Source organism: Elgaria multicarinata, chromosome 1, assembly GCF_023053635.1.
Source record: "Elgaria multicarinata webbii isolate HBS135686 ecotype San Diego chromosome 1, rElgMul1.1.pri, whole genome shotgun sequence".
Lineage (NCBI taxonomy): Eukaryota > Metazoa > Chordata > Lepidosauria > Squamata > Anguidae > Elgaria > Elgaria multicarinata.
Window position 1 is genome coordinate 45,762,077 of NC_086171.1, and position 72,089 is coordinate 45,834,165.

Genomic DNA, 72,089 nt, shown 5'->3' on the forward strand with positions numbered 1-72,089 from the left:
GCTTGCATTTCGCCTCAGGGCAGACACTTTGTTACTTGCCTGATATAAATGCTCTGAAACCCGCTGTGTACTGTTGCTCCAATGTATGCATCACTTTTCAGAAAGCGAATTACTGAAAAGGCAGTTGGGGGGAGGGGGGGTAAACAGCACATTCAGCTGACTGATACAATTTGTACAAAACTGTATAAAAGCAGAGCGTGTCTTGTCCACTGGGATGGAATCGCTGGAATGTATCTGTTAAAAATTCATGTGTACTCATGTCAGGATTCCTCTCAAGAAAGAAAAGTTAATAATAAGGATTTTAAAAAAAGAAATCAACCTGGCCTGTGTTGCAATGTCATAGTAACAAGCCTTTGAATAATGTGTGCATATCCGAACATAGCACTGAAGGTAAATAAATATATGAAGTTTATTTCCCACTTGTGCAGGTGCTACTGAAGTCTTCTTATTAAGGGTGGCCCAGTTGCTTTTAACAGTTTGTTTTCTCAGAAGGAAGGCCAGTGCCTGTGCCAAGTTTTGGAGGGCCCTTGAGCAAGACTCCCTCAATAGGCTCTCTTCTCCGGTGAGCCTACCTTCTCACTGCTATTTTCACCAGCTCCTATTGCTCCTCATCCTATTTCTCATCACTGTTACCATTGGGTTTCTTGACAGGCTGAGACCTTATGACCAAGTAGGCCATTCCTCCTCCTTACTACCACCTTTACCTGGGCCAGAGCAAGAGGCAGGTGAACAAGCAGGTTGCCGTGGTGAAAAGGAGGAGCAACTCCAGGGACTCTATTCCCTCTATCGGCCCTCAGCAGGTGCTCAGCTCTGCCTATCCTTGATGCTGGCCCTGAGGAGGTCTAAGTCTCCCATTCTGTACTTCTGAGAATATAAAATAATCAAACAATATGGACAAATCTCGGCAGCACTTAAGTAACTGCCAAGTAACAAGCCTGATGAGGCTCGCCTGGTGCCAACATTGTTATCTTTTCGGCACCAGGTCAAGACCTTTCTCTTTTCCCAGGCATTTAACAACATATGCTAAGTTACTTTTTTAATGGAACCCAGAACTGTAGTTGTTTAAAATGGCTACTGTTTTACACTGTTGTTTTTATATTTTGGATGGTTTTAAATTTGTATACTTTTTAATGTTCACTGTTTTAACTTTTGTAAACCGCCCAGAGAGCTTCGGATATGGGGCGGTATATAAATTTAATAAATAAATAAGTCAGATTAATTGACCACCTGCCTTCCCCAAACTGATGCCCACCAGATGTTTTGGATGACGACTCCCAGCATTCCTGACCCTTGGCCATGCTGACTGGGGCTGAATGGAGTTGAAGTCTAAAATTTATGGAGGGCATCAAGTGGAGGAAGACTATTACTGTGATGGGTAGCAACTCTTTAAGGTCTTGGCCAGAGGACTTTCCTATCATTGGCTATTGGCTTTTCACGGGAGATGCCAGAGACATTTGTTTGTTTGTATTTGCTCCAGTTTCCTGGCTTTGTTGAGCTTGAGCCAACATGAGATAGCTTAATTCAGATTGTAAACCCAGAGGGATTCGTATTATTATTATTATTATTATTATTATTATTATTATTATTATTATTAATAATAATATAGCACCATCAGTGTACATGGTGCTGTACAGAGTAAAATAAAATAGCAAAACCCTGCCGCATAGGTTTACATTCTAATAGGCTTACATTATTATTATTATTATTATTATTATTATTAAATACAGCAATATTTGTTTATTTGAGTTGTACCTCATCTTTCTGTCGGCGTATAATCACAAATGAAACTTGATAAACAAATACATTAAATCACAATTAAAACCACAAGAAGAATAGAGTACAACCGACTCCAACACAACATATCTGCTTACACTCCAAAGGCCCACTGCAATAAAAAGCCAGCAGAAGGACAACAGAGAAGGGGCAAACCTAGGCCTCATCTACACCTTGAGGTCTTCTGGGACGGGGGGGAAGGGGGATCTCAGGATTACCTGGTTCCGGGATCGTCCTCCTGTCTAAATGCCAACGTGTCATCCCAGAAGTCAAGAGGGACATTCCGACGTGGTGATTTTTTCTTTTTATGGAGGAGCTGTTCATGCAATTGCGCGGCCCTGATCCTGAGCAAAAAGTAAGTAAAACAAAACTAAAAACTCAGCACCGAAAAGCTCCAGTAGCCAACCCAGCAATGACAAAAGTGCTCCCCCCACCCCCGATAGGCACGGCGTCACCCCATGCAGCTACGTGCCCATTTGAAGAGCCCCACTACTTGTGGGGAGGAGGAGGAGGAGCCACACCACCCACAGTCCTTGGGGTTGTCCCGGGACTGTGGGAAAAATCAAGATAACAGTGGTGTTGGTTGTCCCAGGACAACTGAAAGGTTGTCCTCAGATGACCCCAGGATCTCCTGTGCGTCATTTGGATGCACTTGAGCTGACCCCGGGATAAGTGGGAGGTGTAGATTAGGCCTTAGGCCCTCTTGGGAGGAAGTTACACAGCTAGGGAGCAGCTATCAAGAAGGCCCACTTTCATGTCATCACCAAACAGGTGGCAGTCTTGAAAGAGGGGCCTTCCCAAAGATCTTAGGACCTGGGCAGTCTTATATGGACGAAAGTGGTCTTTCAAGTAGTCTGGTCCCAAGTGGTAGATGGTTTTATATAACCAGCACTTTGAATTCTGCCCAGTAAGAGACCAGTAGCCAGTGAAGCTGTTGTAACAAGGGAGTCAGGTGCTCCCTGTAACCAGCCCCAGTTAAACGTCTGGCCGCAGCATTCTGGAGCAACTGAAGTTTCTGAACATTTCTTGACGGCAGCCCCACACAGAATGTGTAACTGCAGATGGAAAGGGTTTCTTCTGCAATGTAACCTTTTGAAAACATTGGAATACTGGTAGTGTTCTAGCTTCAGAATGAAACTGTGCATGTATGACATAATTTTGTCAGGAGTTGCTGCCTTAGGCTTTAATGAAATGCATGCCTCCTCTAGAAGCCTGAAAAAAGTACATTAGTACTTTCAACCAAAATTTGAAAGAAGTATATGATATTCCATGATTTATGTTAGAATGAAAAGGGCAAATGTGTCAATTTCCAGCACTTCTTAACTTGTTGTACTTGTGACAATTTTTATTGGGTCAATTTGGAAATTTGCACAACTGTAAATCTCATTAGATACTGCATGGATGCCAAGTTTCAGGTAATTTGTTCAACAGGCATTTGAATTTTGAAGCTTATAATGGTGGAATTCTCCCCCCCCTTTTTCTTTTTTTTTTTTTTTGCTACTCAACTAATTTAGAAACAAATTTAGAAAACTACATTTCACTATTGAACTCTAGCTGTAAAACAGGCAATGTTCTCCTACCCTGTCTTGTGAAGACAGTCTAGGATTTTTTTTTTTACAAATGCTGAATTCTTTGATAATCTGCAACATATATGCATGCTAGTTTTGTGACTTGATGTGTGACCTGTGGATGAGATCATGTGTTTGAGTTCTTGTTTTGTGCCTATGTTACATCACACTAATCAAGATTATTATTGGCAGATTTATCACAGTGGCCTGATATCATTTGTGGGGGCCTTCTTCTTCTTCTTCTTCTTCTTCTTCTTCTTCTTCTTCTTCTTCTTCTTCTTCTTCTTCTTCTTCTTCTTCTTCTTCTTCTTCTTCTTCTTCTTCTTCTTCTTCTTCTTCTTCTCCTTCTTCTCCTCCTCCTCCTCCTCCTCTTCCTCTTCCTCCTCTTCTTCCTCATCTTCTTCCTCCCCCCTCCTCCTCCTTCGCAATTTTTTTATTGTAAGTTTCGACAAAACAAAACAATAAAATAAAAATGCAAGTGTAAAGACATACAATAAAGGCCTCAGTTCCAAATATTACAATATTCTAAAAAAAAAGGAAAAAGGAATAAATTACACATAAACTTCAGTAAAGACAGTCCAAATATCCATATAAGTCCATTCATGAATGGTGCCTATATATCACGCTTTCAAATGTTGCTAGTGTTGTTAGGTTTTCAATCGATTGCATTATAGGCGGTGAATTTTTATCTTCCCAATGTTGTAGTATCAATCTTTTAGCAGTCAAGAGGGCGTGAAAAATCCATTTATGTTGACCGTGTATTACAGTCCAAGAAGCAGATACATAATTTAAGAGGGAATGAACATCAGAAAATATTAAAGAGCTTTCCAATACAAAGTTTATCCGTATGATGACTTCCTCCCCAAAAGAGACAACTATTGGGCATTTCCAGAACATACTGTTTCTGAAGTTAGAATTCCACCCGTGTTTGGCATGATGACACACACACACACACACACACACACACACACACTCCATATAAAGACCATCATTAAATTTTATGGGGAAGAGTGGAACCTATGTCAATTTCAGTGGCAACCCCATATCTGCTGTAATGCCTAGTTGTGTCCTCGCACCACTCTGCTACCCCAGTAAGCCTTGTGACATATCACATCCCTACATATTGCATCTGTGGTGGGACCTCAGATGGCTATGCGATTGGGGTTTGTTTTATTTTGTTTTGACTTCAGAAGGCAGCTAGTAGTTTGTGATCGACTTCCACATGAAAACATCACATCTGCTTCAAGGCCTCAGAAATGTGCCCACATTCTGCCTGCAGTCTCTCTTTTAGTTCTGTATAATTTTACTACCGTTAGACTTTATGAAATGTAGACTCATGGATGCTGAGGGCTAGAAAATTATTCCTGAAGGTGAACTATCTATATCTGTATCCTGTTTTAAAATAGTAGTAAGGTTTATGGGGCTAAAATGGCTAAAATGTAATGTGGAGCCCACATTTTGCCCTATGTATGTTTCAGAGCACAATCCTATGCATGTTTAGACAGGGAAAAAAAGTCCTACAACTCCTGGAGTTCCCCAGTCAATGAACATGTATGTATTTATTTAAAATATTTCTTGGCTGCCTTTCAGGGCAGGAGACCTCCCAAGGTGGTGTACGGCAATAAAAAACCGATGCAGGATTAAAAAGAAGAAGTAAAAATGCAATAAAAATAGCAGCAAACAGCAGCATAAAATAAAACAACAGATAACTGCAGCCATAACCCAGTCCAATAAAACATAGTCAGATTAATGCAGTATGTTTTCAGGCCCTTCTAAATGCCTTCAATGATGGGGGCTGATGGTCCCCCAATGGCATAATCCACTTCTCTCTGCAGGCTTTGAAATTATTATTATTATTATTATTATTATTATTATTATTATTATTATTATTATTTCTTGCCCACCTCTCCATTTTGATCGAGGCGGGGAACAGCAATAAATGATAAAATAAATAATACTCAATTAAAACATAATATACATTGTTAAAAACATCCTTAAAAAACATCCTAAAAACATTTTTAAAACATCTGGATACTGGTTTGTATCCTTTGCTTGTATGTTTTAGATGCTTTTTAATAATGTGCTGCTTTTAATAATGTATTAGCTTTATATGTTTTAATCAGTTATATGTATTTTATGGTGTTTGCATTTGTGTTGTATCCCGCCTTGATCCAGAGGGAGAGCCGGGTAACAAACAAACAAACAAACAATTGTTGTTGTTGTTATTATTATTACCCTTGATTAATGAGTGTACATTTAAAGTTCTTGCTTGTGTTTTTACAAATTCCACATTGTTTGAAGAAGTTGGTGTTTGTGTGTGTGTGTGTTGCAGACCAATGCCACGTATTTGAATTTACTGTGTATGTGTCTGGGTCCCACCTAAAGTCACACATCAGCAAGGTGGGACCCATAAAGATCCTTATATGAATGCTTGCCCTGAGAACACACCCAATTTTGTTCATGTATCTAGAGGAGCAGTAAAAACGTCCCATAAAATAAGAACCTCACTTGGCCATGCTAAGTATTTTTATGTGCAGAATAGAAGTTGTTAATGGATTGAAAGTGGAAGAGTGCCATTTTTAATCAGAATGCACACTGTAATCAATGTAGAATTTACATTGGCATTACATATGCAGAGGGAAAGAGCTTATGGATACCCGACCTATGCATGTTTACTGTAAAGTAAGCCTCAGTAAATTCAAATATGTGGCATTGGTCTGCAACCTTAGCATCATGTGTGAAAACCCACAGAGAGGTCTTTACTCACTATGACAAGGTGTTGCTAGCTGTGGTTGCATGCCCATAGATCAAAACGACTCCATGATATTTTAAGGCGATAACATCATAGAGATAATATAACATATATATTTTTAAGTGGATGAGATAGTTTTGATTTTATGCATGTTTTTTTATGTGCATCTGATGAAGTGGAAAGTGTCCACGAAAGGTCATGCCAAAATAAAATTGTTCCTTTCCATGGTGCTACACGACACTGCTGTTTTTCTGCAACAGACTAACATAACTAACCCCCAGATATTTTCTAAGGGCTGGCCAAAGACATTTTACTTCCTCAGGCAAAGGCAAAATGCCTCCTCCCCCTCCCGCCACTCCATGTACTTAAGCTGAATGGACTGAGAGCTGGACCTTGCTTCAACACTGGTGATGGGACAGTGTCCTCCACCAGACCTAAGGGCAGCAAACCAGATTATGAGGCATAGGGCAGGTCACATAGCATACACAACTCTGTTCCCCAACGCTTTGCTGCCACCCACTGCCCCGAATCTCTACTGCCTGAGGCACATGCTTCACTCTACCTAATGATGGGGCTGGCCCTGCGTTTCAAGGTTTGCTCATGTTTTTTTTAGCACGGTTAAATGGGAGTCAGTTTTCTGATCCATAGAACTTTTGCATTCTGATACTAAACTTAAGCATATGCCTCCAGTGCTATCCATAAATTCAAGCTGTAAACATTAGAACTGGCTTTTTTCTTTCCTGGCCTTTTGACACACCCTATTTCCCAAATCTGTTAAGTATTCATTTGATACATATTCCCAAAGGTATAACTACCCTCTCCAAGCAAAGTTGCCATCAGAAATCCATTCAGAAATCAAATATAGATGGTGACATTTAACTTAAGCAATTAATCATTATTAATTGCTTTGGTATTCACAGGAACAATAATAATTAGCTCATCTGGATGTAAGGCACCCTTTCGCTGAAAAAGCACAGGCTGCCAAGGCAGATACCCAACTGGACTCGATGAAGAAGCAAATTCAATCTTCTGGGTCAAGCATTGCTGTTGTACGTTTTCCTTTTCCTTTTAGAAAATCCATGGCTGCCTTCTTATTAGAGTTGACATGAAATTGAAATCAAAAATTGAAATTGGAAAATGATTCCAAATCATTTGCAAACTAGGATTTGGGTAAAAAGACTTCTTGCTTTAACTGTTAAAATTTTTTTTAGAGTTCCTTGCTGAAAATTTAGACAAGAAAACCTACACGGTGATCTCGAGAGACTGATATTGCATCCTATTTGTTTGATTCCCCCACTTCAAACATGGAAATCTGACAAATGTTGAATATAGGCAATATTTTTATTTAGTTGCTATTAGAGGTCATGCAACTGTCCTCTACACCCAGTTTAACACAACTTGGTAGGACTTCCTCCCTCCAAAAATGTGCTTAGGATTGCTCCATAAATGCATAACCCAACAGAAATCCTATTTTTGTGTCACTCTGTTCCTATTGCTAGTAAGTATGGGCAGATACAGCTGACATTGAGGAAAGAAATGTAGAAGGGGTGGTCCTAAGTCTATAGCTTCATTATCTGACATCTCCTACATTCTTTTTCCCATGGAGGAATGCCATTGTCAGTCTGAACTTGAAAAGGCTGAACTTTATATTATTATACAGTTAGCACTCATAACAAAATGCCCTAATGTGTTATCGCTCCTAAGAAGAGTGCTTTGTTCAGGGTTCGATCTAGCCAGCTCTGCCCTCCTCCAAGTTACTATATGCTGTAAAGCTAGGCAATCCTTCCTCCCCCACCCTCAGGGTTTCTGTATTTCTTTTCCACCTGGCACTCAACGTTATATAGCTACTAAACCTACTCAGTCCTTATTAGGAGGTGGGGGGAATTGCTTCCTTGGTTTTATTTCTTTAAAATGTTTTAATTGGCACAGGGGATATGGTCACAAACCTGGGATTTCCCTGATTATGTCCCCCTTTTGGGTCCAACTACGCTGATACTCACTAACTGAGTTCATTATTAGACTGAGAGTGTCTCTACACTAGGGATATATGGCATGTACGTGATTGGCCACTCACAGAAGTTTGCGGGTCCTTTACATTACATTGTCAACCTCCTGCACGTCTCCTGTTCCTTCCCCCAGTTATCTTGTTCTAAAAAACACCCCTGGATATCCTGATTCTTCTGAAATATTGTGGGATTTCCTAATGTGTGCAGTCAAAGTTACACTACAAAGCACTGTCCCATTCAAGGCTATGAGCACCAAAAGGAGGAGAAGTTTTCAGTTACAAACCATGTGGTCGGCAATTCAAACCATGTGGTCATCCCATCCACCTGTGTAATGGACCCCATCACAATTGCGCAAAGGAGCAGCCCTGGTAAGGCAGTGCTATTTTCTCCTAATGTAGAGATGGTCTACATTAAAAAAAAACACCCAATAATTTATTTATTGAAATAGAGATATTGCAAGCCTTCTCTTGGGTGAGCTGTTGGAGATGAACAGCTGCAAATGGGAGGCATAGATAAGAAAGATCACAAATAAAGAGAAGAATAAAGAGTGAGAGAAAGTATGAAAAGGATAGTTTTAAAATAAACATTATTTTTGGAAGAAAGGTATATGTAACTGATTTTGGACTGCAATCCTCAGTGTGATCTCATGAATTTCAATTATGCTTTTACCTGTGTGGTACATTTTCTTCTTTCTGAACTTATAGGTTGCAGTAGTAGCTCCATGAAACTGGAGCAACAAACGTTAAAGAATTACGGATTAAAAGTAAATGTTTCTGGGAGATAATAAAGCTATTTGGGTTGTCAATTTATATTCCAATTTCAGATTATTATTATTATTTTAAAAAACCCACATTAATGCCAAAAAATGTAATGGTGAAAATGTTGGTATTTGCTTCCACTTCACTGGCCTGTGGAAATGGATCCATTTTTACTCCGCATATCTAATCAGCACTCACACATAGAGTTGGTGGGGATGATATTCAGCAAATTCATTTCTTGGTCCTATTTCAAAGCACGGGTTTGCATGCAAACAATCTGTGTCCAGCTTGGGAAGTTCAAATCGAAACATTTTCAGCTGCCCTAGTCTGGGATAAAAATAGTCTCATGAAATAAACACACAAAAAGTGATGTCATCAGCTTCGTAAAAAATCCAGACATGTATTTGCTATTTGACACCTCATCCCACGGCTTCTGGTCCAGGAGCCCAGGTTGTTGTTGAAGAGAGTTACACCTCCCACGTGTGCTGCTGTGTGACAACTGACTTCCTCATCATCTGACATCCTTCTGTCCTTTAAAAAAAAAGATTCTGTTAAGTTCACAAATAAATTAACAACCACAAAAATTACACTGAGTTTAACTCTAGCTTTTGCTAGAACGGAGTACACTTAGAACACAATCCTATGAATGTTTAGACAGGGAAAAAGATCCTACAACTCCCAGCTGGCTAGGGAATGCTGAGAGTTGTAGGACTTATTTCTATCTAAACATGCATAGGGTTGCACTTTTAGGCTGCAATCCTATCCATGATTTGCCTTTAATTAATTTAAGTTAGTACATCAATTTGTATAGGCTCTGTTTACCAAGAACTTACTGTTAAAGGTGTTTTCCAACTTTTATCTATTACCCTGTGATCTCCCATCAGCATGAACACAATAAATTCCTGAGATGTCACCCTTGCATTTTGTTCTTCCAATAATAATAATAATAATAATAATAATAATAATTCTTACCCGCCTCTTCCTTTGGATCGAGGCAGGAAACAACATTAGTATAACAATACAAAACAAATCAAATACATAAAATTAATTAAAAGAGCATATAAAACCAATACAATATCAAAAAACAATCAAGACATCTTAAAATTCTGGGTTTAAAATTCATCTGGGTAGGTCTGCCAGAAGAGGCTAGTCTTTAGAGTTGCCTTAAATTTGGAGAGAGAGTTATGTTGAAGAATCTCCTCTGGCAGGCCATTCTACCGTCTGGGGGTGACAGAAGAAAAGGTCCTCTGCGTAACAGTTGTCATCCTAATAGAGTCAATGTTGCTGTGACATACATACTTTGATGTGTAATGTTTGCCATTTTAAACAATGCCATACTCCCAAACTGTAACGCAACAGCCCATGACGCCACCTCAGATCCCTCCACATTTTATATTATTTATATCTACTATCCTCACCTCCATCTGTCGTAATCACAGCCAAAATAATTTTTTTTAAAAAACACAACACCTCCCACTCCCCCCACCCCACTCCCAATACCCAAGCCCAGCTCCCCACGGTTACTCGTGAGGAGTCGGGACAAAAACGGGACGGGTGCCCAAACGTCCCACAGTCTCAGGATGAGTCCGAGACCGGGAGGAAAACAGAATTAAACTGTAGGGCCATATCCCAGGGCATGGGAGAGATCATCCCTCCCTGCCCCAGGATCCCCTGTGCATCATGTGGACGCACAGGGATGATCCCTGGGTGATCCCCGGGATATCGACCCGTCTAGACATGCCCTGGGCCAGAGCGAGAGGTACATGAACAAGCAGGCTGCAAAGTTGATGAGCAGCAACTCTTGGGAGTCCTTGACAGTGGGCCCTTATTGGGATGTGGACCCTTGGCAGATGCCCAACCATGCCTACCATTGACCTTGGCCTTTGGCTTTTGCTCTGGAGCCTCTCCATTAAAAATAGCATGGGAAATGGAAATGGAATGAAAGATCAGAATACACCAGCAAGAAAAGGTACTCTCCTCTTTTTGTTCAACATGGCATGTACAGAGAAGGTGTGGAGGTGGATGAGTGCTGAGATCATGCCTATTGGACCCACTACCTATCTATCCATTTTCAGTAGAGCTTGTAAACAGACTTTACACCCATACAAACTGTATATACGCAGGCTCTGCGTGTGCAATCTGGGACTCTGGTAGGTTGGACATCTATAGGATCTGTTCACAAGCTCTTTTGAACATGCAGAAATTGGAGACAAAACCAGATACATTGCATGAAAATCTACTGGTGGGAGCATTTTTTTTTCATCCAAAGCCAGATCCCAGAGACTGTGGTTGGCCACGGAATGAACAGAATGCTGGACTAGATGGACCTTTGGTCTGATTCAGAATGGATGTTCTTAACCCTGGATATAGTCATTTGGTCCAGAGTATAATGAAGACTAATCCCTTTCAATGTATTTTCTTTAATAACATGCAAATACACACACACACACACACACACACACACACACACACACACACACACACACACATATATATATATATATATATATATATATATATATATATATATATATATATTATATGAGAATTTCTTCTTAATAATCCCTGATATACTTCATTTAAAAGATTGGAATCCTATCATGGATATCACCAATTAGGCCAATCATCCTTTTGGTTTTGAAAGCATAACAGAAATGGAATTCCATTATAAATATCGAAGAGCACAATCTCATGTGATTCTTAAATCTAACCAGCACAAACAGCTTCAACAACGTGCTCTTCAACTTCTCTTTAAATATGTACAGCTGGAGAAATAATAAAAGTCTAATTTTAACCTTTCAAAGAAAGGACATTTGAAGCCTTTAAAAATTGATTACGGTGTGACACTGAAAAATGATTTCAGACTTGGAACTAAAACAAGAGAGGAAGTAAAGGAAATTTACAACTGAAAAATTACAGGGCAAAAAAAGAAGGAAAGGAAAATTAGACTTCTTTTTTAAGAGTTGCTATTCAGTTCTTCTTTCTCAAATATTTTTTTCCTTGTCCAACAATTCTTGTGAATGTCAATGAATATATAGATACAGGTAATTTGAGCTATATGGGTCACTTGAATGTTCAGTAACTATTGATAACGGAGGAAAAATCCTTTAATAATGAAAGGCAAATGATTTAAAGTTGTGTGTATGTGTGTGGAATGGCTTTAACCAGGGATAAAAAGGGCAAATTCCAATATTAACATCTCCATCTGTACACTTGTACATATTACATTAAATAATAAGGCCAGTAAGATTGCCTGTGCTTTGTATTTTATGTTGTTTGCCGCCTCAATCCGGAGGAAGAGGCAGGTAATCATCATCATCATCATCATCATCATCATCATCATCATCATCTATACTGGGATAGGCAGCAAATACTCACTTCCATAGTGTGTGTGTGTGTGCACACGTGCCATTCTGTTCAATGCTTTAAAAAAAAATAAAGAAGAACAAGAACAGTGCAAGGCCATTGGGTAGAATGATCCCATGAAATGATTTCAGAAGAGAAATGTAGAAGACTGACATTCCAACTTAAAATGGCATTGTTGGACAGGGTTAATGACACTTCATGTTCTATTCTAGTGACTCCTAAACATTCTGTTCACAGCAGTCCCCAACCTTTTGTCCCCAGATGTTTTTCGACTACAACTCTGACCATTCGTGGCCATTGGGAACTACTGTGGAAGGCCATGCCTTGGGTGGAGTGCATGGGTGGCCTCTGTGTGCCTTTCACAACCCAGACTCCTAAGGTCAGTCTCAAGCAGTCAACCCAATTCCACATAAAAGGGAACAATCCACATAAATGGACTGTGTCCATTTGCAGTGCCTCCTCCTGCCTACTGTGCATAGTATTAAAATCATAACTAGATATAACAGCATGACTTTGAGAGGTTGAGCTCTGAACATGCTTAGAGGCACCTCATCCTGATATTGCTGTTTTTTCAGAATCTGGGGGAAGTCCTTAAGAGAGAGGCATTGAGAAAGGAAGGGGAGGCACTTTGTGCTAGGGTGACCATATGGAAAGGAGGACAGGGCTCCCGTATCTTTAACAGTTGTATTGAAAACGGAATTTCAGCAGCTGTCATTTGTATGACTGCAGCAACTGATGAAATTCCCTCTTCATCACAACAGTTAAAGCTGCAGGAGCCCTGCCCTCTTTTGTATCTGGTCGTTCTAGTATAGAGACCTCCAGTGGCTGGGAAACTAGCTTTGTGGTCAAATTGTCCCAACACTTCCATTTGTAATAAGAGAGAATTGAAACCTGGCGTTGTTATTATTATGCTATGGAAACATATTGTACACTTCTTCTGATGCATTCATTACTGGCCATTATTGGCTATAGAAAACTGCACTAGGTGGGCCTTTGATGTGACACTCTATGGCAGTTCATTTGTTCACATCAATGTTACATGCAATTGCTACAGCAAAGTGCTGAAGACTGACCTGCCACTGGTCATACTGTAGCTGCTCCATAGATAAATAGAGTTAAGTCTCTAGGGATGGTAATCTGACACTTTTCATGAAAAGTAAATTCACACCATAAAGAAGGCAAAAAAATACCCAGCTTGGGTTAAAGAAATGATGTTGAGTTGTACAGAGCTGTAATAAACTAATAAAACCAGGGAAGTGGCTTTATTTTCAGAGCTGTTGAAAAGATGTTATCAGAGTAGTGCGCTAAACAAAACTAATTTATTCTGGTAGTGTTTGTAGATGGGCAAAGGCATTCTGAAAGGAACCCCATTTAAATTTAGTTGCAAGCTTACAAAGGCTTTGTGTAATTGGAAAACAATGGTAGTGGCACAACTTTGGCAGGTTATGGCAAAGATACAAATCTATCGATCGATCAATAGATACATAGATCTGTGGCACTAGTATCAAAATAATAAAGTCCTTTCTTTCTCTGTGTGTGCGATAATTGCTCTTCTGTATCAGTTGCATCCCTAATAAGACACTACAATCACTATTACATGGGGACTTCGCTGCTAGATCAATAAAATTAGAAGAGACAGGCACCACTTTAAGGCACTTGGTACAATTTACTTTGACATAATAGGGTCTTTCTGGGGGACTAGGGATAGAAGTATAAGTCTTGCAATGTATTCCCAGTTTAGTTTGGTTAAATAGACCTGCTGCTTTTCATATTACTTATTATAGGAGCTTTAACTCACATGTTGGCCTCCTTTTACAGTACATTATCCTGGTTCTCATTCACTCTAAGGCCGTTGCTAGACGAGGCTGTAGCGCGCGTTACATACCGTCGTCGTCTTGACAGATCCACATGACGTTCACCAGGATCCGTGTTCATCCTGTGGTGAAACCTCTGTTTTCCTGTGTTTTATGAAACGACTTTAAGCACGGCTTTTCCTGTCGGTGCACGCTAATTTGGATACGGGAGGCGGAGGTGTGGGACGAAATGAGGTCAGCGCAGTTTCCGGCGATGTCAGCACTGGTCAGGAAAAGGTGTGCTAAGGGGAGTGGTCAGCGGTTTCAGTCAAACCTCCTCCGCCGTTTGCGCCCCGTGCGCAGCTATGGGTGGCTTTTTTTTTTTTAACCAAACGGATCCGTTTTGCACACGAACGGAGGACTGAAAAAGTGCCTGCTGAGTGGTTGGGGTGTGTGTGGTGGATGTGTGGGTTATGTGCAGTTCGGTACCTCTGTGTGGGTCACTTTTAGGGAAGGCGGGCATCCAACTGTAATGGGAAGTTGGTGACCCGTCGTGGTGGGCAGCCAAAGGTACCGTCCTCATGCTGGTGGTTTATGCTGTGCGGAAGATGTAAAGGAGAGCGGGGAATGATGGGCATGGTAGAGGCACGCAGGGCTGTGTGCCTATTGGTGTGGGTACGCAGCAGCTGGCTGTAAGGGGGCAACAAGCGAGGGTGGGTGGCTATCTTCCATCGGCCACGTGGCGGCAGGCGGAAGGTCACAGAAGCATCAGCCCGGGGGGGGGACCTGCCCTGGGCCCCCTTTGCACTGTGTGAATACACTCCCCTATCCTACCGACTGCATTTGCTGGGGGGGGGAGTGATGGCAGCAGGCTGCTGACGCCGGTTTCGGACCTCCGCTGGTGCAGAAAGTGACGAGCCCCCCCCTTCTTTCTGCTAACGATGCCAATGTGCAGGGTTTGCCCTTCGGGGTAGACTCAGGAAGACTAGACGTCGTGCAGTTTGAATGCATTTTATTGAATACATGTGGTGCGAAGGACGTTGGGATGGGGGGGAAGGGCACAGGGCCGGTCATCGCCGGCAAAACTCAGAGGCGTGATGGGATGTGTAGGCACAGAGTGCCCATGCAGACGGCTGTCCTCAGATCACAGTACGCCTGTCATCACCCCCGAAAGGAAATGGCAGCATCCCTGCCTTGTCAACCTTGCCGCTCAACAATGCCACTCGTTCCCATCCTCCTGCCACCGCTGGCCACGCCCCCTGTGGGTCATCCCCCAATCCCAACTGGCTCCCCTGTGCCCAGCCTGAGGGGAGGGGTGGCATGGAATAACAATAGCAGCGCCACTTCAGCCGCTGCCACCGCAGCCGCTGCGGCTACCGCCGCCGCTGCCGATCTACGCAAATTGCATTCTTTCGCACTTGCGCAAATCGTGCGGCGGGTGGAAAAAAAATCCGGAATTCAGGCCGGTGTGGCTGCGCATGCCGTGCTCGACCCGACAGCACCACAACCGGAGTAAAGTCCTGCAACCACCCCCTTCCAATACAGGGATAATCCACACAAGGTGTGGACTATGAGGCGTCACACCTAAACAGGAAAATCCGGTTTCACCCCTCCATAACCACGGAACACCCGGTAGGTCTAGCAAGGCCCTAAGTTTCCAGATTGTTCTCTTCCCTCTACTATTCATCTTAATATTAATTAGTCAATTATAAGATTCCTCCTTTTGGGGGGAGGGTGTTTGCCTTTCCGGATCAATACTGTTTTATGTTTTAGGGAGCAGTCTAGATCATGTTTCAGAACTCCCTCACAGCCTCTGATTGCAGAAACTCAAGATCCCTTGGGAGTTACTATGTAATTCTTGATTCTAAGATTTCTAGAAGTAGAGCTGTCAGTGTAGATGCCTGAAGAAACACCTCAAAGAATTGACAATAGACAAACTGATAGCTGGCAACATTCTGTTGATCTGTTTTAATGGGAGCTGGGATGCTCCAAGAACAGATGACTCATATTTTATCTCTCCACCACCTCCGAAGGAATGTGCTAATTGAGTATGGATTGAGAAAGATAGAAGCAAGCTAAGTAGGTGTGTGTAACACTCAAGCCCTATTATAAAAGTAGTGAAACTCACCATGTGAGCTGCACCAAGTAATCCCGACCCTGACATCACATTATAATGAAGCTCCTCCCACAGGTGTCCTCCTCTTCAGTGTGAACGCCTGCAGCCAGGAGGCCTTTGCACATACTGCAGTAAAATTTGGAACTCTATGCGACTGGTGTTCCAAATCACATGGAACCATATGCTTATGGTCTATTTCCTCCCTTCTATGCTTGGGAAATTACAAACATTTTCATCTTCATCCCAAAGGGATGATTCAACCTGAAATGGATTCTTCCCAGCTCCTGCTGGATTTCCCCAAGGGTTCAGTTTAAAAATGCTTTGCTATCTTTAAAAGTTGTTGGCCCTTCCGCCCTTGTTCAGTTGAAAATATGGCCACTGTTCAAAATTCGTTGCTGACTTCTTCTATACATTCTATTTGTTATTTTCAAAGCTCAACATGTTACATATGGCTGTGCCTACTCATTCCTTACTGGCTGCTAATTGCCATATAAAACTCACAGCAAAGAAGCACTGTTTTTCTTATCCTGAGATTTACCTTGCACAGTGCATTATGCACAAATGTTATTCCAAACTGTTTGCTGGGCCTTAGGGGCTATATACTTCTGATCAAGCTACCTGTTTGCTGATGTAGATCTACTAGCCGCTAGTTTCCTAACCCAGTTTGCCTGAGTATGATGATCTAATACGTAGAACAGCACAGCACAAATTTCATCCTTAAAATGTAATGGATTTTATATACCCATTTGCAAGAAACAAAAGAGAGCATCACAATCACAACAAAAACAATGCGAAATCTGACTTTCTTTGTTACCCAAGGGAATCCAGTAGGCAATAAATCAAAGCAATGCAGCAGCCTTATGGGTGATTGTCTTCAATTAAAAGAAAATAGACCTTTGTGGGATGGACGCAAGAAATAAGAGACGACACAAGTGCTGGAATTAAACTGGGCCACACTTATTCAAGATCTGCAAAGGGTTCCCACCGGGCATCCAGCCAGGCCTATGTTCAGGCCTTCCTAAGTGAAGGGGCGAGCTTTCCTGGCCCAGCGGGTGGCGCTCCGTCTCGCCGCCCTGCTGTCCATCCCCTACGTGGGGTAGGGAGACCTTCCCTTGTCACCCCCAACCCATGCCCCCAGGCTCAAGGTGGGTGAGAGAGGTCGGCCTCAAAGGTGGTCCTTATCCCCCAGCCTGGCCACAAGGCTCAACACTGGGAGCGCTCGGGAGTCACACGTTCATGTTGTACCCCGCCTCGATCCAGAGGGAGAGGCGGGTAACATTATTATTATTCTTATTATTGTTGTTGCTCTTGAGGGCCCTCCTGTTTATTTTATTTCACTGTTTATTTCCTGTTTATTTTTATTTTATTTATTTTATTTATTTTGAAATGATAGTTTCACATCATTTTAGTGCATTTCCCCCCAAGGTTAATATTTTAATTTTGTTTGGATAAGCTTTATCATGCTAACATCAGAGGAATCTTATTAAAATCCCACCTCCCTTTCTATGTTCCTCATGATGTTTTATGATCTGCCACTATCTTCTAGAAGCATACACTACTGTATTATATGTTTAAGCAAGTATTTAGTGGTTGGGGATAAAGATGAGTTGCTTTAGCTGCATGATTTTAAAATATTTTAGATGAAATTATTCAAACAAAGGCAAACTGCACTGGAGTCCTTTGTAGCAGAAATTCAGAGGTTCTTTACTTCTGTACTGCTTGTGCCAAACCATAAGCGATATTACGCATGTGGTTTAATGTTGTGTATATATTTTAAAAGCTATAAATAACCAGGGATATGTCTCAAATAATAATGGGACCATGATACACAAGGAAGAGCTTTTAACACTTTCTTCCTGCACTGCAGTCTCGACAAAAGGTCACCCTGCCTCACCCCCTCTTGAAGTTGCTTTTTGCCTGAGGAGAGAAGCTTCCATTGGTGCCAATTGCAGGCTTATATATAGGAAAACATTTGCTACATTTTCTTAATAGATTTTATCAAGAATGAATGCAGATAATGAATGCCAAGTGGTAGTTTACCACAGTGTGCATACAACCATGTGGTAAGCGGGTTGTCCGTTTTGTTCTATGAAATGGTATGGCGGTATTGTTGTTGTTTACCACTCCACTTCTTTTCTGGATTCCTTATCAGGTGCAAAACTGTAGTGTGAGATCCCCCACATGATACAGTTTACCATTTTAGCAAGTGGATACATTCATACCATAGCAAAATTACCACTTGGTAATGGATATTTGTATCCACAAATTTAGTGGTCATGGGTATCCCAGAATTATTCCTTGATACTCATCACTGACCCACTCTAGCCACATAGAATTGTTTCATACAGGAAAAAATATATATCTAGAGGAGAAAGATACAGATACTATGAGAATGGTTGGGGAGGAGGCTTCTCTGCTATCAATCTTATTGACAAACATTCCTGAATGGGTTGATTTGGGGCTATTTTTGAGGGCATGCTACTGGGAACAGATACTTCTCCTTAGCATACATATCAAACCCCAACAAACTTCAGCCTGTTAAATGAACATCTAAAGCTCTATTCCCCTCCCTCCCATGGTCCCAGAGCAAACTTGCTGTGTTAATGAAATCTTAACTTCGCCTGTCTCTCTGGATCAAGTTAGATAAGGACAATGTACAGTATTATAAAGGCCTCACATGAGTTCCCTGGAATAATTAAAATTCAATTTAGCATAGTCTTAGGACACTAGCTTCAGAAGTTTGAGTTTCAGTTGATCTAACTAATTTCAGATCCACCTGTCCTGCTTTTGACACTATAGTATATTAACAATAGATACTACTGCAATATCTACAATAATTTAATATATTTAGTTTATTTCTCTAATTGTCATATTGAGCACATTATGTAGACTCTGACTGAGCAGCCTGGGAAAAGGATTTGAATGTAATGCCACAAAAAATATTCTTTATGTAAACTGAAGAAACAGATACTTTATCTTTGTTTTCTCTAAATCTTTGGATTTTCCTTTGCTTCCAGAGGCACAGTGGGTTGGATCCTGACTCACTGAAAGAGTAGACTCATTAAAGAGCAGATTAATTGAAATCACTGGGGCTTACTCATGACTTAAATGGAAGTCATATTGATTTCAATGGGTGTGTTCTAAGTATAGCTAAATCTGAATCTAACCCAATGTCCTTAAAGCTGTGATATGTTTGGGGGTGGAGTAGGGGTGGTGGTTCCCATCAAAGTTAAAGGAAATTCCATTGAGCAGAAGAGTCATTCATTAACCCAGGAGTTAATTCTTGTTCTCACTGAATATTGGCAAAATATAACAGAAAATACATTGTGAAAATGAAAACACACACACCCATAATTGAATATATAGGATTATCAACAATTTCCATCATGTGTACCATTCATTAAAAAAAAGGGAGGGGAGATTTATACAAAGGTTTTAAGAAAAGCAGACCAGATATCTGTGTATTTATCCACTTGCAAGTTGCGTCTATAAAACACCAGTTCAAAAGTTAATGTTATTAAGTCCTCTATCCATTACATTATGAGAGGTGTGGATTTGTCCTTGCAATGTGATAGTATAAGTCTTTTGGCTGTCATTAGGGCTCTGAAAATCCATCTGCGCTGACCATGTGTTAACTTACAAAAAGCCAGTAGGTAAATTTAGGAGGAGATGCACCTTATTCCATATTATAGATTGTTTCAATACAATCTATAACCCTTATTATTACTTCAGACTTAATTTTTACCCCTGTGCCTGACTGGATGTGTTATACAGCAGAAGCACTAAGGAGAAAATGTGTGTGGGATAATGCTAATATTTTTTATTAACTCTCTCCTCAAGACCTCTCCAGATCTTTTCAGGACCCAAGAACTACAATGCTTATTTTACATATCTTCAAACCAGCCCCATATTACAATAAATTCATGTGGTAACTATACAATGACACTGGTGCTTTTAGCAGTAAATCTATAAAATGTGAATACCGGACATATGTTTATAAAAATATACTAGTATCAGCACAGATGTCTTTGGCCTATTTGGTTTTGTGGGAACCGGTTCCTGAATGTTTAGGGGCATGAGTTTATTACATGAGACACAAAGCCTCTAGCTGTGGCAAACATGATTGCTATGTAAAGTATGATATAGATATCCCCACAAATGTTGCTGATTTAATTCCATGAAATGTGAAGGCACATGTAAAAATTACTTAATAGTTGTTCACGGTAAATGTGGCTGTAACTGCAAGGCTCATGGGAGTTACACATTCCATATTTGCGAAGGAGCAATTGCTTTCTGATGACACAAAATCTCCCAAAAGTACTTCCACATTTAGCAAGGGAAGAACTAATTTGGACTCCAGTGTGGAAGTAATTTAGGGGGTGTTGGGAGACATGTTGATGCTGCCAGCTATCAAGTCCAGAATTTTACCATCAGGAACAAAAGCTGTCAAAATATGGGATAATCAAGGTCAAAGGACCTTGAAATAAGAGATATAGTGCAGTCTTAAGAAAGATGTTTACACCACTTTAGAAGCCTTTGCTCTGAAAAGCACTATAAAAATACACCTTCGCTTACTTTTCAGTCCCTGTAGACTCTCTCATGCAGTAAGTACCAGGCTAACATAGCTATTATTTTTCACAGGTAGGTAGGTCTGTGTCTCCCAGTGCTTCAACCCTGTATTAGAACTTAATGGGAAAACCATTTGAGCAAAGTGGTTCTGGAACTGCAGCATCTGAAACAAGGGACATCCATTGGAAATGTAGAGATTACAGGCATCTGAAACAGGTTCTTCAGCGTGAAAGAAGGCACACGACGCACCTCTGAAATGGACCTTGAAAATAAATCCGTTTAATAGTTTATCCTTGCCAAATGTATGTATTACCAGGAATACAAGCCATATTGAGGCTGCAGTCCTGTACCCATTTATGGGGGAGCAAGGCCCAATGAACACAATGGGATTTACTTTTGAGATGTAAGACAGAACAGGAAGGCTGCAGTCCTTAAGCGTCCTTTTTAGAAAGGCAGGCTGAAATTCTATGCACACTTATTTGGGAGCAAGCCTCTTCGAAATCTTTGGGGCTCACTTCTGAGTAAACAGGGAAACGGTTGGGCTGTAAGAATTGTGCATTAAAATCTCCCCCAAACCACGGGATTTCTGATTACACCTGTAGAGGATCGGGCTGTAAGTAAGCCAAGTCAAACCGCCTTCCGCTGATTTATGGGGCCGCCCCGTTCGTTTCTTTCCCAGGCCGTCCCTAGGCCTGCTAATAGCAACGGAAGCTCAGATAGGGCCGCCGCCGCCTCCTGCTCGGCTTGGCTTACCCCACCTCCAAGGGCAGGCTCCGACCGGAGGCCTTAAAGCGACAGCTCAGGCTCGGCCCAGAAGGCGGGGATAAAGAGGCCGAAGAAAAGGCGCCTCTTGCTCGGGTACGAAGTCCAGCTTGCCGGGAGGGAAGACAAGAGAGCGACGCTGACCGAGAGCGAGCCCGCAGGGTGAGCCTTGGGAAGTGGGGAGGCATTGAGAGGCCCACGGTACTTTGGGTAAAATCCAGCGTAACCGCTTGATAGAGTAGAGCCGCTGAAATGAATGGGACTTAACTTAGTCACGACTTATTTAAGTCCCGTTTATTTCAGTGGGCTTACTCTAAGTAGGGCTTAAGTTGAATTTTACCCGTTGCATGTTGCATCATTCCCGCCCGCTTTGTTTGGATCGTGTGAGGAAAAGCGGGAGAGGGCGCCGAGGGAATCCGCCCTCCCTTTTTCGGAGCCCAAGATATCCCCGAATATTATCGACTATAAAAAGGCGCGAAGTTAGCCTGAAGTTTTTCCCTTGTCCCGTCCCCCCCACCTCGCCCCCGACCTTTCGTTATGCAACTAGTCCCGCGGAGAAACCTGTAGGCGTCAAGCCTTTAATTGTCAATAGGAAGGAAATAACTTCAGTGGTGGGTTTCACTATGATCAGTGCTGGCTCACAGAGAAGTCTTGATAGTAAACATTGGGTCCTTTTCTTTCAAATCCCAAATTTGCACAGGGAGTGAATTTAGATGGCCATTTGCCAAGCGGTAATTTACTGTGGAGTGCCATTTGGTAAAATGGCAGGTGTATTGTCCTGCCAAGTGGTGAAGGGAGCCTTTTAATATTTTTATTCACACCTGTTCAAAAATCTAGAGAAGTAGTGGAATGGCGGGAGTGTTCTTCCTACTTGGCAGGATGATACAGACAACTGGCATACTGGTAAATTGCCATTTGCTAAGTGGTCATTGGTAGTTACCCAGTAGCACATTCAGATTAATTTTGACCACTGCATTATTCACTGTGACTCACAAGAATATTAATTTTGATACTTTCATTGGATTTTATCTTTTCTCAGTTAATGTGTAGCATGATTCCATTACATAAGCAATGTTTATTCTCATGTCACACTAGATTACGGATGTACAAGGTGGGCCTGTTGTATGCCCCCCATGGCCCCTCCCACTGCTGAATTCCCACCCAGAACTGACCAGCAATGCTATTTTCGTGCCACTTATGGTGACATGGCAGCTGTGCTGCCAGATGGGGATTGGGTGGTGGTGAGGGAGGGTTATGAGGGAGAGATTTTACCCTTCTGGTGACCTGGGGCAGCCAGCATCACTGTCTCCATGCTGCCAGTCAGACTCAGTGACCCCAAAACAGCTTCCCCCACTTTTAACTGCAGCATCACTGGAATGCAGTGAAACCCTCTCCACCCCCACTCCATGATTATATAATTACGCAGGCTTCTGGAGTGGAAGGCTGGACTATGGGACCATTTGGCCCAACCCTTTAATTCTATGAAATGCCTATAGGGAATGCAGAGATGTACCCCCTTTCTCTTCCAAAGTTTAGGGGATATGTGCTTATTGTACATGAAGCTTAGCAGTGTGGGCTAAAGCATTGCTTGGGGAGGCAAGTCATATAATCTCCTCTTTCATAAATTTAAATCGGGACAAGTATTGGGATTTAGTGGGCTAGATCTCTAAATGATCCATTGGGTTTCTTCCTGTTCTGTGATTCCATACTCTTCTTTTCCCCCTCTCTTCCCACATGACAGAGGCAACGTGTGTGTGTGTGTGCATGCAGGATCAGTGTATGTTTGTACAGGCTTTGTGATTGTCTAGAGCAGGACACTATTCACCAGTCATGATAGGCTAGCAGTAATCCTTACAGTTCAACAAAATAGATGGGATTTGACAAACTGTAGCTGTCGCTAAGTATAGCACCATGGTTGGCCTAGAATAGATGACTGCCTTTGAGCCCTGGAAAGCAATGACGTTGGTAGGATAGGCAGTATTGTCACAGAATGCAAGATCTGGTAGCTGAATTACGGAGAAACTCTGAGTCACATGAAGATGAATGGTGGTATGATGAACAAAGCTGCTTGCCATTATTAATGATTTGGTAAGTACATACCCATATGTCAACAACAGGTTATGCGTCAGAACCAAATGCTTCCATTCTAGCTAGCACTTCTTCAGTTTCAGGCACCATGAGAGTTGGAGATGCAGATAAATTGAAAAGTTACAGCCCAGACTCCTTGATTAAATGCTGCCCTTGTGGATAACATTGGAAAACAGGTGCCCTGACTAGACTAGATATCTACCATTGTCATTTATATGTATATAAAGGACTAGGCCTATAAAATCAATATGCTATGATATAAGATTAAGAACTATTCTGATGTAACATTATCTTCCCTTCCCTCGGAGCAGTTTGGAAATAATTTCTCCTAGAAGAATGTTATTTTGGAATTTGATTATTATATTTTATGATTATTAAATATTTCCATGATTATTATATTTTAAAGGTGATTTTTGCACCTTTTGCATGCGGTAGGAAGATGGGTATTCTTCAGTGAAGAATAGAAGCAAAATAGGAACATAGGAAGCTGCCTTATACTGAGTCAGACCATTAGTCCATCTAGCCCAGTATTGTCAACACTGATGGGCAGTGGCTATCCAGGGTTTCAGGCAGAAATTTCTCCAACCCTACCTAGAGGTGCCAGGTATCAAATCTGGGACCTTCTGCATGTAAAGCAGATGCACTACCACTGAGTTGGACAACCTAAAATTAATAAATAATGTGCATGGATATAAGCAGGCAACTAGCAATAATAAATTATTATTTTAAAGTCTCTAATGTTGTTCCAGATCCTAAAGCTAACACTGAAGTGTGTAGTTGTCTCCTCATCCTTGTATTGATTTCTACACAGACATTTTTGTTACCTTCAGGTGATACTGCAAGAGAATCTTGGAAGTTCAACAACAACTGGATTGTGGTGATATGAGCTTTGTACAATCAAGATAATGGCACAGAATGTTTTCATGGCCTAAGATTAAATAACACAGGGTTTTTCATTTGCGTGCAAGGTTTTTTTGGGGGGGGGGGGAATGTTACAATCAGTGGACATGCCACTTCATGGAATATAAAAGCAAAGGACAAATTCCTGCCGCAAGAAGCTTACAATTTAGCTAAGGAGGTATATTGTATTTTCCATGGTTGCAGAGGTGAATAATAAATTTATGATTTACTTAAGAGGCAGGTGTTTTCCATAATGCAAAGGATGGATGCCATTGTAAGGCTGAAGGGTATGCTCCTGGTTAAAAGGTAAAATGCTCTCTGCAACCATTTTCGGCTATGGAAAAATGTCATGGCACTGTTTGTAGAGGAAACTATAACAGACTTAGCTAAAATTCTGCCACACAGTTCTATTTCTTTTATCTTTTCTTTCTTTTCCAATTTTATGCCCTAAAATGTTGTCTGAAAGTTCCTGATTTTAAATGATTAGTAGTGCAATCCTATTCATGTCTTCTCAGAAGTAAGATCTATTGATCTGTATGGGACTGCAGCCTTAATGAATGTGTTTCAGTATTGAGTGAAGTACACCTTGTAATATCTGCATTTTCCTTTTCCTGTCAAGGTATTTTGGGATTGTTGTATTAAAAACACGATATAAATGTCAATTGTTGTTATTAATGCCTTCCATGCATTAGGAGATTTAGCAGACAGGAACGTTCTCCATAGTGTCAACATTGTCACAATCACTTCTGTTGTTTATAATTAGAGGTGGCAACAGTGGCATTCAAATGTTTAATTACATTTTGTAAAGGTGACCAGAGCTAACTCCTAGAATTAGTGACTAATGCAGTGCAGGCAAAGATTACTGATTTGGACCATAGTAAGAAAATAAATAAATAGAAGTAGTTCTGAAGTCCATTAGGGATGCAAGTTCCAGGGGCTGTGCTGTGCTAGAAAGGAAAATGGGATAAGAAGTCATTGAAATCTGCTTGCATTTATGATTGAATGGAAACAGCTATTTCTTATTGAGGTTAGTTGCAATACTAATGCAACTAAGTATCTTCTAGCTCATAGAGATGGCTGTTTTTCAGATGACCCCAGGCTAACTCTGGAAATGTAACCTGCTGTTCCAAATAGCTAGCAGTTACTGTCACTCAAGCCAAAGTGTTGCTTACTGAAATGAAATATCCAACTGTAAGCAAATATTTCATTGTTTGTTCCCAATGGCACTCCCAGATCTCACTCCTGCTGGGAATTTCTAACCTATATCTCAGGGTAAGATAAATCAGTCATCTTGCTTTCAGCTTTGTTGAGGATTCATAGACAAATTTCATCTTTTCGCTCTTGACATTGAATATGAACTGAGACCATGGGGAGATCACCACTTCATTCTTTACAACTTCTGGGAAGCCATAATCCATTTAGATTCGAATATTTTGGTTGTTAAACTGATTTAATCCTACTAAGGTATTATGGCTAAACTGGGTGTGGGATATATTGTCAGTTCCCCACACCAACACCATTTGCAAAGCATCTCTGCAGGCATTTGAGGAAGAGTAAGATGTTCCAGCTATGGTGAGAAAAGTGGTACATCCCTGAAGGGCTTGCTTGCTTTAAACTAGCCTTCCCTAATCTGGTGCCCTCCCAATATTTTGAACAACAGCCCCAGCCAGGATGGCCAATGGTAAGAGATGTTGGGATTTGTAGTCCAAAACATCTGAAGGGCCACCAGATTGTGGAAGGTTGCTTAAAACTGTCTGTCGTTAGAACAACAACAACCTCTAGGCATTAATCACTGGAATATGGCTAAGAGTGCAATCCTGTAGTGAATTACTCAGAAGTAAATCCCACCGACTTTTATGCAGCAGTCCTGTTGGTCATGTTATTCTCAGACTGCAGAGCTTGTGATTTAAGCAAGCCAAATGTAACCCAACAGCCTATATGGTGGCTTGCTGTTTCTTGATGACCCCCTTGTTTTTGCAATCACAGGAAAGTAGGGAAAACAGAAGTTACTGTTTTATGTAAGTATGGTGGGCTGCATTTATCTTGGTGGGTCACAGTCACACAGCCTGTGTTGTTTGGATTGACTGTAAGGAGGGGAGGGCGACAGTTTCTAAATAGCTATGTGTGTAGAGCATTCCCATAGACAAAGGAACCCTGATTGACAGCACAATCTTATGCATGTCTTCATGGGCAATAGCTAGACCGGGCTTTATCCCAGGGTGATCCGCATGACGCACAGGGGATCCTGGGATCAGGGAGGGATGATTCCTCCCTTGCTCTGAGATCTCGCCCTCCCCTTTAGCCCCAGTTTTTCCGCAGTCTTGGGCTGAGCCCGAGACCATGGAACGTGTGGCCGGGCGCCGCAGGTTGACCTGGCTCCGCGTGATTCCTCATGAGGAGCTGCGCCCATCGCGGGTAGAGTGGGGGAGCGGGGAAAGTAATTTAAATTTTAAAAAATACCTTTTGCGCATGAGCGTTCGTGCACTGCTGCCCCTTTAAGTTTTTTTTAAAAAATGGTGGGTGTGACGCCTCTCCTTCTGAGGTCATTGTGCGTCGCATGTAAACAGAGGAGGGATCTCGTGATAAACACATCACGGGATCTTCCCTCCTCTGTTGCGGGCTAACCGGTAGGTCTAGCTAAGGCCTTTGTCTGAGGTCCTACTGAGTTTTCAATGAGACTTACACCCAAGTAAATGGGTATAGGAATTCATCCTGAATTTATCATAAGAAATACAATTCCTCCTGTTCCTCCACATATACACTATGAGCAAAATCTTGAGCAATTTTGATCCTTTAAAAAACAAACAAACAAAGATGTAATTTGAGTTGGGTTTAAAAACGCTTTCTGAATGAATACTTTTCTACTGCAGTAAACATTCTTGTTATCGTTTTTTTTTTTTTTTTTTTTTGGAGAACTCAAGCAATGCCCCCTCCATATTTGCTTATTTCTCCCCTTATATTGTGTGTATTTTTAATGCTTTTATCTGAATATGCATGCACGTCAGCACTGGGGAGCACATCTTAATTTGTTTGTGTTTAAATAAACAAATAGCCTTTCCCCCATCTTTCAGCAACGCTCTCCCACCGCTAGGATGAAACCTTTATCATGCAATTGCTGCAGAGTTTGGGCTCCTGGGATTGTAATTCTAGCAGTTAAGCCACTGCCATTGCCCCCCCAAAACATTAACATCTCCATAAGCCCTCGAACTCATATTTTTTTAAAACCTAAGGAGAGAAGTATTTTAGAATTGAGTAATTTCTCACAATGAAATTTTTCCAGTCTACAGCATGACTTTCATGACTTTCCTAATATACCACTATATCTATTTCTTTGTGAAATTTGTACAGGTTGTTTTTTGCAGGTCATGTTAAATGTCTGTGAGGGAACACTGTGCCATTAGAGTATTTACCACTATCCCTAAGAATAAAAATTCTTGACCAAGATACAGTACTATGCATATGATAGTTTTTGTATGACTACATAAATAATTATGAAAGTGCCCAGCAGGGAATTGAGGGCAACACATCGTTCCAAAGAGCAAGCTGGGATGATAATTCTTTTCCCTGAAATGTAACAAATAGCTACTGAGATATGCCTGCAACTCAACATTTTGGGTCATAGCAATCTGGTTTTAGCATTGTTATAATTCTGTATTGCATTGACAATAAAATACATTTTTAATGTACCTCTATAGAGAGTCTGTGTTAATAACATTAAAATGTGCTTACCAAGTTGAAATGACTGCAGACTGTGTATATAGTTATTATAGTGTAGCAATAAGCGGTTACCATAGGAAAACAACCTAGGGATAGTACTCCTTACAAAAGCAGCATAATGACTCAGGGCTGATATCCAGACTGCTCTGCTGGCACAAATCTTATTCAGTACAGAAGAGTTTGGACTCCTGCAGTACCTTGAGGTACAATTCTAATGTCATTTTTCGGGGTGGAAATTAATACACCTGTTTGAAAATGGACTTCAAATCACCTAATCTACTCTATGCTTGTGGGTAATTAATTGGGACTATGTTAATTTTAAAACTATGGTCCATGGACCACCAATTGTCCATAGTGCACCTTCCGGTTGATCTGATGCCAAATTAACATCTTCTCTGATAAATCTAGCAATTACTAGGAAATATATACAGGAATACTTCTGCTTTTTCTTTCCTCTGAAAGTTAGAACGGTTGCACTGGAATACAGAAGGAACACAGTTTTAATTTTGAAGTATTTTAAGTAGCCTCCTATGTAGTGGCTGGAATGTAAAAAATGTGGTGGCCTGCAAAAAAACAATCCAAAATAGTGGTCTGCAACGCAGCAACATTTCAAAGTTGCTGGAATAGATTCCTCTGGGGCTTGTTTGTCTGGATACATGGCAACTTTGTGGACAGTAGATTGGATTATTTATTGTATATTTATAATATTTATTAGTTTCTTTATAACAAGACGTTACATCATTTTGTTCTCTTCCTACTCTGTGATACTACATTTTCTTCTAGTAACCTCTTATCTAGAATAAGCTTTCACATGCAAGTGTCAAGGAGAAGTTAGATATGGTTGCATAGCTCCTCTGAAGTTACTTTATTTGTATTTCTGCACTGCTGCTGATTTTATCCTGGTCGTGCTTTCATATTGTATTTTATATCATGTTTTTATACTGTTTGTTTTATACTTTGAATGGTTTTAATTTTTGTGAACTGCACAGAGAGCTTCAGCTATTGGGCAGTATAAAAATGCAATATGCTTTTCATGCACCAAAAAAAGTAACATGAGAATTGATGTCAGAAATTTCTGCTCAAAAAAAAAAAAAAAAAAAAAAAAATCAAGCAAAAATCTGTAAATATCTTTATAGAAGATTTGATCAAATCAGGACTACTGAATTTAGATATGTGTGCTTCTCACATGTGTTGATTTATACATTATCATAGAATCATAGAATAGCAGAGTTGGAAGGAGCCTACAAGGCCGAGTCCAACCCCCTGCTCAATGCAGGAATCCACCCTAAAGCATCCCTGACAAATGGTTGTCCAGCTGCCTCTTGAATGCCTCTAGTGTGGGAGAGCCCACAACCTCCCTAGGGTAACTGATTCCATTGTCGTACTGCTCTAACAGTCAGGAAGTTTTTTCTGATGTCCAGCTGGAATCTGGCTTCCTTTAACTTGAGCCCGTTATTCCGTGTCCTGCACTCTGGGAGGATCGAGAAGAGATCCTGGCCCTCCTCTGTGTGACAACCTTTTAAGTATTTGAAGAGTGCTCTCATGTCTCCCCTCAATCTTCTCTTCTCCAGGCTAAACATGCCCAGTTCTTTTAGTCTCTCTTCATAGGGCTTTGTTTCCAGACCCCTGATCATCCTGGTTGCCCTTCTCTGAACACACTCCAGCTTGTCTGCGTCCTTCTTGAATTGTGGAGCCCAGAACTGGACGCAATACTCTAGATGAGGTCTAACCAGGGCCAAATAGAGAAGAACCAGTACCTCTCGTGATTTGGAAGCTATACTTCTATTAATGCAGCCCAAAATAGCATTTGCCTTTCTTGCAGCCGTATCGCACTGTTGGCTCATATTGATATCCATCTAGCCCACTTTTAGCTAGTTTGTTAATCAGAATATCATGGGGCACTTTGTCAAAAGCTTTGCTGAAGTCAAGATATATGACGTCCAAAGCATTCACACAGTCCACAAGGGAGGTTACCTGATCAAAAAATGAGATCAAATTAGTCTGACAGGATTTGTTCCTGACAAATCCATGTTAGCTTCTAGTAATCACCGCATTGATTTCAAGGTGTTTACAGATTGACTTCTTGATAATCTGCTCCAGAATTTTCCCAGGGATGGATGTCAGGTTCCTCCTTTTTGAAGATAGTGACAACGTTAGCCCTCTTCCAGTTGTCCGGCACCTCACCCATCTTCCATGATTTTGCAAAGATAATAGACAAAGGTTCTGAGAGTTCTTTCCGCTAGCTCCTTCATTACTCTTGGATGCAGTTCGTCGGGCCCTGGAGATTTGAACTCATTCAAAGAAATTAGGTGTTCTTTGACCATTTGTTTATCAATCTCAAACTGCAATCCTGGCCCCTCAACTTCTGTTTCACTTTTTTCAGGGGGGTCATAGACCTGCTTTTGGAAGAAGACTGAGGCAAAGTAGGAATTGAGCACTTCAGACTTTTCTTTGTCATCTGTTATCAATTTGCCATCCTGATTAAGCAGTTGAACCACCATTTCTTTCCTCTGTGTTTTACTACTCACATATCTGAAGAAAGCCTTTTTACTGCTTTTAGCATCCCTCACTAATCTCAGCTCATTCACAGCTTTAGCCTTCCTGATGCCATTTCAGCACTTCTGCGCCACTTGTCTGTACTCTTCTTTTGTAGCCTGGCCTTCCTTCCACTTCCTATATGTATCCTTTTTTGTTTTCAGGTCATCTCTAAGCTTTTTGTGGAGCCACATTGGTTTCCTCTGTTGTCTTCTATCTTTTCTCCTTGTTGGAATTGTTTGTAACTGTGCCTTTAAAATTTCCTTTTTTAAATACTCCCACCCATCCTGCATTCCTTATGTATGAACATTATGTATGTTCAGCTGCTGATATTGGCATTGTATAGCTTGTATGAATAGATGAGCCACAAGGTTAGTGTAACATCTGACAAGGGTATGCCATGCAATGGTGTAAACAAACTTCTGGAGAGGGGTGAGGTCCAAAGACAGAAATCAGTCCTCAAGCAAATTGCATGAATTCCTCCCTCATGGGTTATGCTGCTTACTCAAGTACTATGAGCTGTTAAATGCACAGACCAGCAGTGAAAGGTAACATGAATCATCCCAAATTGAAATAGCCTAGGGCAGACTTGATCGTTACAGAGAACTAGATGAAACAGTATGAGAAACTGTACTGGCATTTTGCACAGTTGATTTGCTGTAAAGTTACTGTAATATATTCATGGTATAGCAGTTCCAAGCTCTTAAGGAAAAGTGTTCTGATTATTCTAGCCTAAGAAATAGTTCCTCCATCAGAATGCATCTAAGCATTTAAATATTTTTTACATGCTCTAGCATTGTTCCTCCAGATTGGGCTTGTCTTGTCCTGTGCCTGCACTGCTGGTATGTTGTTACTTCCCAGAAGCAATGTAAGTTTCAGAAAATCACTATACTCACACCTAGCAAGGGAATCGTATTTCATACTTTATTGTTGCAGCTCTATTGCTTTTATTTATAATACATTGGCAACAAAAAAGCATATGTACTCCATAACAGTGAAGGTCTTACTGCTAAGTTGTGCAGACTTTAATATAGAGACCTACAAATGGGTCATGCAAAAATCAGCTATGATCACTAGACCATTAATATACTGATATTGGGAGTACAAAATGATTTTAAATCTAGAATTCATGGGACAAATTAATGGCTGACTAAGCATGATGGTGTACATACAGATTATGTATGCTGGAGGGGGAGAGGTTTCTGTAGCAGCTAACTCTCAGCATATAAAACTATAGATTCTCAAAGTTCACGTAGGCCTAGAATCAGTGATTGGCATCATTTGGCATTTGCCAGGGGTCATTGCTGATGAACCTCCTGCTGCTGTTCCTTTTCCCCTAGCTGTTTCCATGGCAAATAGGGAAGCAGTTCTGCCTCCTTCTCCCTGTTGGCTAATCCAACCGCATCTTAATGTCTCTGAACTGCTGTTCCCACATGCCCTTATCCCCACTACTACCTCACAGTAAGGAAGAATAGGATGGGCAAATAAGTCAATGTATGGCTGTGGTGAGGAAAAGAAACACCTGCTTCCTGCTCACTTGTACTATTTAATTTATTTATTACATTTTTATACCGCCCAATAGCTGAAGCTCTCTGGGCGGTTTGCAAAAATTAAAACCATAATAAAACTACCAACAGGTTAAAAATACAAATACAAAATACAGTATCAAAAACATACTTTGAGAGGGAGTGTGGGATTGGGCCCACCAATCTTCATTTTCTTAGGGGGGCATTGAGCCCATCTTGCCTGGGGATCCCCCCACCCCGGATCTGGAATAGTCTCCATGAATTGCATTTACCAGGTAGTGCCTTTAAGATACTTCCATATGCTACAGTACTGGCCAGAGAACAGCACAACCTGGAAGTAATTTTGTGAAATGAAAATTTAGTTAATATGTTGAAGGAAGTTATGTACGTATAGGGTATGGGATGGGGAGAAGGATGTGAGTTAGCCCAGCATCATCAAAGTTTATGACTGAATGTATCTGTTCACCACCTCATTGTTCTCGGTTTGCCTGTACAAAGTGTCACTGAACCAGCCATGGGAACTCAGTCTTGGGGAAAACACCCCACAACTAAACAGCTGTGCAAGACTCAGACAAGATTAGTTGATGATGAAAGGAAAGGGATTGATATCAGAAAGAAATTAGCCTTGAAAAACAAACTGCAAGGTTTGTTTTTTAAGCCATCTGCCTCAGTGCCTTATTCTTTGATCCAGTTTGCATGTAACAACAACCCATGGGTTGTTTAACCCATGGGTTGTCAGGGCCAACAGCAAGTGTGCATCCTCCTGTGCACTCACAGCTTCCATGTTGCATCTGCTTTCTGAAACAACCCAGGGATGCCCCATTCCTGGGTTAATTGTGACGTCCAAACCTGGCACTATGGGGTGTTGAGGGTTAAACAACCCAGAATTTGAACCCATAGTTTATTGTTAGGCTAACCATAGTCCCACACTGCCCTGGCAATTAGTGGATTGCTTAATTCATTAATTGGCATTAAATGTGAACTGAGTCAATCTGAGTAACACGTTTTTAATGTTTGTATAAATACAGATGACTTGGGTTTTCCACTTAGAATCAGTAATTAATTTTTTTTTGTGTTTAGTGCTGTTTCACCAGAACCAAAAAAGGAACCATGCCGAAGAATTTATGTTGAGAATGTGGTTTAGCATGGGATTTAAAATCTCATTAGTGGTTCAGTTGGTGTTTGTTTAAAAATGAGAACATCTCTGTTTAAGAGAGACAATTTTGTGCAGTCATATTAAGCTCTCTTTCCTTCTTTGCCTTGACTGTAAGCATGAGTTGGATCACTGAACCTTTCCCAGAACTGTAAGCTGCTCTAACGGAATGCTGGCTCTCATCAAAAGTAGTAAATTAATAGCTGGGTCAGACAACTTGAATTTAATCAAAATGAGCTGTGACTGCACAAAAGAAGCATTTTGTTTTTAATGATTCACAGTAGAGAAACCCTGTGCATTGTAGCATTGTTTGGTGACTTCACCAACATTAATAAACGAGGAGCTTGTTCTAGTAAAATGAATGTTACTTTTACCTTCAATAAACTTTTACCTTCACTTTGACTCATATTGTGTAATACCATTTTGGTGCTACCGCCAGTGATGTTTTACTTTAGAGGTCATTTGCCTAGATTTGCCCTTTCATTCCCAAAAAACTTGGATCGTCATGCATTATTGGTGCCGCTTCTACACAAGCTATAAATGCAGTGACAAATCCTTTTTGTGCGACTTCTACATAAGATATAAATGTGGTGACAAAAGTGTTACATTTTATGTGTGCAAAGGCTTTACAAAGTAGCCCAGCTAGTCACTAACTGCTCTATGACACAGACTTCTTGTTTATTTGCTATTCCTTTATTTTTAAAATAGCATGTTGTTGGGAGGTCATCCTTTTAGTGCTATGAAAGGGTGCCAGTTTGATGTTTTGTTAATCTCTTATGCCCTAAAAATGGGACTGTAGGAAAAAAATGAACCTCTTGGGCACTCTGCCCTCTTGACTCTAGCTTATCTGTTGCATTCATAGAGGAAAGGGGAGAAACACTGAAAATCTGCTTGGAGGTCTTTATACCAGTAGCAAACCAATGTTTATGGTATTATGCGCTAAAAGGCAGACAGGAAGGGCTTCTGTTTAATCAATAATGTATGCTCCAGTTAGTCTTATCCTCTGGACATCATTAAACATGTATTTTGTTTCATAACTGATGATTTTGGCAGACTGGAGTTTATAACTACATATCCTCAAGCCTTTGCATCTACCATCAGGCAGATCTGAATTGAACTAGGCAGTCAGCTATGTTTAGTGTTAATATGGAAAGTAAACTTAAAAATAAGTGAGAGTTGAAGGTAATTATAAATGGTAGAAATTGAGGGCTTGTAAAAACTGACCTCATGCCTTTGAACGTGATATGACAACAGTGACAGCCTTGGTTTTTAAATGTTGTAACCTATGCTTTATCCAAGATTTGGAGGAGCTTACCAGCAAACTTAAATACTTTCAATAAATTTATCAAAACTGCAAAAACGTTTTTTTTTTAACTGTAAGGAAGTATGCCTTGAGGGTTTACTTATTGTTAATTAGCAATTAAGTACAACCAATTAATAAATGCAAACCATTAAACAATTTAAACAGGGATCCACCATAATGATATCTCACTTGCACTGAAAGCTCTAACTGTTGTGTCCAGGCCCAATGCAAAGTGCTGATTATAACTTAAGCAGGCTCCACTCCTATACACAGTTACCTGGGAGTAGTCCACATTGAACTCACTTCTGAGTAGACATGTATAGGATTGCCCTGATAAAGTGTGAGCACACTTGAAGGATCATTTTCTTACATAATTCTGTTTGTTTGCTTAGATCATCAACAAGAGACCCTACTCTAGGTGCCCTCTGTTTGGAAGAGCAGGTGGGTGGATTGTGAAAGTAGGGCTTTTGTTGTGGGGCACCATGGGTAGCCTCCCCAGAGATATCTGCTTTGCATTGTTATTTCTCTCATTTACAGTGCAATTCTATACATGTCTACTATTGAGTTGAACGGGATGTCCTCCCAGGTAAGATAGTAGACTCAGGCATCAAGTGAAGGCCATGTTCACCTTTGGCTAAAATTTCTATTAAATTTTTTTTATTGCTGTATTTTTTTTAGTATTTCCTGATTTTTTAAAATTTTACTATGTAATTTAGGCCTGTTTTATTACTTGCTTTAATAACTTTTGTAACCCATTTTGAATCATTAGCAACAAAAGTGGAATATTTATTTATTACATTTATATCCCGCTTTTTTCCTCCTTAATTGTTTAGTCTAGCTGTGAGTCTGTTTGACACAAATGCCCAGAAAAGTAACTAATTTGGTGCATTTTCCCCATGACATATTTTGTTTTTTATATTTGTTTGTTTCTCAAAGAAAAGGAAAAAACCCAGTAGGTTAATTCACTAATCTTCAATCACTATCTTGGCTCAACAGTATCTCAGTTGAATCTGTCATTTGTACTTTAAAAGTTCACAGAGTCTGAGTCAATAGTGGTTTGTGATATTTGGCTGCTTACTCTCAAAACCATGTTCCTGGTGCTTTTTAATTTTGGTTTAAGAACCTAAGAGAACATAATACCTTTTACAGGACTTCATTAAAAATGGCCAAACAATAAGGTAGCTTTCAAGTTTCCCAAAACACCTACTCAGACTCAATGTTTTATAAGAAAATATAGAGGTGGGGGAGGTTCCTATGTAAATTGCAGCCGTGGCAAGGCCCAATCTGGATTGGAACAATCGCAGGGTGCAAAAGATTAAACTCCCCTAAAGGTCACCCAACACTTACATTTGAGAAAGGAAAAAGAACAGGTATGGCTCCATGCTACATATTAAAAGTAACATTTGATTTTACCCTAGGTTCCATGGAACTCTATGGGACACACTTCCAACTAAATATGTGGCTGTTGGATTGGGCTGTTAGTGATGTATGATATTAATAGACAGAGTGAAGGGATTAGTCAGTTAGCAACTTTTTCAGTTTGTAGCTTTAAAAGGTAATGAAATTAACAGCTGATCGGGAGTACAGAATCAAACATCAATACATGGTGCAGTTTATTTAATTAAAAAAGGACCTTGTCATTTTAGAGCTCTGAAGTAGATTGCAATATTTAATAATATTAATATTTTCTTAGAAAATGCATTATTAATTTTGTGAAATGTTTTATTTCTAATGAAAGATGACCTACACTTTGCACAAAGGAAGTCCCATATTCAGCTGTCAGAATGGTTTCGTGCAAGTTAAACAAATCTGTATAATTTATTTGTATAATTTATTGTGCTTCCAAGATTCAATTTGCATTCATAGCAGAGTTATGTCCTAAAAGCAACTGAGGCTCCTCCACGGAGTAAAAATGCAGAGCCTTCAGCTTTCAATCTTACTGAATGTTCCTTCTTTGGTTATTTCTGTCCATTTTGTCTTTCTTAATTGCACAGATCCTCTCCCCATCCTTAATGGCACTATTCCGAACATTTAAGGGGCGAGAGACGGGCTCTGTTGTTACTGAAACAGTTAAACTTCTTTAATAATTCTTGTTTGTAAATAAAATGCTCAATGTAATGGTTTGTTATTACAAGCCATAATCCTTCAACTAAACGCAGTTCGTTAGTAGAACGCTCAGAAGAAAACCCAAAGAAATCTTCAACATACAAGAACAGGTTCTTCCAGCAGCCTGTCTCCAGCGTCAGCTCCTGAAACGTTGAGCATTATATATACAAACACGAATTATTAAAGAAGTTTAACTGTTTCAGTAGCACCAGAACCCGTCTCTAGCTTCTTTCTCGTTCAGTGGTGCTTTTTCCCTGTATCTACTATTCCAAACGTAATGGCATCTATGTATTTCTGTCTTTACTTGGGGTACAGAGTTGCTGATGGTCTGGGCATCCATTTCTGTGTTCCCAATCTCTCTCCCCAGTGATTCCATTCCCAGTTAGGCATCTACTTATGCTTTGCTGAATCTTTAAGGATCTGTGGGCAATGTGTTGCCCTCCAGATGTTTTGGCTTAGAAGATGTTTTACATTATAACTTCCACCATCCCTTACCATTGGCTATGCTGGCTAAGGCTGATAGGAGTTCTAAGCCAAAATATCTGGAGGACCACAAGTTGCCCATCTCTGGTATAATAGTAGTTCAATATGAATCTCTGGGGGCTTTGAATTGAAGCAAGCAAAAGTGACTAAAGGTAAGGAGGAAAGCCAGTATTTCATCACTAGTTGTTTTTTTGAATAACAAAGAGTCTTGTGGCACCTCAAATACTTTTTTAAAAAACATTTGCTTTTTTGGACTGTAGTCTACTTCATCAGATGCATGAAATCTTCTCCTTTACACATGGATGGACAGGGGGATTATAAACAGTAAGATCAGAGGGAAATGAAATGTAGAAAGTGGCAAAACAGTTGTTGCTGATAATACAAACATTGGAAAAGCTAATTAACATGTGTAGTCACATGTAGTGTAATTTAAAAACAAAAGCCAAAAAAAACACTTTTACCCTGATTCAAGCCATATAGGATAGACTTGAATGTCTTTATGAATTGTAATTTGGCAATCTCTTGCTCTAAATTGCATCACTGCTAAATTCTGGTTGTTTTCATGTTCCTGGAAAAGCAAAGTTAGCCTCCACTTGTGCCACAGGAACAGCCAGCAACTACTTTAAATATCAGGATGGAGGGATATGCAATAATTGTAAATTGAATTTTCAGTCTGCCTAGATCCACCTATTAGCAGCTATTCTCTTTTCTAATATTAATTTGTCTTTCACTTTCTAAAGTAACCCAGAGACCCTGACAAAATATTTTAAAACCATATTTTGGATTACATATGACAAGACAGATGGGGCAGGGGGGTGGCATAGTCCCTATACATAGATTTAGTAAAGAATTTGCCTGCAAAAAAAAAAAGGCTTGTCATCAACTTTTCTGACCTTTCCTCCTTCCTTAAAGCAATGGTTTTTGCTTTGACTCATCAGAGTGAATTACACTGTACACTGATGCAGTGTTGGTTTAATCTTTTTAGCTATATAAAACTGATCAGACAATTCCCAACATATTTTGTAAGCATACGGAAGTAAAAGGTGTGCCATTTTTATATTTCCTTCTGAAATAGCCTTGTTAAGCTTCTTTAGTTTGCTTCTCTATGTTTGCAGCAAAATTGATATAGGAGTTTCTAACACCTTTTGCATATTTTCTCCTAGAATACTCCTTTTCCAAAACAAAATATAAAAAGGGGAAAATGTCTTCATTGAAGGGTAAAGTCCAGACTGTGTTAGGCCTCATCGAACCTACCCAGCTTGGCTACACTATGACCCATGAACACTTGACAATGAGCTTCAATTGCTCTTACTGCCCACCTCCTTCAGGCCATGAAGCACTATCTGAAAAACCCATTGAGATGAAGAACTTGTTTTGGCTTAAGCAAAATCCCTATAGCCACAAAGAGAATCTTCTTCTGTTTCAAGAGATAAATGCTGTGAGGGAAGAGCTCTTGCATTACAAGGCTCTAGGTGGTGGGACCATAGTGGAAAATACAACCACCGGAATCAAACGAGATGTGAAGACCCTAAAGCAACTTGCAGAAGAGACTGGTGTCCATATTATTGCTGGAGCTGGTTTTTATGTGGATGCCACTCATTCTCCTGAGACACGAGCTATGACTGTAGAGAAGGTGGGTATCAAAATGTACTAAAAATTGGGCACTCTTGGTAACCTCAGTATCTACATTGCTGCCTCAAAATTGGGAATTCAGAGTGAGTGTAATAAGAGGATACATTGACTTGCATCCAGAGACGCATTTCCAGTGGAAGGACTCTTCTGGAAGGGTTTTCCAAGAGCCTTGCATGAGAAAAGGAATTGAAATTTAGCATTGTGGTTCTGTTAGCACAAGGTATCACACAAATCCCTTGCACAAGGTGTTGCATAACATTTCAGAATGCATGTTTGCACTAAACACATGTTGTGCAAAGTCCTCCAAAAGCTCTTCCACAACAGTTTGTTGAACAGCACTACTTCCAGAATTTTGTATGCTCAAGTACCTGGATCAAACCCATTGTTCTACCCACCCAAGCAGGGAATAACTTTATGTCCACTTTATGGAATAACTACAATACAAAGCATAAAGCAGTTTATTTGTTGCTACCCTTGATAAAGTCTAGTCATTTTAGTTCTGTGGAGTGTCTTAAGTCTGGCTTTATGTGTTGCATGATCTGTGTGTGGTTTTCATGCCTTTTCGTATAAAATGGTTCCTTCCATGTAAGAAATGTTTTAAACTGGAAATAGGTCTTCAGTCAGGATTGAACTTGAAACTCCCCCAAACATTTATTACATACCTCTATGTTACAGATGGAGTTAATTTATTCTACAGTAAGGAAAAAAGAAGGCTCCCCCCCCGTAACAAAATTTAAGTTTATTCCATTTATTCTTGCAACACAAAATAGTATTAGTTATCATTCTGTTGCCTATGGACCATGATGATGATAAACCCAACCGTGCCAAAATTAATAATCATATTCCAACTGCAAAAAATCAATGTTAGTTTAGTTTCTTAATTTGTAGACCAGAAATCAGTGGCTGGACCTTTTACTGAGTCAGACCATTAGTCCATCTAGCCCAGTGCTGTCAACACTGACTGGCAGCAGCTCTCCAGGGTTTCAGTCAAGATGGTTTCTCAGCCCTACCTGGAGATTAAACCTGGGACCTTCTGCCTGCAAGGCATGTGCTCTACCACTTGAGCTATGGCCCTCCCCTGTTTTTCCAATTCTGAAAATGGTCTTTATTCAATTGTATTTTTATTTTGGGACTGTCCAAAAGAAAGAAAGAAAAAAGATATCACATTTTAAGCCCCCCCCCATCACACGTCACCTCATTTTAACAAGTAACACCATCCGTTTCTCGAAACTCCTTCTTTCTCCCAAGATGCTGAACATACTTAATGAATGGTCCCATTATCTGGAGTAGCATGGAGCTCAATACCTTTGCTTACGGTTTGGAAAACTAGAGCGCACATTTGACTGCTAGGAGGAGAGAAGGGTGAAATCTCATTTTTGTCTCTCCTTTTCCTCAAATTATCTTGATTCGCTTAAACTCTGATAGTGTGCAGCACAAAGAGAGCTTTTATCAAAAGAACGTTTATTTTCTGTAGCTGACAGAGATTATGGTAAATGAAGTTCTCAACGGAGCTGATGGCACCAACATCAAGTGTGGCGTAATAGGAGAAATTGGCTGCTCTTGGCCTCTGACAGAGAGTGAAAACAAAGTACTTCAGGCAACGGCACATGCCCAGTCCCAGCTTGGCTGCCCTGTCATAATCCATCCTGGCAGAAATAGTGATTCACCTTTCCAGATCATTCGAATTTTGCAGGAAGCTGGGGCTGATATCTCGAAAACCGTCATGTCTCACCTTGACAGGTAAATGGGTTATTTGGTGTTGGATTGTAAAAAAAAATGTTCCTGCTTCTAGATAGTGGAATTCTAATAAACCTAAAGCAGATCATGCTGTTCCAGATTTAATCAATGTTCTGATTTGTCATTAATCTGAGTGTTGTGTCTGTTTTAGCAACTGCAATGCTAGAACTCTGGCAGTTTGAGGAATATTGTAATGCTTACATACTGTCAGACTGAATCTCTAGTGAAGTCAGTGACAGATCCTCAAATCACTCGAACCAGCATACTTGTATGAGACCTTTTAGTCCTGCTGAAGTCCACAAACCTTAAATATAAATATGCCAGCCTAAATGGTTTGTGGATCACAGTGCTCATTAGGTTGGGCACCTAAATAAATGATCAGGTTTTTCAAGTCTGCTTTGCATTTATCAAGTCCCATTTATGTCAGGGAACTGTACAGTGCCATAATTCAAATAGAACATTCCACTGAGATACAACTTTTACAACAGTGTTGGAATTTTATGAAGCTACACAAATCCCTTCTAAATATCTCTGTTGCTGCTCCAGTTTTAGTGGGTTGGATTTATGCTTGGATCCAAGTGGACACTGCTGCCTTCTTTCCATGGCAGTCTCTCCAACCCCCTGAAAATGCTACACAGAGCCAGGATACCCTGCTGAATTGGGTGATCTGTGGTGTGGAGTGAGGAGATCCCAAAAAAATTGGTCAGAGAGACGTTCCACGTGCAGAATCCTTCCTCTGATGGAAGGCAGATCCTGGATGCAACCCAAAGTGTGTGCCTGTCAGGCTCTTGTGGTCCTTCTATTGCTTTTTCTGAGCTTCTGCACACACCCATCATGTCTCATGTACTGTCTAAGCATGCATGCAGGCAAACACTATGACACTCTTCTGCTCTGGCTCGGTGCTCTTCTTTCTCTGTGCTACTTCATCTCCAGTTAGATAATTGTTAGCTTATTTTTTCCATTTAGTATTCAAGCAAGGCAAAACCACGTGTTTTGGAGCTCACAAGTCTTGACTCTTTGTCAATAAGACATTTTCATCCATACCCATCCTTGCCAATGTCCTCTATCCCCCTGAGATGGCAGCTCCCTTGTTTGAGAAATATATAACATATTGAGAGCATATAGCTACATACTGGACACAATATCTACTGGACACAACTATCTTGGCCTTTTTTCTACTTGCCTGTCTCCATTTTAGACTTCTTACAGTTTGAAAATGATGTACGTTTGTTGAGATGCTGGATGAGTGGGCAATTTTGTACTGGGATGCTGGAATGCAGTTTTCAAGTCATCAGTAAAGACTTACAACTCAATCCTGCACATATTAATTTAGAAGCAAGTTCTGCTGAGTTCAATGGAGCGTGCGCTCCAGTAAATAAACATAGGGTTGTGCCATAAGTCAGTTTATGTGCATGCATGCTGGCTGAAGTGGCTGGTGGGTCACAGCCCATGTTCCTACAAAGAGTTATTGGGAAAGACAGTAACTCAGTGGTAGAGCACAGAAGCTTTGCATGTAGAGGAGGTGTGGGTCAGTCCAGATATGGGCTGGACAAAAACCCTGTCTGAATTCTTGGAGAGCTGCTGTCCGCATGACTCAGTATAAGGCAGCTTCCTATGTTCCTAATTGGTAGCTGGTCCAGCCTCTGTGCAAAGGTAGACCCATACACCCACCACACTTAACTTCCTTTCCCTCTGCCATATGGATCAATCCACACAACCCAGGCCACTTTTACGACAGGTACACTGTAGAATATATCTGCAGAGCAAAAAAGCTTTAAATAGGAAAGTGAGATAAGCTGTCTCTTGCAGGAAAATGCTGTATCTTGTTCTTCCTCCACTTTCTTTGAACTCTGTAGCAAAAAAAATACAACAAAAAACCCATAAATTAAAAACACACATAAACTACTTATCATTAGACGGGATCCTCTCCTACTACAACAGCAATGTTTTATTCCTTCTGAAAATAAAAGCTATATAGTACACCCATAGAGAGCAGAGTAGTGAATGCCCCGTCCCTTCAGTTGAGAAATAAGAGCTATATGACCAAGCCAAACTTATATGACCTTGTATGGTTGATGATTAGTTGGCAGATGACCAAGTATTGATTAGCAATGTGATTGCTGAAGCCTAGAAGCTATTTTTGGTCATCTGGCTTATTGAATTTTGGGGAATACAGTACAATTTATGTAGAACTGATTTTTACTGAGGAATGTCCATCCATATAACAAGGAATTCTCTACTTCGACACAGTTGGACTATGTAAGTGTGTATAGGGCTGGGGGCAGAGACAGACGCACGGACACAACAGCTCCCTCTTCCAAAAATTAATATTTCCCTCTCTTTCTGATATCTGCCCATGGGTATAGATGCTTAGGTAGGCAAAATGGTACTATCCGTACACAAGAGGGAGGTATCAGTGTGCTCAGTAGAGTCTCAAGTTTAGCAGAAGTACAAAAAAGTCTGGTGGGAAAAACCCCATGGGGGAAGTCCCCTAAGACACCCCAATGAGGACTGAGTGTTCTCAGTAGCTACAGAATCCTGACGGGAGGGGAGGGGAAGGGAGGGAGAATGGAAGGGAAAACCAGATGGGAGGGAGAATGGAATGGAGTCAACTGGACGAGAACATGGCTGGCTGGAGCGCTCTAAACAGGAGCACTCCACACTGTGACACTTTGTTGCTGGTCTCACTTGTACATAATACAATTTAATTCTGTTTTACAGGAAAGTTCACATACGTTACTAACCTTGTCTTTCATTCATGCCTAGTAATTTGTTTTTAATGTTTACTGTTTTAAACTTTTGTAAACCGCTCAGAGAGCTTCGGCTTGGGGTGGTATACAAATGCAATAAATAAATTAAGACACTAGAACCCTAAACTGTCTTCCAAATACTACCTTAACTGATTGCTTAGAAGTTACTCTAGACTGCCTCTGGTAACCAGGCTGCTGTGCTGGTTAGGAACAACCCTAATGATAACTTCTTACAACTTCCTATGACTTTTGATTTTAATAATAATAATAATAATAATAATAATAATAATAATAATAATAATAATAATAATATAATTCAAAACACTGCCACAAAACTTAAATCTATCTATCTCCTTTAACATAATGCTTTTAGCTGCTACAATGCCTAGAGCTGTGTCAAAGCTATAAATGGGAGCCACACATCTTGCACAGCACTTTGAAAACCTATTTGTTAAAGTCTCTAATCTTGTGTAAACTGATTTTTTTAAAAAATAAAGGATTTTATTAATTACAGTTGGCAATAATGAGACTCCTGCTGGTGACAGTTGTGTTTGAACAAGGGTTTTCTCTCACTCATCCCATCTGTTCCTCCTACTTCATCCTGCTGTGAAGTCATAATACTGAATATGTGACATCAGTCATTTCCATAGTAACAGACTATGATGTAACTGAGCTCACCCTAATGACTTTGTGGCATTAAGCAGAAGGAGTACCTATGTATTGTGGGTGAGAATGCTTATTTCAAATAATTCTACTGAATTTTTACCCATATTTTTTTCGACGTGGGGAGGGAGGACTGCTTGGGAGTGCAAATAGTAAGTAAAATGTGCTTACTATTTGTACACCTGTTTGCTTCTTTCCCTGATCTGTAGTTTCAGCACCTCTTTTTAAAAAGAAATAGTAGGGCCTTATTTCACATAAGCAGCATGATGACATCACATTATCATGGAGCCAATCAGATTTGAGTGTATCAATTCAAGGCAATGCTTTTTGTCCTCCCTCTGATTGAACACTTAGAAGGGCCACCAAAACAGTTACTAAAACAGAAAGGGGGACCATTTCATGGAGGCCATTTAAAAATATATTTTAATGCATCCTTCCCATTTCGGCTCAGCCCTATTTCATATGCAAATATTTACACTGATATTGACAAAATAAACTATTGACAAAATAAAATTGTTTTTGTTAAAACCACTCCAGGACTTGTCAGAAATGAACGTTTCTACTGAAAGTAAACTTAAAAATAATTAATCAGAAGGTCAGAAAACAAAAGATGTTAGCAACATATAAATAAATGTTCTGTTATTCAAAGGATTTTTCCATAGGTGAAGAAACCTTCTGACTTCTTGGTTTAGATGCATCAGAAGATCTCTAACATTATCTTATCAAAACAAGGAAAATGCAAATGAGCAATATCTGGCCTTCATGGTAGCCTTAATACTAAGCTTTTGCTTTAGTAAAAAGAAATGTGGTGTTCACAACCAGTCCATACATCATTTATTAATTCGTAAACAACATTATGTTCACAAATAAATAAAACCATGGTTTTAAAAATGCAATAATTTTTAATCCCTCCCACACAACAGGTAATAATTTCATGGGTTTTATTCTGATTAAATATAAATTACTTTGTTTTATATATTTGGTGTTATTTTCTGCTTATTTTGTAAGTTTATTACTTTTTGCTACCGTAATTAACCACAATTAGAACACTCTTTGTGGGGTTTTTGTTCCTATGTATGTTATTTCTATAGGGCTTTCTTATTCTTGACAAACAAAAGGTAATTTGTTCTCTTTAGTACTTCTATGACCTGGTGGTGTCAGGAGTGAAAATATTCTGAATAGACACAGAATAAAGGATATGTGAGAGATGTTGAGATAAGATTTATTCATTATTATGTGGAGTGTTTATAAGTTCTGTGCTCATTGATTTTACCCCATAATATTGCTGAAGAGTTGAAAAGATATAAAACTGTGATGGACCAATTAGTCCATTAATAAATCACATGTGCAGAGAATAGCAATATTTGTAAACATGACTAGGTCAGAACTTCTACAGATGTTTGTTAATTTAAGCTGACCTAAATCAATTATGAAGCACTACTTGATCAATTTGAAGACTGTTGTTAAATGAGATAAATGCTTTGGTCAACTGTGAGATAAGATTGCATTAAGCAAGTTTACACTGTAGATTTTGATTTCTGCAGGACTATATTTGATGAGAAGAAGCTGCTGGAGTTTGCTCAACTAGGATGCTACTTAGAATATGACCTTTTTGGAACAGAATTCATTTCCTACCAAATGAGTCCTGATATTGACATGCCAAGTGACAATGAAAGAATTTTAAGGTACAAATTGCAATCCAATAACATTTCTAGACACTGAAACTTGTGCTGAAGATAGCAGTGTTGTAGGTTTTCAAAGTCCCACAAACTGAACCTGTCTGTCGCTTACAGCATCATGGCAAGCGTGCTCGCTTTCCATGGGCAGTAGTTTCCTTAGTCACATGGGTCCAAAGCAGTCATAGCACTCCCAGTCTCTAAGGGATGCTCAAGAATTTTGTTCAGTCCACATTTGGAAGCAGACTGACCTGATTAACACCTCCCGAATGAAGATGTGAACCTGAATGCAGTTACTCTTCCAATTTTACATTTCTACAAATTTTGTGATGCAGTATTCTGCTTTAAAAATGCACCAAAAACAATGTGCATTACAATGCATACTTTACCATAAAAGACATATTAATTTTTGTGTGATTTTTTTAAACACCCATCCCCAAATTAATACAGAAACAGGATGGAATGAACTGATGGCACAGATCAAATCTAGTCTGATCTATCCATCCCTACCCTAACCATGATTAAGCCAGGAAGCAGGGATCCCTTCCCCACCTCTACCCCATGAGAATTTCTCCTGCTCTTTCCTGACAGCATTAACCACGGGCCAAACTAGATGTTACGGGAGCACAACCTATGTGTTCTCATGTGGGTGATTCCACTGTGCTGGGTTGGGGCATTTAAAGTGCAGCTTTGGGGGGAAAGGGGGGCATTGAACTTTTGGAGATCAGAGTTCCAACCCTAACAGGAGTAAAACAGCTAAGAAGAAAGCAGGAGAGGGTTCAGTGTTCAGCCCTTGTGCATCACTCATGCTCCTCTTTAGATGCTTCATTCACACCTCGTTTTATAGGAAATTAGCAAAATCCATATTGTAACTCAGATTGTAACTGTTACTTTTTTAGTTTGGCTTCCTGGATAAGGGATAATGCTACCCAGATTCCCTCTTAACCATAACTTATGAACTAGCTGCAAAGCCTGTTTATGAAAGGAATTCTAGTTAACAGTAATCATAGTTAAGACCAGTGTAAACATAATTCTTAACCCTACTTAAGGCTGTTGAGGGAAGAGTAGGGAGAATTATTGCAGGATGGAAGGGAATGTGTAGTCCTGCAGCCCTCTTCTAATCTCTTAACCAGATTTAGAGACTGGAAGTATTGCGTCTGTTCCTCTCCACTCCCCTACCAATACCTACCAATTTTGTGTAATTCACAAAACTACAATATGTAAAGTGAAACAAAAACTGGTTGGACAAGAGTATATATTTCAATGTAGTTTTAACAAAAGAAATACTAACACTGAAGTTATTGACACACAATGGCTATTATCTGATGGTCTATACAAACCGACTTCTTAGCTCCTGTGTGGATGGAGTAGCTTGATCATGTGACTGTCTGTCACAGGTGATAATAATACCTTGCTTAAGTCCTGTTATTGTTCTCATTAGAAAAAAAGTTAATATAGGTACAAGTGAAGGCGTAAATCAGGGCTAAGCAATTTGTGGCCCTCCAGGTATTTTGGCCTACAATTCCCATCAGCCCTAGGAAGCATAGCCACTGTTGAAGGTTTATGGGAGGTGTAGCCAAACATCAGGGGGACCACATAAACTGTGTTTCTGCTTCTTACTGGCAATCTGCCCTATAATAACTTAAATTAACACATCATGAAATCATTCCTGGAACGTCTGCTGCTTGGCTAATCTGGAATCAATTTTGTGACAAACGAAAGTACTCCACTACTCCATGAACAGATATGATTGGAAGTTATGCAGGCAGACAGACTATTATCAGTAATGGCAATAGTTTTGTTCAATTCACAATGCAGTACTCTTTTTTTCCTAGCCACAACAATTCCTTCATAATTTCTTCCCAAAGTGGCATTGAGCAAAAGTGGCAGTAGGTTTTTATAGGGATACAAGATTGCCTTTCTCCCAGAATGGTGTGCTAGAAATGCCATTAAACTGCTTTTTTTGTATTCAGTTTATTGTTGCTGAACATGCCAGGATAACTGGCAGACTGCTTCTTAATTCATAGCCAGCTCAATTTTGACTTGTATTCATCATAGCCATACAAATCAAACTGACCTCTGTGTCTGTGTTTGTAGAAACATTGAAAGCGAAAAGTATTTTTCAGACTTAACTCATGTTCAGCTCCACTACTGTCGAATAAAAGATTTGTAAATATCTGAATTCACATATGGATCTTTAACTATGGCCTTTTGAGGCAACAGATTTAAACAGAGTTTTTTTTATCTGGTGATTTTACAGAAATTCATTATTGAAAATTTGAAGGTGTAGTTTTATTAGGTAATGACAGAAACTATATAGGGAGAAGTTTATTTTGCCTTGTGATCATGTTGTTGCAGCTGTCCGACTTATTTATTTAATCTATTGATCCAAGGAAGTTTGAGATGGGTCAAACTACTACCCCCCTGTAATACAACATTCCTATTAATATTTGGTTATTAGCTCAACTGTAGTTACAATGATCAGTCAATCTCAGCCTCATTGATAGTAGTAGGCAGCATGGGCAACTCTCATTGCTTGTAGCCAAATAATTTTGGTTCATCGCACCATGATGATCATACTAATGAGCAGCTGGCTATCCTACAGCTACCCACTGAGAGTCTGTGACTAGTAACAGAGATATCCAACTGCAGAATTCGATCTACTGGACCATGCTGGCATTCTGGTGTTTATTTAAAATATTTTAATACCACTATTAAGGGTTAAACAAAAAACCTTTCTCAGGGTGGTTTGCAGAATAAAATCTTTAAATGGTATTGAACTAAGCATTTTATTTTTTGCTGGTTGGACTTACTAACTGGTAATAACAGGGGATCCAGTTCGCTCATCTCAAAACGGAAGACAGCAGGCAGCAACGATTTCTTTTAGGAATAGGCCTTTGGCTAGCTAGGTATTGTATCAGGCACTATCTCCATCACATCAGTCTTCATTTAGTAGCTTTTATAGCTGCACGGGATGTCTAAGATACAACGTTCCTAGATGGACTCTGTATATGCCAGATTAGTGCATTAAAGTTAAGGATACAGGCGTGCTTGCTGATATCCTGTAGAAGTGATATTGCCAAACCTCAGGCTTCATTCACAAACATTCTAGTACCTTTGAGGGGTGGATGATGGCATTCAGTGTTGGGACTGTATTTCATTTTATGACTTTGTTTTCTTACCCATTAACTACCCCACATTCCCATTTAGCTCTTCAACTGCATGCAGCTCCTCCTTTGTCTTATTATTTCCCAACCAAACTGATTTTTCACTTCCCTCACAGAAGCTGCATTATTTGAAAACATTCTATAACTGACAAGATAGCCTTGAACATGTTGAATGTTCATAAATATTCAGTTATGTCACAGCAACTCAGCCAGTAATTGATATTCATAAGCAAGGTGGTGTTAGGATTGGTTTTTCTTTTTTTTCTGACTATTTATAGGCATAATCTGTACTTCTTTTAAACATTCCAGAATAGACAATTTCATTAAAAATCAGTGTAAACCTGTAACTAAGCATTATTTCCACATTATTACTGGATTAATATGAAGAATATATTGACAGATATGTATTGTCTGTATTTTGCAGGGTTCGGATGTTGATTGATGAAGGCTATGAAGACAAAGTTTTAATTGCTCATGACATACACACAAAGAATAGATTAAAGAAATATGGGGGTCATGGATATTCTCATATACTTGAAAACATAGTCCCAAAAATGATTGTTAGAGGCATATCTCAAAATAAAATTGATAAGGTATTGGTTGCAAATCCGAAACAGTGGCTGACTTTTAAGTAACAAAATGTAAGTCTTTCTGTTATCAGATATACTTAAGAGAAAATGTAAATTTGCAACTTAAATTTTTTTAAACTGAATAAAGAATCATTTTTTTAAAATGGCATTGTAAGGAATGGATTGGGAAATATCCATGTGAGACAAACTGAATGCTAGTATAAGCAGTTAAATCACTAAAAATTAGTGGCCACAACCCCCAGAATGAAGTGTATTACACTGATTTCAACAAGTTTTAACATGCCTGCCTCCACATCAGATATTAGTCAGTAGACTTACAGTCCAATTCTATACATGTCTACTTCGAAGTAAGCCCCATTGCAATCAATGGGGCATACTCCTAAGTAAGTGCATATAATATTGCAGCCTAAATGAACCAAAGTGTTGTTTTTCTTGATTACCGCTATTTAAAGAAAAAAAGAACCTTTTATTTTATAATCAAAACAATGAAAAAAAGAACCTTATATTTTATAATCAAAACAATGAAAAAAAGAACCTTATATTTTATAATCAAAACAATGAAGCTAGATTGTTGGGTTTTTTTTAGAGATGTTATTATCACAAATAATTGTGAAGAGACAATACCAAAAGTCAAAATATGTAATAACAGTTTAATGAGCTAATGTGACAAAGCCCATAATTTACAAATCAATTTGTAAAGATATGATTTTAAAAAAGAGAAGTTTGCCTTGTTATTGTTTTCTATGGTTCTAAAACAGAAAGAAGGGCTGATCTATCTCAAGAAAATGTTTTATCTGTTCAAAAAATGACAATCTTAACATCTTGTTTCAAAGTATAATAAACATGTCTACCATTAGATATTCTATGGCATCCTTTCTCAACCTGGTACCTTCAACTCCCATGAGCCCCAGCTACCATGGTCAATTGTCAGGAATGCTGGGAATTGCAGTCAAAAACATCTGGCGGGCATATTTTTCGGAAAGGCAGTTGAGCAAATTGCATGTATAGCAGATTGCTCACATGTGCTTAGTCCTTTTTATCTTTTCCATATAGCTGCACTCTGCATTGTATTCCTAGTTGCAACTGAAACTTCTGCTTTCCAGAAAAAGGAAAATGCTCCCCTCTGCATAGGTGAATCTGTTTCTCTGGAACATGTCTCTTGTCTTGAAACATGCTGTTCAATACTTTAGAGGAACTATCTGAAATTTTCCTGTCAAGCAATGTGTACCTAATACCTGTTACATAAAACCCAATTATGAAATTAATAGATGCAAATCAGATATACTTTCAACAAAAAGATCAGCTCAATATTGAACTGAAATAAAAATAATCACTGCATCAGCTCATAAATTGGTGCCATTATCAGGTGAATTTAGGTTGAATCATCCATTCAGATGAAATACAGTAATCTTTTGAGACATGCTGATGTATTACGGAACACTTTTTTTTTTTTTTTACAATACTTAGATGGAGTGGTGGAACATCCTTTATGAACCTGAATACCTTCCAATAAGGGGGAAGATAATGGAATAATGACATGATTCAACCGTTCCTTTTAGAGAGTGGATTTGGGGTGGGGGGCTTTTTTAATATATGATTTACACACATTTAGAAAATAAAAAGACTAGTTTATAAAAGAAGGGGATGATATTTGAGGTGTTTAAACATATGACCAACCTAATTTTCAAACTAAAGTTGATATTTTGTAGAAGAGTCTATTAAACAGAGAAAATAGGTGCCTGGACTATTACTATTCCTTCTTAATTAAAAAATAAATAAATCATGCTGCAGTCCTGTATACACTTTCCTAGCAGTAATTCCCTTTGAACTCAATAGGACTTACATCTGAATAGATATGCATAAGATTGCACTATAAGTTTAAATAAGCAAGCTCTACTTCACTTGTTCAGCAATACTACAAACGAGAAGGATCTTGGAATTGTTGTAGATTGCAAGCTGAATATGAGCCAACAGTGTGATATGGCTGCAAGAAAGGCCAATGCTATTTTGGGCTGCATTAATAGAAGTATAGCTTCCAAATCATGTGAGGTACTGGTTCCTCTCTATTCGGCCTTGGTTAGGCCTCATCTAGAGTATTGCGTTCAGTTCTGGGCTCCACAATTCAAGAAGGACGCAGACAAGCTGGAGCGTGTTCCGAGGAGAGCAACCAGGATGATCAGGGGTCTGGAAACAAAGCCCTATGAAGAGAGACTGAAAGAACTGGGCATGTTTAGCCTGGAGAAGAGAAGATTGAGGGGAGACATGATAGCACTCTTCAAATACTTCAAAGGTTGTCACACAGAGGAGGGCCAGGATCTCTTCTTGATCCTCCCAGAGTGCAGGACACGGAATAACGGGCTCAAGTTAAAGGAAGCCAGATTCCAGCTGGACAACAGGAAAAACTTCCTGACTGTTAGAGCAGTATGACAATGGAATCAGTTACCTAGGGAGGTTGTGGGCTCTCCCACACTAGAGGCATTCAAGAGGCAGCTGGACAAGCATCTGTCAGGGATTCTTTAGGGTGGATTCCTGCATTGAGCAGGGGGTTGGACTCGATGGCCTTGTAGGCCCCTTCCAACTCTGCTATTCTATGATTCTATGCTGCAAAACATGTTGGTTGTAAACAATTTTTACATGGAGATAACTCCTGGTTTCAGTGGAAATGACTTTCATATAAATACATTTATGAGTGGCAGCATATTGTATTGGGACTCTGCTTTACAGATGGACCTCCACAGCACAATTAAGGGTCCCTTAGAATCTCTGCTATAAATTATATAATGGGTATTTAAAAAATATATTCCAGAACACATGTATAGAAGCATTAATTGTGTCAAAGTCTCTTTTGAGCCTTTTGATATAAGAAAAATAGGCTTAAAATAAACATTTTTCCACATTTGACAAAGTCTCCTTTTGCATAATTTTATCTAATAATATACATATATTACATAATCCCATTATTTATTCAGCAATCTGGCACTCTGAAGATCTCCTTGCATTGGACTAATGGTGAAACAAATCATATCATATTAGTTTAGCACCCTTGCTGTGCAATCCTACACATGTCTACTCAGATGTAAATCCTATTGAGGTCAATGGCACTCATTCTCAGGTAAATGAGTATAAGGCCGTTTCTACACCTGCCTTTTTTCCAGGGATCATCGCTGTGCATCCAAATGACACACGGGATACCGGGAGCAGGCAGGGGCGATCCCTCCATTTTCCTGGGATAATCCTTAGGTGCAGAAAGGGCCTAAGATGGCATTTTAGTATTCTCATAACATGCCAGGTAATGGTTCCAGGTAGTGAAGCTTTTAAATATATAAAATGTTAACACTTAATATAAAAAATAGAAACAAGCTAGAAATGTATATACAACATTTGTTGCTTCAGCACACTCATTCCAGCCTGACTTAAAGTAATCCATTAAAAAAAATGGTGTTCAAGTTGTCTTGATAATTAATTTATCTGACAATAGGGGTGCAAGAGCCATTATTAAATGGTGAGCTGGATCCAGAATTAGGCACATGCAACTGGGCTGATGAAAGCAGACTTCCATGCCATTGCCTTTTTATGGCAACTGCTCCAGCACCTTGAAAAAGCTACAAAGAGGGTTCGAATGGGGTGAACTCTGCTGCAGATCCCTAAAAATTGGACAGAAGTACTTTCCATGAGTGAAGCCCTTCCATCCATAGAAGGCAAGTCCTGAATCCAACCTAGCGTAACAAATAGTATTCCAGACTTAGATATTGCAGAATTCAGCTATGGACTCATATATGCATATCATGTTGCACTGTGGTTCCACACCTGTGAGAGTAGACTAACCCTGGCCAAATTTACAGGATTATTGCAGGAATAATAACAGAAGGAATGAAAAACATTCTGCCCATGCTGAATGCAGAGAGTTTCAGCTATCGGGCAGTATAGAAATGTAAAAAATAAATCTGATTATGGTGCTTGAATGACATTTTTCTGATGATGCTGTGGAGCAGTTTATTAGCATAATCCATCCTAAACATATGCTGGAACAGCCTGTTCTACAGTTAGGGTGTAAAAATTGTTTACTGATGCTTTAAAATAGGCAGATACCAACATTCTATCTGTCACATTTTAGCATGACCCTATACACTGTTTTATGGGAATAAGTCCCATTGAACTCACTGAGGCTTAGCTCTGTGTAGACATGCATAGGATTGCACTGTAAGACACACACACTCACACCCTTCATATATATGCACCATTGCTGCATGACAGCTGCTTCCTAGAAGTGCTAAACAATGTGGAATCAGTGTGTGCAAATATCACAACCATATGGGCAAGTCTGATTGGGTGGGCCTTTCCTAATGTGATTGGCATCCTGCTGAAAAGGAAGGTGCTGACTGGGTGAGAAAACCCTTGCAATCAGCTATCGGTTGAATTTATCTACATACTGCAAGTCCTTTGGAAAGCACCACAGGGAGAAGCTTCCATACAGTTGTAGCTATGTGCAGATGGAGCTCAACGAATCAAGCACAGGGTGAGAATGCAGATAAGATCACTCAAACGTTGATCAATGTCATTGAGGTCTATGGAGCAAGGTAAGTGGGCTACATTTGCCAACATGTTAGGGCAGGAAGAAGTAAAACCTGCTTTCCCCTACCGTAACCACTAAGAAACTGATCACAATGGTTGGGTTGAACCCTACCAAAATGATCCTCCTGAGTATCCACTTTTACTATTTTTCCGTATAGGTCAATGGCTCTCATTCACTCCTGTGGAAAGAAGTGTTGCAGTTGTAGATATTTATAGTGAGGACAAAACATGTACATGACACTAGGGGTGGGGGTTACAAAGGAATGTTCTCTATGTTTGTACATTTAGCCAGAAGGGGAGGGGATCATATTCCTAATGATATTCCTACAAGCTGTGCTTGTAGTATCCCTAATATCAGGATACAGTATTTTTTATTTAATGTATTTTCACAGAACTTTACTGTTCCATGTTTTTCTCTCAAACATAGGCCTAATTTACACCAAGCCGGATATTGCACTATGAAAGCGGTATATAAAAGGCAGGATCCACACCAAGTAGGATTTAGCACAATGAACGTGGTATGAAAGCAGTATATGGTATGTGTCAATGGGCCCTAACAGTTGTCAGTGCACTTCAATACCGCTATAAAGCAGTAGTGTGGCTCTTGCCTTTTATATACCTCTTTCATAGTGCAATATCCTGCTTGGAGTAGATTTAGACCATTAATTCAGAGCACTGCATACACTTCGATGAGCATGTGGCCTCCTTGCTTGTGCAGAGTGCTTATGCAGACTGCCCATTCACATCAGTGGAGAGAGAATATTGGCATGTACAAACGAATACACATGGATTTTTCTTCTGCTGCTAAAATGAATGTGACACCCCTTCTGGGGGTTGGAACTTTGTGTACACTGGAGCTCCTATCCCAGTAAGAAATCACTGAATTCGAGCATAGCGGAAATCTGAAAACTAGACACAACTATGCTGCAGGTAATAATCTGATGTTTCGTTTATATACAGTAAAATTAGATCTAAGGCTTGAAGCGGGTTAATTTCTATTTCTAGGTAGTAATGGAATACAAGGAATAGGCAAATAATTCCTTTGGAGGGAATAACCAAAATTTAGTTACATCTTCCTTTTATTGTAAAATCATTCCTCACCACATAGTATGAGTTCGCTCCACACGCATCATAGTTAGCAGGTAAGTCACAAGTACCAAAGCTGATGGATAAAAGCAGCAAGATCATAGCACACCAAAAGTATCATATATGCTGAAGAAATTATTCAGTGCCTTAAGGTTTGTTTGTTTTTCTCTCTATAAAAGTTGTGATCTATATAGGACTTCATTCACATGGACACTAACAACAAGGAGTATTTTGCTTTGGCGATAGTGGATCGCACATCTGTTTAGCTTGCTCTATATTTTGTTTTAACACTCTTTCTTGGGTTGTACAGATGTGAGTCAGGTAGCATTTGACCCCATTACTGAGGTGTCCACAGGCCAGTATCCTCTGGGATTCTTGATTCATTGATTTTTGCCACGTGAATCCATCACTTAGAAGAATGTGATTTAGTTTTTGACTTCATTATCAGTCAGCATAAATTATAAATCCAGAAAATGTGCTGTATTTGTTGTTGTTTCCTCCATGTGCTTTTCCTCCATCTAATTTTATGTAGACTTCATCTCCTGGCTCCAAATGTAGAACTACACTGTTACTGGCGTAATCGTAGTTTTGATCCGCATCCTGCGCGATTGCACTGGCTCGCACCTGAATAAAACAAATGCATAAAAATACTTGATTTACAATTTTAATACTTGTAACCACCATGGAATGAAACTGCATGTGTAGTAGCATGTTCTACTGCCCATCATGACTACATTCTTCTACAACTGTGGTCACTAACATAACACACAATATTAGCCGACTCAGCTGTAGCAAAACATTTATACTTAAGTCACCAACCATTAGCTTGTTTGTTTGACTACTACAAAACTACTTCGCCCATTCTTCAGCATGTAATCCTAAATCCACTGAAAACTTTCTTCTAAGTAATAACTTGACCCACTATTGAACATAAGAACGTAAGTGCCATGCTGGATCAGACCGAGGGTCCATCTAGTCCAGCACTCTGTTCACACAGTGGTTAACCAGCTGTCAACCAGGGACCAACAAGCAGAACATTGTGCAACAGCACCCTCCCACCTATGTTCCCCAGCAACTGGTGCACACAGGCTTACTGTCTCAGATACTGGAGGAAGCACATAACCATCAGGACTAGCAGACATTGATAGCCGCCTCCTCAGATCCCATATCATTTATATCCCACCTCAGAAGCTCAGAGTGGCATGCATAGGAGCTATTCCATCTTATTCTCACATGTTAGGCTGAGAGGTCCAAAGTCACCCAGTGAACTATAATGCTGAGCAGGGATTCAAAATCACTACTCCACAATCCATCAGTAGCCACTTCACCAAACTGCTACTCTGTACTTAGGCCACAATTCAAAGAACTGTGAAACTAGTTCCATAAGACCAAGAAAGCTTCAGATTTGTTTTCCTTGAACTGTAGTTCCTACGATGCATGATAAACAAAGGGGAGTGTTCAAAAGCAGCTTGTGATATGACAGGTGAACAAGCCACTGGGCTAGCACAAGCCCACAGCATAAGCCAAAGTGGGGATGGGGGAAAACAGGGCCACAATCTTGATTTCAATCCAGATTCTTACATACATACATACACACACACACACACACACACACACACACACACAAACACACACACACTAACATTGTACTTGACTCCTATTGGTTTAGGATCAAAATCAGGTCTGTTTTGAGATAAGGATATGAGGTGATTATAGAAGTTTGGAGAGCAGATAAGCATATAATAAGACAATCCCTTGATGCCTTGGCTTTTGAATCAGTGAACTTTGGTTTTCATTATACCTGAAAGTACTACATATTGAATTTGATATAATTAACGAACTGTCCTCGGAATCCTGACACAATCTTGCTCTTAGTCCAACATACGATCAAACTAGATGTGCACATAGTCCCGCTTAATAGAATATAATCATTTATATGCAGTTTGGCTCCACAGATAAAATATTTAACCTTTTATTTGTACACAATTAATGTTATTACAACATATCATCTGCTTTTGTTGCCTGTTTTTTATTCCAGCACAGCTATACAGAGCTGTTAATGATTTAGTGGTTTTGCAAACCTGAACTAAGAAATAATGCATGACTTGGCATACAATCTACTGGATTTTTTTTTTTATCTTTTCAGAATTGGAAAAAAGCACAATAAGTCAAAAAAATATGTCCATGAATGCCTTTCAAGGGTATAAATGATAGGTTTTCAAATTAATTTTTCATGAGATATGATCCCACATTAATACAGAAATGTTAACAATGGATAAGACTTTTCACCATGCTAGATCTCATAGGGTATTATGAAGCTTAGAAACCACAGAAGCAGGAGAAACCTCTTCTTCTGCATCATATAGCAAGGTTCAGAACGGCTTAAAAGATTTGTAATTGCTGAACAAATGTTCTAATTTAAGCAGACATACTGTATAACAATATCCTGGGCTGCCCTACATTGGATTCATTGCTTCAAATATATTACATTGTTTATTGAAGTGATTTGTCCTGACCACTCTTTAAGCAATAACTATCAAATAGTCTATTTCCTAAGGATTAATGAGCAACTGGAAGCAGCTGATGGCCTCAGACATTAGCACCAGAAATATTCATCCTTAGGATCTATCCTGTTCTGTGATCATCACTGATATTACAGATAGCAAAGAGAAAGAAGACATTCTTGGGTTTGTTTGATCATTATAGCATGAGTCAAAGTGAATTGATGATCAAATTTTATTAAATATTACTGCTTAAATTACTGCTTGAATTCCATTCACGCTGTATTTAAATGCTACATACTGAATTCTGTAACATTTTATGTTACAACTGCCTAACCCCGCCCCACCCCGCCACCCCAGCCACAAAGTGGCATGAACTCTATTGGGCTACTGGCTTTAGCATTAAATGTACTTCATAGATCATTGTGAACACTATATAAGGATAGTGGACACATTCCATGGTAATGGACATGGCTCTAAAAGAATCAAGATTTATTGATTGAGCTCCAAAAGATACCTTGCAGATTGCAGTCATTTTGTGTACAGCTACAATGCCTTGAGTCTGCATTAACCTCAATCCCATACTCAATGTGCTACCTTTATGGTCTCTCTACCTCTTTTGTTGTTGTTGGTAGCCAATGTAATTTCTTTTTAAAGCCTACAAGGACAGTCTCAGAAGAATCCTAAGTGTGTTGCTGTAGATGTTAAAGGTGTCTCAAAATTAAAACAATTAATGTGGTGTACATTACGTAAGTTTCATGATTGCTCACCTCACTGAGCAATAGAGGTGCACAGGGATATTAAAACTGCAAACAAACCAATTATGTTATAGTCTCAGCACTTCTATATTTAAGCTAACTATTAAGGAAGGCAATGTGTTACATGGGAGTTCTTGAGATATTCAATATATGTTGCACTTGAATGATCTTTTTTGTTTCTGTGTAAGTCATGTACACTTCCAGCACTGATGTTTTCCTTCATTGCAGTGCTGAATCTGTAATACTTTGCTCTCTTCAAAAGGTAATTTGTCCACCCCCAAGAATTTGTATTGAAAACTCTACTCACAATTCATTAGGTATCAACTTTATAAGATCAAATCAGTCTCCCCTCCAAACATCAATGCATTAACGCTACCCACTAATATAAAAAATTGGCATACGGATTTCTTATGTCTGCATAAATATAAACTGAGTTCAGTATTGCATGATCAATATTTGTCTGCTATGTTTGTATAGTGACTAAATTAAGCAATTTATAAATGTCTGGGATTATGTACTTAGTCTATCTTCAGGCTTATTTTAATATTTATGATCATAAAAATATGCCATGTACTGTACTGTGTTCTATTTTTATTTCCACCTAGGGTTAAAGAAAAATAATGGTTTTTAATAACCAAAATTGTTTAAACGTTTTGTATTTGTAAACCAGATAGAAGTACATGTGAGATATGGAAACCGATTGTGCTGTATTTAATGTTTAACAATGTGGTCTCATCTTTAAAGGCTGTATTTATGTTAGAGGCATTTGCTAATTTGATTAATTACTACTGATGTCCTCATAATTTCATTTTTACAGTACTTGTGAGAAACCATAAACAAAAGGTTAAGTGGCATATCAGATTAATTTACCAGCCTTTGATGCTCCCATCTGTGATCCTGCGTTCAACACAAAGCTGGAGTGACTGAAAAGAACTCTCATCTGGTTACGGTACACTGGTATTCCCCCAGTACCAGTGTCCAGCAATTTCAGCTTCATTATTCTGCCTTTCAGGGGGGAGGGAATCCCTTCAATCTCAAGTACTTTATTCAGCTAAGGAATCCTATATTGCAGCTTCTGTGAAACCCCTGCCAGACTACAGCAAACCGTGGTCACCATGCTACCTATGATAGAAGTTCATAAATAAAAAGCAAATATTAAACATAATATTCTTGGGGAGACTCTGTAAACCTGAAAGCAGCAATCAGCAAACTCCCAGGTAAGATACAGTGTCATTTTTGTTTTCTATATAGCACCTAGGACTCTGTTGGCATAAAATAAACGTTTTCTAGTAAACTCTGGAATTCTTTCTGACATCTTATTTATTTTGATTTCTAGTCTTACACGTGACGTTTGACAAATATTACTTTTTGATTCCCACTGTTATGGAATTAAATATTTATATGTTATTGTGCATGTGTCTTTAAGGTTTGTTGTATTATATTGTATTTTTATCCATGAGCTCTCTGCTGGACTTTTGCATTAACTAAGCCCATCTAGACACAAATTCTAATTTTTCTTATCCTATCCAATTATCAATCTTGCTTATACAGACAATAATGAATGCAAACAATTATATAGATGTGCTAACTACATGTATATCTGAAGACCAGATCCCTGGGGGACACTTAACAGTCAGAGGAGGCAAGCAAATGTAGCACCAGTTAAAGTAATTAAAATGGATGATTCCTATGCCTTTCATCCTGTGGAATGTGGTGTTTGGCCTAGAGAAGAATTGCAGGGGGAAGAGGAAAGAATGGTTCAAATAGGTTTGTTTTAGTTTTGTCTCTTTGCCAACAATCGGGAAGGAAAGCAATGCTTTTTGGGGAAAATAGTGTGGTAAGAAAGGAGTATCACAACCCCCTCCTTAACAAAACTTTATTCTTGAGTGAATATGGATAGAATCTATTTGTTTATCCATTGATATCATTGCAGGATACTATTTTTAGTCTGCAATCCTGTGCAGTTACCTGGGAGTAAGCCCCATTGTATACTATGGGGCTTACTTCTGAGTAAACATCCGAACGATTGTGTTGCATATGTACTGGCATAAATCTGGGCTTGGTTTGTAGTTATAGTAGTGGTAGTTTATTGATTTATTACATCTCCATACTGCCCAATAGTCAAAGCTCTCTGGGCAGTTCACAAATCCTTTCGACGCATCTCTAAGCAACCTCTTTCCCCTCCCATAACAATCGTTGCTTGCCATTCCCTTCACTTTCTCCATACTTATTCTAGCCATCCACATGCGCGCGCGCACACACACACACACACACACCAGCTGCTTTTTATGTTGGGTTCTAAAAGGGGTTTTTTTAACTTCTGAGTTGACATGCACAGGACTGCACTGGAGCAACACACGCCTTAGTCAAAATTAAACCCCATGGAGTTTACTCCCAGGCCGCCATCCATGGGCTTACAGCTTTAGAAGAGTCCCCAGGCCTCGAAATGGAACTTTCTTCCGAGGAAAGTTTGGGATTGACACGTCAAAAGTTTTCTTCTAGTCATGCGGAAGCCGTCCCTCCTCCTCCTTCACCCAGTGTCCTCCGCCTTTTCTTTTCCAGATTACGGCCTCTCCCTCCATGAGGCAGGCCCTTAGTAAAAGCCCGCACTCTTCCCAACTTTAGCGATGCGCTGTGGCTGCTACTACCACCACACAGGCCACAGTGGTGGAGCAAGCAGCGGCCGCTTTAAGGAAGGAAAGCCGGGCTTTCGCGTTGAGTTGTCTGGGCTCCATCGACCCCGCCAGGACTTTCTCTTGACGCGCCTTGGATATCTATAGATATCTACTAACTTTAGCGGCGCGTCGTGCAAAAGACCTGCCCGCCCAGGCCCTCTTGGTTTTCTCCTTGCCCCTTACAACCCGGGCAGCAATATCCACAAAGCGAGCAAGGGGGATGTTTGTTTTTTAACCCCCTAAAGTGACTGACTGCTAATCTTCCCGTGGCGCGTCAATTCGGTTACAAACGCTGCTTGTGGCCACTCACTCGCTGTGACTTCGGGGAAGAAGGGAAAGGAGGAGGGGCGGTTATAAACAGACCCAATTAAAAGAGGCTCTTCTCCTTCAGAAGTTTACTACCGCTAGGAGCTCCTTCCACCCTCCTCCCCCGCCCTTGGGAGGAAGCGGCGCAAGAACCTGGGGTGGATTAATACAGAGCGACTTCACACCTCGGACTGGCTTAGTTGAAATAACTAAAGAGTGGGGGAGAGTGGGTTGCTCATCTATCTTAACGAGGCCACCCCACCTGTCCTGCAGTGGAGGCTGGTGGCTCCTTTTTCGGTGGGGTTGTGTGATTCCATTTTGGGCTTTAGTCAGAACTCTAAAAGAGCTATCCAAGTTTTGGACCCAACCCCCAAAATGAGTTTTCAGCACCTAGGATAGCTCCTTTAGAGTTCTGACTGGTTTTGAATGAAACGGATTCACAGCCCCACCGAAATCGGAGCCACCAGCTTCCACTGCTGTCATGGACTCTTAGCCCTAGTTCCAGATTTTCTCGCTTTCCTAAACGTATCTTTTCCATGAGATGGTGGGTCGCCTATTCCCTAGGTCAGACCCCCCCCCCCTCTTCCCCGTCCCCAATTCACCTTTCGTAGGCACGATTTGTCTCTTTTCTAAGACTGAGCCGCCTCTTCTAGCGCGCCGTTCACACGCCATAGAGGACTTGGGTGCTCGTTCCACGCTCCAGCACTACCCCCAAACCTCTTTCCTGGGGCTCACCACGTCTCATTTATCTCTTCTCTACTTTCACTTTCCCCGCTATTCACTCCGTGTTGTTCTTTTCCACCCGGGGGGAGGGAGAGCAAAACACCAAGAACAATCACCCACATTCCGCGTGAATTAATTCTGGATTAATCCTGTGCGCAAAAGTCCTCCACTTCCTTCAGAAGCAACATACACGGAAAGGGAGAAGAAAAGGCCATTTTGGGCAACTCTGGCCACAGTGACGGGGGCATGAACAAGTGGTTCAAGGGGTCACTAATGCAACTTAACATCGCGAGTAGACGGCAAGCCTTACTCCGCACTGCACACAGCAAAGGCGATGTAAGCAGCCAAATACTGCAACCTGTAACTGTTCCCCGGTCTTTACCCCGACCCCGAATTCCCGCTCTGTTGCTGCCTCCTGAGATACCCACAGCTCCTTCTCGATCTGTTGCCAGATTAAACCACAGAACCTACCAACAATTCCCGGTTTTGTCCATCCTACCCTCACTTCTTTACCACGGTCGGACCGAACATGTGAGGAAATAAAGAGGCAGTGCCTTAGAGCATGTGTAGAGTACCTTGTCTTCACCACTAACGGTTCTTAAACAAGCCAGATGGCGTCCAAGGGATCCCTGAACATCGCTCACTGGGCATTCTTCCACCCCCGTATCCTTCGAGACTCCCCCCGCCCCATGCTTTTCTGCCCGCTGTCCCTTCCAAGCGGCGCCCCGCTCAGTTCCGCTTAATTTCATTGGTGTGTTCGGGTTGCCATCTATTCCCGGCGGCACCACCGGCAGAAATTCAACAAGCGAAGCTTGATACGGTTGAATCTCTGCCGGCTGCGCAGCGATCCAAAGGCACGGAGAGTTGTGGCGGGAACCACGCACGAGACGGGCCACAAAAGGGGGAAACCCTCTCGGGGGCGCCCCGCGCTCTCCTGGCCTAGAGAGCAGCGGCGGCGGTGGGCGGCGAGCGGCGGCCAAAGCGCGGAGAGGCCCAGCCGTTTCCCGCGCGCGCCTTCTCCCGGGCTCTCCCCCTCCCCACCCCCGCCGGCGGCGTCTCTCCCTGGGCCCCACCTGGTTGTTCTTGCAGAGGTCAGCCCACATGCTGGTGCCGTCGCCGCCGCGCATGAGCACGTGGTAGGTGAAGAAGTAGATGCCGGGGATGGAGCAGGTGAACTTGCCCGTCGTGGGATCGTAGTGGTTGCCCAGGTTGGTGACGACGTCGTCGAACTTGAGCACCTCGTAGCCCTCGTGCTGCCGCTTGAGGCCCGCGTAGAAGGCGATCTTGGGCACGGTGCTGTACGTGGCGGCGCTGATGGCCCCGGCCGCGTTCAGGCCTGGCGCCCCGGGCGGGCCCGGCAGTCCTTGCCGCCCGGGCTCGCCTTTTTCTCCCGGCGGGCCTATGGGCCCCGGCGGCCCGGGCTCCCCCGGGGGCCCGCGCGGCCCGGCCTTGCCCGGCCGCCCGGCCTCGCCCTTGGGGCCCTGGATGAAGGTGGGCAGGGACTGCATGAGGCCCCGGTCGGGCGTGGCCGCCGTGCTGGGCGCCTTGGTGCCGCCGTACGGGTCGCAGACCATGCGGCAGGTGCCCAGCATCTCGTAGTGGGCCGACGTGCCGGCCGAGCTGACCAGCACCGGGATGAGGATGACCAGCAGCAGGACCATGACCACCCCCAGCGCGCCGGCCGCGATCAGCCGGCGCCTGCTGCCCACCAGGCGGCTCAGCGCAGGGCGATCCTCTTGCCTGCTTTTGGACAAAATCTTGATGGCGGGACGGGCACCTCCTCGAGCCGAAATCACCGCGGGGCAGCCTCCCCGCGTCCCTCGGGGCTTCTCGCCCTCTTCCTCCCGGCGGCGGGGAGGGGCGCACGCCAAGGCGTCCTTCGCCAGTTCCCAGCGGCCGACAAGTCCCGAGCGCGCCGCCTCGCTCGGCTGCTCGGCTGCCCGGCCTCTCCGTCTGGGGCACCTGTGGCTACCGCCGCCGCTACCCTGGAGAGGAGCCGCTCACACTTTTATGCAGCTGCTGGCGATCGACTTTTTTTTTTCCGCCTGTGCCAGCTCGAATCAACTTCCCTTTCTGCTCCTCCCGATCGCCTCTCGCTGCCTTCCCGCGGGGTTTTCCCCCCCCTCTCTCGCCTTTTTTTTTCTTCACCCCTTTTTTTCACTCATTCATTCTTAGGCTTCTGCAGCGACACCAACTCTCCGAGGGCAGCAGGGGGAAAGCGGGAGCACGGGAGATTCCGGCTGGTACCACTGAGAGAGAGAGAGAGAACGAGACTCCTCTTCAGTCTTGGCTGGCTCGTTCGCTAGAGCTACCGGGGCCCCGCGAAGCACCGCTCACTGGAGCTGAACACAGGCGTCGAGCGCACGCCACCGCTTGCTACGACAAGAGGAGGATAGCAAAGGCGCCGGAGTAATTTATAAGCACCCAAAAGCGCAGGGGAAAGGGGAGCTGCCTTGGCATCTCATCCCAGCATCTGCTCAGCTCGTCCCACTCATGGAGAGTTTGGCATCTCACTGACAAGTGTGGGGAAATGTTTTCCTCCCCTCTTTCTCCCTCTCCCTTTCTCTCTCCCCTCCCCACCGCTTTCTATCTTTTTTTCCACGCACTGAGCGATGAAATCGTGAGCCTTTCCCTTGCTGAGCCCTGAGTGATGACAGCTTTCTTGCTGGAGCAGATCAAGGAAAGGGTGGGGTGGGGGGTTGGTTAGAGAGAGATCTACTTAGCACCTTTTGGATAACCTTCCGATCACTGATCCAGAATGTAAAGGTCAAGCCTGCTTCTCGTTTAATGGTTCTCCCCCAGCGGCCTCCGCCTGTCATGTGAAATATCCCTTTGCATACACTGGCAGGGTATTACTGTTCACCCCAGCGAAAGCCATTTGGAAAAGCACCCATACCATCAATGGAGATTTAAAACCTCTCTCCAGGTTTTAAATCTCTGCTGAATCGAACTAAAACACATGACCTTAGACGCATGGGAAAATCTCAGTCCCTGCCCTCTGTTTTTCTGGAAATCACATGCTGAGAATAAGATGGCAGTGGGCTACAGAGGGCTTTTCTCTGCCATTTGGGCCAAATGCTGTAAATTTGCAGCAGTGAGCAAAAGAGCGCCCACTGCTTTACATAAGTGCCCCCTTGGAATATGTCGATTAGGCGAAGAGTCACTCCAACAGTAGGTTTTTCCTGGTAGAAGATGTATGTTAAAGACAAGAAGTTTCTGTGCCAAGTCTGAGTGCATATTTTTTCCCCAAAACAGTGGTTCCTTCATAGACTCCTCTTTCCTTAAACAGCCTTCTGTTTACTTACACGCGCACACACCACATTAGTGGTGGAGATGAATGTCATTCTCTTGCAAGGTGAGCAAGCCATCTGACTTCTGTAATTTGAGCAGTAGTCCTCCAAAGCAGATATTCAGCAAGTGCCACTTCTTCGAAATACAAGGCAGAGCAAGGCTGCATTAAACAAATAGCCTGAATTGATTCTTAAATCACACTTCTGCATTCAGGAGCAATTGGACGTCAATCAAACGTGGGTGACATTTGCCTGTCAATACAGGGATGATGGCTTGGAAAGAGTGTGACTTATTATGTGCGGGGCAAGAATCTGAAATGAGCCGAAGCAACGAATAAGGAAATGGCCAAATAACATCAGCCCCTGTGTTGATCAGTAAGCGGTGATCTTGTCTGAGGTTTGCACCGCAGGAATCTCTTCTTTAGAACTCCTCTCTCTGGACTCCCCTTTCTTTCTTTTCTGTTGCAAAACACAATAAGGTCAAAGAGGCAGACAGCGGGGAAACAAAGATCCATCGATTCTCCCTTTTAAGTAGAAATGTCAGCAGCTCCTTGCATTCTTCCCTAAGAGAATCAAAAGGCAAAGAGAGTGTGGCCACGCTATGCCACAGAGATGGGCTGACCCAACTCCTTATCTCTTCTGCAGGCTGCTGATAAAAGAAGAAGTCTCAGCTTCTTGCACTTGTAAATATTCCCACCACCACCCTTTTCCTGATTTTTGTCAGAGTTCAACCTTTAATAAAGTTGTTATCTCTTGACGACACAATCCAGTTGCCAGATCCGCTTGCTTCAAGCTCCCATGCCATCCTGTGAAAGACATTTGGGGGGGCTTGTTTACGCTACACTGAGTTCTCCCAAAGGAAAGGATTCACAAATATGATTTTAGTCTTTGTAAGGGGGAAAGAAATTTGAGAAGTCAAACATGCATTCCATTTTCTGTTCTCCTCACACAAACATCAAGTTTCCATATTGCCATAGTTTCCTATAAAACTCCACTTAAGTGCTGTGTACTACTAGCAAACTCATTCTGCAAATGTAGCCACCACTCACAGGCTTGGGGGAACGTCAAGTTTTGCAGAAATAGATACAATTTTTACAGAGATGGGAGGACATAAGGGGTACCCCCTCTCCCAAAATAACTCATTGAGGACTGACAGAATATTGACTCACCGCTGAGGATAAAATAATAATAATAGAAAAGTGGGGGTGGGGGTGGGGGGCATGGAATGGAATGTCATGGAAATGGGTATTCCTGGCTGACTACAGCCCTGAACATTTTGGTCTCCAAGCCATCAACATGAAGCCAGTTAACTTGATAAAATGTGTACCTGATTTTGGTAGCTTCATCAAGAGCATGAGCATTGCATTCTAGCGTGTAATTTGGGGATTCCAGGATTAATGCAAAGGCCTGAGAGCTGCCAGATGATGAGCCACTTGGCACATGGAAAGAAGATACGCAAGTCTAGTCATGTGCAAAGCCAGCAGCACTGACCTATCATTGCCTCATTCCAAAAGATCAGAACATGTGCTGCCAAAAATTGGATGCTGTCATAACAACGTGTGCCTCTGCTCAGTGGAGCTGCGAGGGCTGAAGGGGCTGAAGTTCAGGGCCCTGTAACCCTGCACCCCACAATGATCATCCAGAGTGGCAGGTAATGGGGGGGGGGTAGTGGCAAACAAGCCCAGTGTCAGCACCAGTGTCATGGGCATACTGGGGCCAACCAAGCTGATGCTGGTCACTGAACATCCTTCCTTTTAAAAACATGTTTTAGTCAGGTGACAGACCACCAGGCATATAGGTGGTTACAGATGCTCATTTAAAAAAAAAGATGATTAAAAAGTCATTATTATTTTTTGCACAATCCTTTTCTACAACAAAATGGGGCTTATTCCTAAATAAATGTGTTTAGTGTATCAGGGAAGCGGAAGCAAACACCATTTTATTCCTGTAGTCATGATGACTTAAGTGAGTTTACTGTGCAAAACTATACATGTTCAGTTTTTTTTAATTCACAAATATTTGGGGATTTTTGGTTTGTTGTTTGTTTTAATATGACCTGCTTCACATGAAGCAACAGCCCGCTGTGGCTTAATTTACCCATTAGGGCTTTCGCATCATGCCTGGCGTCTGTGGGTGTGCGGCTTGCTGTGTCATGCGAATCCAGGTAGCAGGGGTTGTTTGAAGGTTGGACAACCTCAAATATCCCATCTCTTGTCTAATCCTCAAGCAATCCTTGCCGATTGGGTTTGCACCACACAGTAAGCTGGGCACCTCTGGATGCCATGCGTGGGCTGTCGTGATGTGTGAATAGGTTAATGGTGAGGAATGTGGAAACGATGGTAAAGCATGGAATAGCAAGAGGGGTGTGTGTGGAACAAAAGACCATTAAGTCTAGGGTCTAAAATTACCCAGCTGCACCACTGCAACAGCTTTGCTACAGAGTATATTTGATGACAACAGGCATCCATGCAATTGTTCTGCTACAGGTACTAGATAAATACTTCCGTTCTTCATTCAGAGCCCTCTTTGAAGCTGACATAGATATAACACTCTTTGCAACCCCCTCTTGCGTTTATCTTCTGATCTGATCTCCACAGCCACCTCCTCCAGTTTTGATATCCGTAATCTTTCCTCTTTATCCTTTGATAAAAGACTTCATTTATTAAGGAATATTTTACATCGCATGTCAGTTCAGGACACTTCTGGTGTGATGATTTCCCTTTCAAAGGCCTTTTGCCTTTTCAACTTCGGCCATGCTATATCAATCAGTATTCAGAGGAACTCAGCATGCATAATAAGAGTTTCTTTGCATACTGGTCTGTGAAGCAGTCAAGGGAAAATGGCCACAAGCCAATTGTTTTAGGAGTGTGTGTTCCTCTTTTAAACAAACTGCACACTTATATTCTCTTCCTCTGTTTTCCTGTTCTACTACTATTGCTTTGATGCAGCTCCTTCTTCTGTTTTTAAATATATTGCATTGTTGATCCCCTATGCTCTGCTCCATATTTACAATAGCATTCTAGCTTTGGGTCCTTTCCCTTCGTCCTCTAAATGTGCAGTTAAAAATAAATAAATGTATTCATATCTAACTTATCCTTATTTCCTTTCAAGTTCTTGCACATTTTTTTAAAGGAAAGAACTAATCTCCCATTTATTCCAGTATGATATTCCAGTGTGAAAACATTGTTTCACAAATGACAAGGGGAACATCTTTAAGATGCTGCCTATGTGCTAACAGGACCCACGGCTAGTTCAGAAGGGAGCTCCGCTGACCTTTTCCATAACAGAGACAAGTGTTTCCACTAATTTCCAGGTTTGCTTTAGGAAGCACAACTTCCTCTTGCACTTATAGTGGGCCCCGTGGGTGCAATGGAATTGAGACACTAGCAGAAACGCTACAGGATACTGCCCGTGGGATAGAAAGGATTACATATATTCTTGCCACTGAGTTGCAACTAGGGCAGAAGATTGGGGCAGGCATTTCCCTCCAATTTCCCCCTCCCAGGGAATGAGTGAACCTGGGATCATGTTGATCCTCAGCTGTCTGTACTGTTTTCAGGCATGGGTTCTGATGATTCTCTGATGTATCCTGGATTGCAGGGTTCTGCTAGAGGCAAGTTCTTAAGCAGGCATCAGATGTCTCAGGAAGTAAAGTGAAAAGAGATCAGCACCATGGAAAGCTCTAAGTGGTGCTGTGGCTGGAAGCCAGATGGGATTGTCTGTATGTTGAAGACTGTGGCCTAAACAGGAAGTTAGCTGCCTTTAAGCTACTTAGCGTCCCCTCTATATTAACTGAGTCTTTGACTCTTAAAGGGGCCTAATCTGTTTTAGCAGCCTTAGGTTGTGGTGATGTGGAAGTGGTTGTGGCATGCACTAGTCTTCATGGCCCAAGTCCTCTGGGTCTGCGATGGTAATGGAGCTTTCTCTGGACACCGGGGAGCCAGCCCCTGGGGTTCTTCTGGAGAACTGGATCCTAGGGAGATAGAAGCCTCACGATGTCTTTCCATGGCTGAGTCTTCTGCTAACTCCAAAGCCTCTTCTGAGGACAAGGGGTCAGAATTCTCTTAGAATAATGGGATGCTGGTCCATGACACTATCCCAGACATGCCTCCTAACTGCCCCACTTTTGACTCCACCGTTAGTGGAACACCACTAGTAGGGCAGCTATTGCAGCACAGATCTTTACTGCCAGCAAAGGAGGTCATCTGTGTGCAGACCTCTCTCTCTGTGGGCAGACCTCCATTCTCCCCTCACAAAGAGGAGGGATGCCCACAGTATCTTTTGGCCCCTGGGACACCCTCCCAGGGACCATGGGATTGCACACATGGAATCTTATTCCGATTTACATGTCAAAGTCTGAAGGGAAAGCATTTATTTCTATATAAAATTTTCTTAATTTGGAATAATAGAATTATTTACCCTGGCATTACATTAAGGTTAAATGGCATAAATCTTTCCTGGTTTGAATATTTTGGAATGTGATCAGTCATTACTGAATATCTAAGATCTAGCCATCATTGAATGGAGACCAAACAAATATTTGAAAATATATTTGAAAATATATTAATGAAGATGGTAATAATTGACTATCAAAGATCTATAAATTGCTTTCAAAATACAGTTCTGGATTGGAACAAGTAAAAGATTTCATAATTAAACAGGATCAAAATATTGGTACAAAATATGCCTATGGTGATTTGGGGGGGAAAAAAAACTCTTACAAGGTTGAGCGGTATGTGGCCCCAGTTTCGATACAGTACATAAATTAAACAAGAATTGTCCTTCTGTATGTTGGAAATGCCAGAAAATGAGAGTAGACTTTTATCGTACTGCTTGAGAATGCCCAATGGCAAAAATTTCTTTGGAAAAATAATAATGATTTGTTAGAAAATATCATGGGATATGCAATTCTATTAAACCCAATGCATTTCCTCTTGAATTATGCAGATCTTTTAATCTATGGTTGAGATCATAAGGAATTAACATCCTACAGTATATGGTTACTGCAGCCAGGATACTCTGTGCAAGATATTGGAATCAGGAGATTTGATTAATAAAATGTGGCATTTCGCACCGAAAGACAAATGTACACATCATGTAAGAACAAAAGAGGGGACAAATATGTCTCCTTTTATTCATCTGTGTACAATTAATAGTTTTATTCCAAATATACATCAGTGTTTTGCAACACTTAAATCTGTAGCCAGTTACAAATGTTATATGATAAGATATTTTAAGTACATCATGATAAAAACGAAGTAATACTTCTGTGGGTTTTATTTCAAATGATAAAATGATGTTTTATTTTTATTATGTACTGGGCAAAAGGCAGGATACAAATAAATATAATAATAATAATAATAATAATGTATATATTTGTAACTATGTTTATACTAATAAAGGAAAACAACAAAAAGGATCCCTATCCTTATGCACTCAAAAACACAGACATTAAAACTTAAGGCACCTGGGCTTCATATTATTATTATTATTATTATTATTATTATTATTATTATTATTATTATTATTTGTTACATTTATATACTGTCCCATAGCCAAAGCTCTCTGAGCAGTTTACAAAGATTAAAACACTGTGAACATTAAAAACGATATACAAAATTTTAAACAATAAAAAGCATAAAAACAGATGAGATATTATCTGTCTAAAACAAACATTCTGGGTCAGTTAAAACCTCAACAAATGCTGTTAAATGCTTGGGAGAAGACAAAAAGTCTTGACCTTGTGCCGAAAAGATAACAATGTTGGCGCCAGGCAAGCTTTGTCAGGGAGATCATTCCATAATTGGAGGGCCACCACTGAGAAGGCCCTCTCCCTTGTTGCCATCTTCCGAGCTTCCCCTGGAGTAGGCACCTGGAGGTGGACCTTAGAAGTTGAACATAGTATACAGGTAGGTTCATGTTAGGAGAGTTGCCCCATCAGGTATTGTGGTCTCAAGCTGTGTAAGTCTTTATAGGTTAAAACCAGCACCTTGAATTAGGCTCAGAAACAGATGTTGTGTAGTTCTATAGCAGGGACAGGCAATGTGGTGCCAGTGGATGGCTATGCTTCCCCAGACACCTTTCTTGGTGCCTGCCAAGGTGTCCAAATCCTCCCACTTTTTGTTTAATTTACATTTTCTCACTGGCAGTTGGAATTGCTATAAAATAGATTTCTGCTGGTGCTGAAAATTATGGGCTCGCAGGACTTGTTTATTGTGTTGGGGGCTCAGACCCCATCTCTGCCTTGTACACAGTCTTTGGGGCAGGTTACTTGTCCTCTGCCACAACACCCATGGCAGCCATTTACTGGTGGTGTCATGGACAGTTTGTCAAATTGCCAAATGTGCCCATGGCCTAAAAGGACTGCTTACTTCTGTTCCACTGTCTCAAACAGCGGGATCACATATAACTAGGAAAGGGAGAACCAGAAATTTGTGAGCCCACAAAAATTCTCCAAAATCCACTTGAAAGCTCATTTCAGCTCACTCCCATTTTTGTTTTCGAACTAGCTTTCAGCTCATTTGATCAAGAAAACTGTTAATTTCCAACAGAAAAAGTGCTCATTTCTCACAATGCCTCCCCTGAATGGGGCTACATTTTGATGTATCATTTTCCCGAGTGCATTGCTGGGGGGGGGAAATGGCATTCCACACTTATGTAGTTGCTATTCCTCCCATCCAACAATGCTC

At 40.9% G+C, this 72,089-nt stretch overlaps 2 protein-coding genes across 4 annotated transcripts; one reads left to right on the forward strand and one right to left on the reverse strand.

The window, feature by feature from the left end:
* Positions 1–21,532: 21,532 nt before the first annotated feature.
* Positions 21,533–49,670, forward strand: PTER (phosphotriesterase related). Of its 3 annotated transcripts, XM_063127382.1 has the most exons (6): positions 21,533–21,625; positions 35,078–35,126; positions 38,438–38,907; positions 40,381–40,646; positions 45,601–45,741; positions 49,324–49,670. In XM_063127382.1, exons 3-6 carry the CDS (start codon positions 38,476–38,478, stop codon positions 49,532–49,534), a joined length of 1,050 nt encoding a protein of 349 aa, XP_062983452.1. In that variant the 5' UTR covers positions 21,533–21,625; positions 35,078–35,126; positions 38,438–38,475; the 3' UTR covers positions 49,535–49,670. The 3 variants fall into 3 exon arrangements, with proteins under 3 accessions (XP_062983452.1, XP_062983445.1, XP_062983459.1); XM_063127375.1 differs by lacking the exon at positions 35,078–35,126; XM_063127389.1 differs by lacking the exons at positions 21,533–21,625; positions 35,078–35,126 and adding an exon at positions 22,906–23,551.
* A 5,469-nt stretch (positions 49,671–55,139) lies between these two features.
* Positions 55,140–63,792, reverse strand: C1QL3 (complement C1q like 3). The gene is made up of 2 exons (XM_063147602.1): positions 63,184–63,792; positions 55,140–55,771 (listed from the first exon to the last, which is right to left on the reverse strand). The coding sequence occupies exons 1-2, from the start codon at positions 63,769–63,771 to the stop codon at positions 55,592–55,594; spliced, it is 768 nt and encodes a 255-aa protein (XP_063003672.1). The 5' UTR covers positions 63,772–63,792; the 3' UTR covers positions 55,140–55,591.
* Between the last annotated feature and the right edge of the window lie 8,297 nt (positions 63,793–72,089).

What these genes read in the sequence shown, in the direction of transcription:
- PTER (XM_063127382.1), top strand. Translation starts at nt 38,476, where the DNA reads ATGTCTTCATTGAAGGGTAAAGTCCAGACTGTGTTAGGCCTCATCGAA. An exon ending in GTCATGTCTCACCTTGACAG is followed by an intron (nt 40,647 to 45,600) that starts GTAAATGGGTTA and finishes TGATTTCTGCAG; the next exon opens with GACTATATTTGATGAGAAGA. An exon ending in GACAATGAAAGAATTTTAAG is followed by an intron (nt 45,742 to 49,323) that starts GTACAAATTGCA and finishes TGTATTTTGCAG; the next exon opens with GGTTCGGATGTTGATTGATG.
- C1QL3 (XM_063147602.1), bottom strand. Translation starts at nt 63,771, where the DNA reads ATGGTCCTGCTGCTGGTCATCCTCATCCCGGTGCTGGTCAGCTCGGCC. An exon ending in ACCTCTGCAAGAACAACCAG is followed by an intron (nt 55,772 to 63,183) that starts GTGGGGCCCAGG and finishes TGTTTTATTCAG; the next exon opens with GTGCGAGCCAGTGCAATCGC.